The following is a 72089-nucleotide window of genomic DNA, read 5'->3' on the forward strand; positions in this document are numbered from 1 at the left end:
AGTAATAGCTTGGCTCATGTCAAGGACGTACAAATCATTTATCCTTGGAGCCGACAAGAGAATCCATTCTTTTGGAATTTTGAAGCCGGGTTTCAGCACATAACATCCATTAGCATCAAAGTGTACTGAGAATTGCTTGTCACAAATTTGAGAAACACTAAGAAGATTGTGATCAAGTTGTTGCACGAAATTGATATTGTCAAAGCTGACAATCCCGTTGGATATCATTCCTTCACCCGTTATGTATCCACCTTTATCTCCAGCAAAAGCAACATAACCGCCTCTAATAGATTTGACGTCGTAGAGAAGCTTCATGTCGCCTGTCATGTGCCTGGATGCCCCACTATCAACAATCCAGTGACTACTGATAGTTCCTCCTGGAACACCCTGCACATGAACTCAAATGATTAGTTGGAGATGGGGACCCAAGCCATTGTGGTCTTGGGTCTTCCATTTTCATCAATGACAATAACTTCTTGTCTTTGATGGTTGGTGAATTGTGATGGTCCCCCTGATTCAGTAACCGATTTAGGTTTCCAGGTCTGTTTTGTTTTACCAGTGTCTTTCTTTAAAATTTTAACTTCTTGATTGTTTGAAGTTTTAGAATTGTCTGGTTTTACAGCAACAGATTGTTTTTGAACCACATCGATTTTAATTGCTTTTTCAATCTTCTTGACCTGTTGGCGTTTCTGTTTCTTCTCCCTTTCTTTTGCAAGGCGGGGATCTTGTTTTATAGAAACAGATCGCTTACGGTCATTGTGGTCACGGGGAACATCAACCTTTTCTTTTTGCTTATGAAGATATGGACAATTTCGAATGATATGTCCAATTGTTCCACACTCAAAACATGATCTTCGTTCTACAAACCCCGAAGTATCATGTGATCGCTTAGCCGATGATGTTGAACTTTGTGAACCCGAGGTACTAGGCTGTGAACTGTTTTGTTCATTTCTTTTCAAAACAGTAGCTTTCTTGACAAAATCTAAGTTAGATTTATTTTCAAACGTTTCAATTTTGTCCGTTCCCGTTGATTTCACAAAGTTTACATTCTTGTTTTTCTTCTGATTCGGCTTCTTTTGAGTTTGAGCCGGTGATTTTCCTTTGGGCTTGGTGTGATTTTGCTGTTTTGGCACCGTTGGTAATTTCTTGTTTCCAAATTGTTTTCGAATTTCAGCCTTTGGAATAGGAGGACACTGTGTAACTGTAACACGTGGTCCTGTCTTTCCCAAAAACTTACTTGTCGAATTTTCAAAGACTTTACAGATTAAGGATTGATTAACATTCTTAATGGGAAAATCTTTGTCTGAGTAAATTTTATCATCACCAACTAGAGTGTACAGCAAATTCACACTCTCCGGCTCTTCTGCAGATTTGGACTCAGTTGCAACAGTCTTAGCGGGTTCTGCAGGGGGATCACATAGAATGTGATTCTCGAGAGGTATGTCCTCATTTTTGGTTACCGCATCAGACTTTGCTGGGACAGTATCATCAGATTCATCATCAGAAGAATCAGCATCCTCAATCACAACTGGAGGATCTTGATTCTGTTCGGCACTTACAAATGTATCTGCTGACACATCTGAATCTGAGGATACTTCCTTTTGGTATCCGAGTCCTGCAGCAAACTCCTTAACATCTAGAGGCACAGAAGGTTCAAATAACACTCTGTCCTCCTCATCTGGCATGGCATCATAATTGTGTCTCACAGGAGGTGGACATTTCTTATATCCCAAGCACGTCATGTCCCTTTTCTCCTTTTGGACATCAATGATGTGATCCAACACATAGCTAGAACTCAAATAGCTATCCAGCTTGAGTTGGATTGCCTCACTTTCCGTTTTTACACAGACCATTTCTTTTTGCATTGTCTCAAGACGAGAGATATACAAATTAATGTCCGTTTGTTTTCTGGAAACCATTTTAGTCAATTCAGTTTTATCTTTCTTTAATGTCTCAATCATTGACTTAAATTCTTTTTCATGGTTTTCGTAAAACATGTTGGCTTCTGTGCATTTGGAAAGGTCCACAGTCAATTTCTGATTGTGGAGGAAAGTCACATCATACTTTTCTTGCAAAGCGTCATGCTTACTTTGCAAGTCACTCAAATTCTCATTCACAGTAGTATGTTTGTCTTGCAAGTCAAACAAACTAGCTTGTAAAGCATCATGTTTGTCTTGCAACTCAGACATACTTTTCTCCATATCAGCACATCTAGCATGCAACCTAGTACATTCATCACAATTAACAGCAGTGGGTTCATCGACACATACCTGACTTGATGAACCGTCGACATTAGCCATAAAGGCTGAATGGAGAGAAGACGAAGTATAAGCAGCTTGATCCACCAGAATAGATCTTCTTTGAGTTTCTGCTGCAGCTTCCTCCAAAAGTTCATCAAAGTCAGCATCATCCGAAACATTAGATGTCTCACCCACATGATCATCACCAGAATTGGATGATTCTTCATCGACACTCCTGCTGTACCCAGAAGAGTCTTCATCTTCAGACGATTCACCACCACTGGCAGAAGATTCTCCACCACTGGTGTGAACTAGCTCCTTCACAACCTGAGCAAAACATGCTGTTCCATCGGGAGCATCACCACCCAACTGGATTGACCAGTCACAACCTTCATCCACCTGAACCGCAAGTGCCCGGTTGGTTTGGTTGTTGACAGGCACCAATGTACGCTCATTGTTTCTGTTCTGCTGGTTGCCTTGGTTTCTGAAGGGGTTTTGATTCCCGTGTTGAGCTGGCTTTGTGCACTCCCTTTTAAAGTGACCCCGTTCACCACAGTTGAAGCACTTAACAGCTTGTTTATCGAACCCATACTTGGTGTCTCTCTTGCTTTCCAAGCTGGTTCTTCCAGTACTTTCCATCCAATCCTTTGCTCTTCTCACAGCACTCGCAAAGGCCCACTTGATATCCATCAAGTCCATCTCTTCTTTATCAATCTGCCTGTAATCTTCTTGTGTCAGATTAATGTTGCCAATCTGACCTTCTATTAACCCACAGTACGCGCTCACTACAGTGTTAAGCAGCTCCATGTGTTCCTTAGCTACTTCTACACTGATTTTAGAGAAGCTTGACGTGTCGAGCTGTACGGTACCCGGCTTTGATTGTTGACTAGCAGATGATGTTCCTCCATAACATGCACGTTGTGTTTGAGCAGGAGGAGGAGGAGGTGGCTGTATTGGATTTCCATACATGTCTGTGGTAGGAGGTGGCTTTACAGGAACTTGCACCGGATTGCCATACATATCCGTGCTAGTGACAAACGCCGTTTGCAAAGGAGCATGTGGACCTGTTCTTGCAGACGAAGTATTGGAAGTTCCACAATACATTTCAGGATTTTGTGGCAATGGAACTCTCTTCGCCTTTAATGTTTCCTCCTGATCCTTGTTTTCCAAAAGCTGCACGAAGTCGTTGATATTTGTAGTTTTCAACACTCCGTTATACTTCAGGATTTCCAAGAAACTGCTCCATTGGGGAGGCAAAGCATCGGCAAACTTTTTCACCACTTCAGTTTGAGTCGTTGTCACACCAAAATTATTCAACTCAGTAAGCAAATGATAAAACCGACTTGTCATGTCTCCCAAAGACTCTTTATCTAGACACGTGAAACAGTCGAATTCTTTCTTGAGCAGATCATGACGCAATTGACGTGTTGCTTCATTTCCTACTCCCCTGGTTTTCAAACCGTCCCACAACTTCTTCGTAGTCTTGAAGCTGACAAACTGATGATAGATATCTTTGCTTAACGCCTGAGTGAGAATGGCGTAGGCTTTCTTCTCCAGATCATATATTTTCTTTTGATCTTCTGGAAGATCGGCAAAACTAGCAGTTGTTGAAGCGGCGACTTCGATAGCTTGATCAAAATCTGTGGTGAAACGTATCCACAGCTCTGTATTTTGACCCAGAACATATGTACGGAATCTATCAGCCCAACCCGGATACTCGTTTAAATGCATCAGCTTTGGAGGTCGATTCAAACTTCCTGTTTCGCTTTCGCTCAGTAAGATACTTTGGATACTCGGAGTTTGATTCGATACCAATGCCCATTGATTTCCCTGAGAAGATGTCGACACCGGAGACTCGGCCCATGAAGGCGATAGACTTGTAGACGTGTATTTTCCACTGTCTGGCGCCGGTGTGCCCCACCATGAGGGAGTGACACCAGAACTGGTATATTTTCCACTGTCTGGGGCAGGATTCCACCAACTCGGATTCATGATTGATAAGCAAAATAAATGCTAAGTGAATATTCCGAAAGATCACACACAGCCGAAGGATCCTGTTCGAAAGATCTGAAATCACAGAAACTTGTTAACAATAAACATACCACAATCGAAAGATCAAATCTTGTTCGAAGGATCAACAGTGCTCGAAATATCACTGTTGAATCTCGAACAATGATTTCGAAAGATTCAAGAACTCGAAGGATTCACACTTTGAAAGATCCTTATCTTTCGAGTTAAATCCTTATCTTTCGGACACCTGTCTTTCGAATAGATTCCTTGATCGAAAGATATGTTTCAGACTTCGAAGGATGGGTCGAAGGATGACAATCTTTCGAGCCTTCCTTGATCGAAAGATGGTCTTTCGATGTCGAAAGATATCTTTCGAGAGATTCTGACACACTGACGCTGATGTGACAGGTTGGTGAAAAGGTGATGGGTTGGTAAGTCAACTTTCGGCAAGACGGTATGTGCAGGCCTAACTTTCCCACCAACTTTGAAAAGGTTGCCCAAAAAGGATAACCTTATCCTAAAACCAGTCACCGGAACTTTAACCGGAATTTTCGCCGGAAAACACAAAGACACTTAAAAACAAGTTTTCAAGTTACCCAACCCAACCTTGAACACTCCCGAAGGTTTAGAAACCGTTTTTCAGTTTAAAATTGCAAGAAAACCACCAAAAACGGGTGCAAAACCAAATGTCCAAACACACCAAGAACTTGAATAAAACCCGGTTTTAAACAAGGTAAAGAGCCAAGCTCTGATACCACTTGTAGGTCCCTTTCCGGAGGATGACGAACCTAAACCTTGTTATACTAACTCACTAGCCAGTGCGGAATCCAAGCTAGCAAGCAAACCGGGATGAAACAAGCACAAACACAAACACACAATGTTCACCGATTAACACCACTTGTATTAATACGTATGAAAGGTTTCGGTTACAAGCTCAATGTTCACAAATGTGTTTTGCAAACTCTCTAGTGTGTGTGTGTGTTTTCTGGACAGAATGCTCTCAAGAACTCTCTCTCTTTCGGTGTGTGCATCTATCTAAACTCAACACACTGCATGGGTATTTATACCCAGCCCATGATGTCTGGTCCGAAGGATCCGATAGATGGTCCGAAGGATCATCTATCGATGACAAAGCATTCGAAGGATCAGCAGGGACCTCGAAAGATCACCTTTCGAGGTCTATCATTCGAAACATATCTTTCGATGAGATCGAAGGATCCACATTATCCTTCGATCTCTTATCCTTCGACACAGAACATCTTTCAACATTTTACAAACTGTTGTCCAAGTCAAACCGGAGGATGGTTGACTTGGTCAACTTACAACACTAATCAGGACATCGTTTACATCGTGACCGAATACAGACAAAGTACAGACACAAGTGCACCAACACCCGGCTACCCCTCAACTCCGTCTCTGTAATATAAAAAACACTTCAATTCCGTCTACATAGTGTAAAATTTGTATTTTTTTATACAAAGGATACCATTGATCCCAAAGAAAAATGATACCCCTGAATTTTTGTGCTAGATCCGCCGCTTACCAACGCCGATATAAAAGCAATAGGAGTAGACTGTTAAAAGTTGAGACTAGACTGGTTAAAAGTTGAGACTAGACTGCTTGTTTATATAAGATTCACACGTAATACTTAATACGTTAAAAGATGGTCGCAAATTCTACGCAAACAGTTGTTAAAAGTCCTGTCGCTAAAATCAGGTTGCAAACAATCATTCATTAGTCGCTAAAATCCATGGTAGCGAAGCAGTCGCTAAAAATCTGGTTGCAAAAGAGTCGCTAATCAGTCACTAGAGTTTGTCGCTAAACAGCTGTTAACATTCCGGCAGCAAAGCAGTTGCTAATATCAGGTTGCAAAACGGTTATTAATCAGTCGCTAAAAAGTTGTCGCAAATGTTGTTTAGATTCCTGTCGCAAGACAGTCGCTAGTTTGAGAAAGAAGCTTTGTCGCTAAAGTGGTTACAACTTGTCACCTGTCACAAATTCATTATCAAAGAGGGTTTTTGCAACCGCCAATAAGCTGAAGTGAGGCCCCCCAATTTTTTTATCGTTTGAATACGTTGGATTCAAATTCGTTTGTTCCTCTCCAATCACAACTAGCTGAGCTCTCAATATCACGATTTTTCAGATGAAATAGCTTATTTATCTTTTTTTTTTTTCACAAAATTGGATGTGAATAGGGTGATTTAAAACTTCATTTAATTTTTCAAGTTTTGACAAGAAGAGTAAAGAATCATTATAACTATAGTTAAAAGGGTTTTCTTTTCACTAAATCTTACCTCATCTCTAATATGTGTGGTCGTGTGTCTATTAGAAATTGTCTAAAAAAATGTTTGATATTCCTACGTGTAAGGTTCCTAAGAAAAAAACAATTAAGCGTAAACAAAACTTAAAAAAGTGACTGATTCACAATGTGATGTTTGAAGTTGGACATTCCTTATGGCCCAATATCTGTAAATCGATAGAATTTTCAGAACTTTATAGGATTTTGCTAAGGTGTCTTCTTCCCAACACTGATACATAGTGCCAAATGATCTTCAAACTCCACGTAGCCAATTTTCCTTGATCAAGTAGAACAGTGGCGGATCCATAATTTTTTACCTCATCTCTAGCACGACTTCTCATACACGCTTAATTGTGCTTCCACGTAGCCATTCTAGTATGACTTCTAATACACGCTTAATTGTGCTTCCACTAAATCTTACCTCATCTCTAATATGTGTGGTCGTGTGCCAAATGATCTTCAAACTTCACGCTTAATTGGGCCCCCTCCCCAGTATGAGAAGTCGGATATTACAAATGATATCAAAGTCACTTTTTTAAGTTTTGTTTACGCTTTGGTGGGGTTATCGGTGCATTTTTTGATTTTAATTTAATACACATTATTGCATTTTAGTTATTTAGCAAGATGTGTTGATTTTGTATAAAATATAGTTGTTTTTTATTTTGTTGGTTTGAAAAGAAAACAACTTAAAACCGTACAAGTAAGTTTCGAGACATTGAGATGCCATAGATTATTAATTGATTTTATCTCAAAACCGATTTTATTGAATATTATTTCCTACGTGGTCAAAACTGAAATATAGAAAAAGGAAATAATAATAATAATAATAATAATAATAATAATAATAATAATAATAATAATAATAATAATAATAATAGTAATAATAAAATTTAAAAAAAAAACATAAATAAATGTTGAGCTTGGTTTTTGCCTCTTGGAAACACATTAAACGAAAATACAAGTGGGAAAGTGGGCTTCGTTTAATATATTCATGATTGGGCCAAACGATTAGTTATGTGGGCTGATATTTTGGTTGGGCTCAGGAGAGATCCATCGGGCGGCAGTTCCATTTATGTGGGCTTTTTCTGGATCAATGCAAAAAAAAATAGCAATTGCAAATGGATTATTTCTTTTTCTATGATTTCAAATAGTTTTTTTTCCTTTTTGTAATTACAACTGGGTTAGGGGTTTAATCAACAGTTGTAAGACTTTGTTTTGTTGGTGTCCTTGAACTTTAGACAATTGTGTACATGATCTATTAAATGTTAATTGATTAACCTAGATAGCGATTAGAGAAACTTTATACGGTTGTAGCATGTCTTATGTGACTGAATCGTTATGGCCTATCGTTTAATCACAAAGATGTCATTCCATTATGGCCTATGTAGTTGATCGACTATAATCTATTTGGTTAATATAAAAGGTGTACAAATTATGTCTATCTAATCAGTCTATACTAATGGCATGTTCCTAATGGATATAAAACCCTACTTACGCTAGCTATGTAAGTTAATTAGGCATTTTCCTGACTTGCCGACGATCATCTTGGGGTAAACCTCAGCGGGGAGAGTCCCAATGGGGGTATTTGTGACACCTTACGGCATCATGTTGTTCTACTTTGTCCACAAAAGACATATTGGGTAATAAAGAATGGACCTGACTCAAACATGGGCGAAGCTTTAAAGGGGCGGGAGGAGGCGGCTGACCCCCCGAACTTTTCGCTCACTATTGGAGAGTATGTAGTTTTCGTATAGAAATTTTTATTTTTTTATTTATTTATTATTATTATTTTTTTTTTGTATATAAGTTTTCGACCCCTCCCCCCCCCCCCCCCCAGTTTTATAGAAATTTTTAGGTCCAGTGACTTCCCTCCCACCCCCTTGGTCGAAAATCTCAAGCTTTGCCACTGGACTCAGATATCACCAACGCATTTTGGATACAGCAGTTGTGGGTGAGAGTAGAACTCCATATACGTGTGCTCAAGTAGAAGTAAAACTAGGACGTGTGGCCTCGTGGGAAGTCCCAACGAAGGCAATCAAAATCAAATCTATGAGCTCCTTATGGGAAAGCAGACAATATTGGTTAATGTAAGACGTTGGACGTGTTAGACTAATCTTGTAATAGTTTTTATTAATCAGAAAACGTCGATCATTGTGTTCATCAAAAGCCAAGAGTTTATTCTTCTATTTGCATGATCACTACTTAACTGTATTTCTATGACCCTTAACTGTATACTTTTTTTATAGCATTGTTGAAAAAATGTAACCTAACTTGCATACAATTTAAATTTCCTTCACCCAATATCTTAATCCAGAAACTCCTTTTCTTTAAGTTGTAGCAACCGGATTCTCTGCTGGAGTCGTCGTCGATGATCATGGATCTTCCAAAGCCCGTGTCCTAGTACCGTTGCAGAGTATATCCCATGTGTTATAATGGGCGCTAGAATGTTATTTGTCTGTCACATTCATATGATAAGTAGTTATCATCAAATGATATGTATTGCGAATAATATAGCCGATAAATCAAAGATAGATCAAAGTTACCTGGTTCCATTCGAATCCAAGATAAAGAGCTACAAGTCCTTCAAGTAATGGAGAATATATCTTTTTCATTTGCCGCCTCTCGTACCAGGCTCCGAAAAGCTTCTTCATTTCGTCACGACTAGAACGAGATCTCAAAACCGGTGCGACAATGTAAGTAGGATCTGAAGGGAAACATAATATATGTGTATGTTTACCATTAGCTTTTGGATCCCAATTGATAAAAGTAAAAAAAAGAAACAAAAAACAAAAAAACAAAAAACAAAACGAGTCCAGCCACTTGTAAGCTACTCTACATTGGCTAGCTAAAAGCTCGAATCGAGTCAAGCTTAAATTATGTCGAGTTTAAATTAAAACTCGTCTAACGAACGAGCCCGAGCTTTATATACCAAGTTTTTTTAAAAAGCACGCCTGAGGCACGCCTAGGCGCAAGCCTTGGCGCCTTAGGTAGCCTGAGGCGCGCTTTTTACAAAAAGCCCCAAAAAGCGCAAATTTTGGGGGTTTTTCTGGCCTGAGGCGCGCGCCTCATGTACATAAGGTGTTTTTATGTTGTTTTTGGCTTGTACTTGTAGGTAAAATCAAATATAAACCTTATTTATAGCTATATTTTGGATAACTGATGCTAAAACCTATGGGATATATATATAAAAAATTATATAATCGCTTTGCGCCTCGGGTACGAAAAGCCCACCGCTTTTGCTCTTTACGCTTCGCGCCTCGGTTTTAAACCTCGTCGCTTTTGTGCGCCTCTTGCTTTTCAAAACCAAGATACCAAGCTTAACTAGACACGCGAGACTAAACGAGCCTGGTGTTATATAAATATATTAGATAATAAATATTAATATATAAATTTGTGACTAAAAGTATATAAATATAATAATATATATTGTGTTATAACTCGAGCCGAGATCAAGCAAGACACATTTAGACCCCTTTATGTACAAATGTAAAAAAATATATTTGAGGTAATCTAAAAAGAAATTTTTTAAACTTATAAAGCAAGTAATTTTGAAACTTTTTAATGCAACTTTGAGTTAGTTTAGGAAGTAATCTAAAAAAAAAAAAAACTTTTTAAACTTATAAAGCAAGTAATTTTGAAACTTTTTAATGCAACTTTGAGTTAGTTTAGGAGATCAAGATTACCATTTTTACTAAAGTTTTTTAAAGGAAAAAAAAAGGTATACTGCCTTAAATAGAATTTTAAGATAATTATTATATGTTACTTTTTTTTCCGAGTAAGATATTTTTTTTAATGAGAAAAACATATTTATATCAATACGATTACAAACTAATGGCAGGTAGGCGAGCAACAAGTTGCGCCGCTACCCCCTTCTGAATAGCAAACCCTACCCTGCTAAACACAAAATTCTGCCCCTTAACATGTGCGGTGTTACTGCTTAAGGAACCGCACCGCGTTGTTGGTTACAGGCCCCTTACAACACACACTACAAACTCACGTATATATGTCTTATGTATGTGAAGTATATAATATGCAGAGAATGAAAGAAAGGGTTACTATTATTCACGAAAAATGAAGGTTACAATATTAAATAAACCAAGAGGCTTTATATATAGCCTTACATGCACATACAGAATATAAAAAGGAATAAACTCATATTCTACCCTAAAGAACCGGTACACTACTTGACTTCTTATTCTGCACGTGTACCATGCACCCATCTCAACGTACACTTGCTAAGAACTCGGTCAAACATCACTTAACCATTTCACTAGACCCGTTGGTAGATGGATAATCCATTTATCTGCTGACCCGTATAACCCGTGACTCCGGTGACCCGTAAACGAACCCGATTAATCCAACAATCACCCCCTTAATCGGTGTTTGTTTACGCCTTCACCGCAACAACGAATCTCCTCGGTTTCTTTTCCGAACCATCTCGAACTATACCGGACACTCGACCTCCTCCTCAGTCACGCCCAAATTCGATATCAACTCGACCCCTACCGGACACCTGACCTCCACCTCGGTCACATCTTCAACTCGACTTATCCCGGACATTCTGGTCACCTCAGCCCCGTCCAAAGCCGTTCACCCCCTGATCGTGATTTCACTATTCTGTCAAGCTCTTCCTTGATAAGCACACCTTGCGTATCAACCACCAACTAGACGCCTACCACCTGTACCGTCTTCGAGTCGCTAAACGAATATCTCAGCCTCCTGCTGTTTCGTTTTTACCGCGCTACACCCGTTGGTTTTTCTGCCCTAAGAAATCGACACCTCCTTGCGATTCTTCTCCTAGGCTAGAAAGAGTAACCGACAAATAAAAGCACCATCCATTCTTTGTTCTTCGATCAACAACCGGGTTAACAAGCCCGCTGATTTGGCCTGAATCACGACTCGTTTTCGCTACCCTCTTGATCCCCTAGAACATAAACTCTTGAACCCGCTGACCTGCGATCACCTAGTTCTCTCCGATCACTGCTGATCTGTCGCCTCCGATCACTGCACACCGGTAACTTCTGATCGCTACAGCCTTTTCTTCCACTTTAATCACAACTAACAGCCACCAGACACACCGATGTTCACCCGTCACCCCCGTCATCCAAACCGGTACTCTCCGCACGATAACGATTGACACGAACACCCTCCCGGTCTCCGTCTTCTGCTGTATAAAGATCCCGAAATAACCCTTCTTTCACTCCTGCCCTCCACCAACCGACACACTCGCCGGCGGCGGAGGCTTCCTCCGAACTTCTCGAGCCCTAGGCTCTGATACCAAATGTTGGTTACAGGCCCCTTACAACACACACTACAAACTCACGTATATATGTCTTATGTATGTGAAGTATATAATATGCAGAGAATGAAAGAAAGGGTTACTATTATTCACGAAAAATGAAGGTTACAATATTAAATAAACCAAGAGGCTTTATATATAGCCTTACATGCACGTACAGAATATAAAAAGGAATAAACTCATATTCTACCCTAAAGAACCGGTACACTACTTGACTTCTTATTCTGCACGTGTACCATGCACCCATCTCAACGTACACTTGCTAAGAACTCGGTCAAACATCACTTAACCATTTCACTAGACCCGTTGGTAGATGGATAATCCATTTATCTGCTGACCCGTATAACCCGTGACTCCGGTGACCCGTAAACGAACCCGATTAATCCAACACGCGTCAGGGGCGAGAGCGCCAAACAAGGACCTTAAACCAGATGAAATGGGATGAGAAACAAACCTTTTGGAGATGCAGCAACATAATACAGTGAACCCGTGAGAGCTGCTGTGATCACGGCTGCAAACGCCTGGGCAAACGGTACAAACGGCGGCAGCACACCAGCCTACAATATACAGAACCCGTGTGTCATGTAAATATTACTCAAGAAATACCCGAACACATTGACTTTAATTTGGTAATTTTTCTCATAAGTTAAAGTGGTTGTACCAGTGAAGCCATTCCGCGTGCATTTGTTACTAACTCAGTGCTCCTTAGAAAAACATCTGAGAACGCTCCCTGTATCGTTTCAAGCAAAGAAAAACATATAAATAAATTCCACACTAAAACGACGTAGTTTTGACAAGTATTCATACAGTAGTACATTAAAGATGTGAATATGTAATTTGTGACCTGAACGGCAACTCGGTAGAAAAGCTCCTCGCCAACAGAGCTTGCAGCAACCATAAGCATAAACTGCCATGGAGACATTCCATAGAAAAAGCTTCGTAATTCTTCGTCTTCTACATCCCTAATTGCCCGAGCATGCGGTGACACCTTTACAACTTCATCCTGTACGAATTTAGACGGATTAGATACAAACTATTGAATCAAAAAAATGTATAAGAGTAAGAATATCGTACGTCTAGAATGAATAAGAGGGCCATGATGGGAGGAACAGCGTATCCTATTCCTGCTACGATGGCCTCTAACGACGGGGAATAACCTCCGGTTCCATCGATTCCTACGGCTGAGCATATGAAGTTCCCTGCTAATGCCATTGTTCCATATATGCCTGCAGTATTATTGAATCCAGAAATCATGGGGGATATTAGAATCATTAGACACCCCGCCACATCATTGTCGATAGCGCCCCCGGGGCGCCACCATCCACACCGCACGAGTTAAAGGTGGGCGCCATGGGTTGTTCGCCAGCACGTTAACGAGGGGTGTCTGGTCAAAGGGGGCGCTAGTGGGGCATTATCCCACACCATCATTGTTAAAAGGGGCGCCATTTTCCACTCAAAATCTACGTGGCGCTTACGTGGCGTGATAAAGCCCCTATGGGCTTTAAACCACGCCCACCAGCCTTATTAACATATCGAAACAACATTTATTAATATATCAAAACATCATGTATTAAAAGTTGTAAACGAAACATACACATGAGTTACATACCCCCCCCCCCCCCCCAAAAAAAAAAAAAAAAAAAAAGATAGAAACTTCAATATCATATCAATTTAACATCAAAGAGATAAACATAGTAGTTTAATGTATAGAAAAAGAATAATAACCAAAACTAACACAAATTTTGTTTCAATTATGTCATTTAGCTACTAAAAACAGAAGTGTTCGATAGATATTAACTTCCTGTTCTTTTCATCTTTATTTCAAAAGAATTATAAAAATTGCGTAATCAATTATGACATCTTCTTTTCATAATTGAATATGAAACTATTGATTTTCTCTTGCATAATTGACTGAAAAATTAATGTCGAATTAAATAGAGTTTATCATATGATTACTGATTTTATAAATATAAAAATAAAAATAAATCATAAACCTCCACAATTTATTTATATTAATTACTTTATAAATAAAATCAGCAAAAATGAAAAAAAAAAAAAAAAAAAAAAAAAAAAAAAAAAAAAACCAACCTATCCCATAAGCAAGTCTAACAACAACACCAATATTATTATTATTATTGTCCCAAACAGGCAACTCCGAATCCGAAAACCTTTGATTATCCAACGTAATAACCTCCATGCCGGAGCTCCGGTAACCACCACCACCGCCACTCTTGCTCTCTCCGCCGTCACCACCACTCACCTCCGCCGAAGCTCTCACACCCACCACTCTTTTTCTCCCAGCACATCTCCACCTATTCAGTCTTATAGTCAACCCAACATCAACTGTTCTGCTACAGCAGGAAGCATAAGACGACGTCGTTGTAGTTCGAACTCGAGTAATCACAGGAATCTCCATGAAACGACGTAGTTTTTAGTTATACAGAAGAATCATAGTATTATTGCAAAGGTTGTTTGTTTGGTGATCTAGTAGGATATGATGATGTTTGCGGGTTGTATGTGGTCGGAGAGAATTGAAAGAGGGTGGAGAAAAGTCAACGTGATGATAATGAGATCAACGGTTAGGAATAGAGGCGTGATTAAAAACTGGTGAGTTTTTGTGGTCCACGATACACATGGTTTGGATTCATCGGATTGAGATTTGGGATAACCAATGGGAACTTGACATGTGGAGATAATGCTTCTTTATTTTTGTAGATATTAAAAATGTTTAATGATTTTGATAATGTTTTAAAGAGGGTTTTAAAAAGCGGACCACCTATATCTATTTAATCATGTACCAGCTGAATGAATTCGATCGGTTTTGATTTCGATCGGTTTTGATGTACTTGATAGCAAAAGAAGAACGCAATGAATATAGTTGTAGTACGTCCAGAAAGGTATTACATGTGTCTGGTTTATTGGAAAAAAAAAAAATGAAAGCGTTAAAAATTTGATTAAGTGTTTCGTAATAATAAGGATTTTTTATGAAAAAAATGTAAAAAGTTGTGTGTATATACACAAACAAAAATCTTTGCCTATATTGTTAATGGAAAAGTGTCATACATAAAAGTGGAGAAATGGTATTAGTGATTTACTAGGGGGTATATTCAGTAAAAACTATTAGGGATGTGTATGTTTAACACAACCTTAAGATTTAAAGACTATATGTCAACAATCACTCATCATTTTTATAGGACCCACACAAACTCATTTGTGTTAGTCTGTCCCTATGTACGTGTCCATCAAAAACAGCTAACAATGAAGTCACGCAATGCATCGTCTACGGGTCATGATATCCGTCAATCCTAGTTGGCGTTTGTGGGTGTCCATGAGACCCTGTTGCAAGTGCTCTGATAATAGGCATTGAACATTGTAATTCATATGAAGATCATTAACATCGTGAAGGAAATTCAATTAGTAAACGTGTATAATAATAACTAGGGCCGTAAACGAAATGAACGAACACGAAAAGACCTTATTTGTGTTCGTTCGTTAAGAATAAGATTGTTCATGAACTATTCACGAACGCTTACTGTACGAGATTTCTTGTCCGTGTTCGTTCATTAAGGAAACAAACATGTTCGTGAACTTTTCACGAACACTTACCATACGCAAATGAACTCTAACAAATGTTTATGAACATAAATGAACACAAACAACGTTTATGAACACAAATTAATACAATATTTAAAATAAAATCTGCATTTTCATCACAAACATTACAAAAAATCCACAAAAAAATAGATACACATTTAACATAATTTTCCGAACACAGTTGACATGATTATCAGAAACATGTTTAACATAAAATTAAGAGTTTGTTAAGCTTTAACACAAACTAAAATTGAAATAGTGAAATGAGTGATGTTGTGAGAGACATATAAGATAGCTAGGGTTTCAAAATTTTAAAACCTATAAACAATAAAACAAAATACAACATATAAAAACCTTTAAACGAACGAACACAAATAAACATTAAAGAGCGAACATAAATGAACTCATTACCGAATGCCCACGAATATAAATGAACACATTACCGAATATTCACGAACATAAACGAACGAACGCAACCTATGTTCATGTTCATTTGTTTAACTTAACGAAAGGAATTTCTTGTTCGTGTTTATTCATTTACTAAACAAACGAACATAAACGAACTTACCGCCGAACGGTTTACAAACTGTTTGCAGAACATTCGGTTCGTTTACAACCCTAATAATAACACCATCATTAAGATATTACACACTTATCACTAAGATATTAATACTTATAATGTAATAGTAGAAATTGTGAAGACCTGAAAGATTTTTTAAAAAAAGAAACCGAAGTTTTAGTCCCTCAACTTCACATAGGTCATATCTGCCTTTTTTAAAATGAGATTTGTTTTATACTAGTGAAGAGTTTTTACGTAAGCTTATAGATTAGTTATCCTTAAAATATAATATGTCTACATCAAAACAAAACATTGGTATAAACCTAAAACGATAAAAGTTTGTTTCGTATAAAACTGAGAGAGCACTATGAATTAGTGATGTTTGCCGTATTCATCCATGCCTTGATTTTGTCTTCTTTAGTGTAATTATGTGTGGTCATTGTTAGTCTTATGATTTGTTTGTTTCAAATAAATACAAACTAATCATAATGTTGTTTATAAAAAATCTGTGTTTTTAAAATGTAGTCGGGCTAATTTCAGTCCTATACCCAATTGTAAAATCTTTGTTAATACCCAACCCATTACAAGTTTATGTGTTTTTAAATTTATACAATATATTAAATCATGATAAATAACGTGCATATTATCATCACCACAAAAATATTAAAAAGCGTAAGGTAAGTATATATTCCAAAAGAAAGTTTATTTTTCATTTAATAACGCTACTAGAACGAAACATTTCTATATAATAGTTAAAAGAAACTAAAAACAAAAGTTAAAAGTTTTGGTTTTCTATGTTTTGGGTAGATGAGTATATATTTTTAGGTAATCGGGTCGGGTATCACCTAATTTCATACCCGTAAAATATTTTTTTTCTGATCCCAGACATGTCAGGTATCAGGTATACCCGTCCTGAATGCTTTGGGTTTCAAATATATGCGTCAGGCTCATGTGTTTCTTGCCATCCCTAAGTTTATTAACTTTTTATACAACTTGCCCTATTGAATGGTGAAAGCACATGGTTTTCCTTGATTTTAAATTTTAGAACCAAAATCAACCTTTTATGATATGAATATATCATTATCATCATACTCATCAAATTTCATCAACAGTAAAGCTAAGATAGGGTCTGAGGAGAGTAGGGTATAGACAACTTTACCTCTACCCCGTATGATATGAATATATGATAATGCATATTTTAACACTCAAGCGGTTGGATTTTAAGGGCAGGTCTTTGTACAACTGATAAGTTTGTTTCTTTGTGACCTTGATATCACTGGTCCAGGCCGCGAAAATATCCTCTTGTACAAAGATGTAAGCTAAGGGCGCGTACATCAGATCACGAAGTGATTCAACCCCTACCAAACCCTGCGCAAACACGAAAGCCTAGTGTATTGGGTATACTCTTCTGCTCGAGCAATTAGATTCTAATATACAATTATACAAATCAACTTGATTACTAAATCATGTTAACTCTAAATTATTATTATAAAATTCCAAAAAGTGTAGAATATAAATTAAATAAAACATACAACGGTCGATGAGATAGTGGTAGAGTGGTTGAGGAAAGAATTGGTGTTTCTTGTGACCCAGATTCGATTCTCAATCTCCTCATTATTTTCTGTGGCATCTAGGTGAAGAGCGAATACGGGTGGCGCCGGTTCGACTTGGATGGGAGACGAGGTTTTCCTGTTTCTTCAACTACGTGCCTTCGGGCTGGTGGAGATCGGGTTTCCGCGCATTTGGGGAGAGCCAAGGGGCTGACAACAGTCGAGTAGTCGACCTTGACCACAACGTCCGATGTTACAATTATTGGCACGTCGTTTTTTGCCGTTAAAAAAAATACAACGACATTACCCATAACTGTTTTTATAAGGGGACCCGGGGCGGTCTCCTTTTTCTTCCGTGATAGTATAACGTGACAAACTTCAACGCGTTGAACTCGACCGCCGCTACACACTTCAACGCGTTATACATTAACGGAAACCGATTTTCGTTATCTCCATCACGTGTTATGGTTTATTTTTGTGAGTGTATTTGTTGGTTGGGGGGAAATTGTTGGGTGTGGTGGTGAGTGATGACCACCCCCACTAAAAATGGTTGTGAGTGATGGAAAAATGGTCAATGACATGGCGAAACTTGATTGGTGCTTGTGAGTGATAAATTCTATCACTAGTGAACCACCCCTAGTCCCCTAATTATTTATAAATAATTTTGTAAATTTCGCATTGGGAATTTTTCGGTAAAGAATGTCATCCCACTCTCCAATGTTTGTATTTTTTTCGACAAGCCATTCCTCACCACCTACAATTCCGCCAAAAATTTAGCATTTTGGTGAGCCTGAAATCAACCGATGAATCCTGTCCTCAATTCTTCTTCTGTGGTATCCTCACATCTAATCTCTCTTCCTTCATACACATATGTGCGATCATTTAACCTCCAACTCATACCATACACAATCCTATCTTCCTCTATCTTCTCGTGGCTCTCAAATCTTCAAGATTTCAATTTCACACACACACCCTTTTGCCCCTTTTCTTTCTTTAACTCATATTCTTGTAAAAAGATTCAAACTTTTCAAGATTCATACGTTGGGTGATGATGGGAACTCATCAATAAGTTATACCCATTTGGTATTTTTCACTCTACTTGTGTTTTTTAGTCTCTTTAATGGAGATTTAATCCATTTGGGGAATACCCATGAACATTAATGTTGTTTTTTTGTCTTTCTTTTGTTGTTTTTTAGGTTGGATAGTTTGATATTCAGGTTTATTGTTGATCAATCTCTAGTGGAGTTATCAAATTTCTGTAAAGGTATGATTTTTATTGTTAAAGATAGTGTTTTTTTTCATTTCTTTAGTATGAATTCAATTTTTTTGTTGCATTATAATCCTCAATTTGGTATTTATTGATCAAGTAATGAACTACATTTAATCCGGACGGGCAACAACCTGCGCTGCGCTGCAAGCGGCGAATCTTGAAAATTTCCAAAGGGGGGTCGGAAGTCACCAAACCTAAAAATTCTAAATAAGTAATTTTTTTTTATAAAACGTATATACCTAAAAAATTTTTACGAAATGTACATACATACACTTCTGAGCGCAGTGGCAAAGCTTGACCCGAATGAAGAGGGGGTCGAAAACGTATATATCCAAAAATTTCTATAGAACCCGGTAGGGGTGTTCAAAAAACTCGTGGCTCGCAGCTCGCTCGAAACTCGCTCGAAAAAAGCTCGAAGAAAGCTCGGCTCGAAATTGGCTCGGTTGTAAACGAGCCAGCTCGGCTCGGCTCGGTTTGTAAACGAGCCGAGCTCGAGCTTGGCCTGGCTCGGCTCGTGAGCTCGTGAGCTGGCTCGATAAGGTTTACATCCTTCATTTTTTGTCCCACATCGCTTAGAAAACAAAAAGTAAGGGAGTATCTCCCCTATAAAACAAGGTAAAGACAATGGAGAAAGTGAATTAACAATTTATACTTGCATATTTAGCCATATGGTTAAATAAAATGGCAATTATGGCCCTTAGGCTATGAAGAAATTCATTTTTAAGAGCTTTTTAAGTAATAAATTTTGCGGTTCTTTGTTAGTTCGAGCTAGATCAAGCCGAGCCGAGCTACCTCGAATTCTAATCGAGCCGAGCTCGAGCCTCAAATCTCAGCTCGATTTGAAATTCGAGCTCGAGCCGAGCCAGCTCGAATCGAGTTCGAGCCGAGCTCGAGCTGGGTCTAGCTCGGCTCGACTCGGCTCGTTTACAGCCCTAGAACCCGGGGGTCGAAAACGTATATACCCAAAAATTTCTATACGAAAACTACATATATAACACTACTGAGCGAAAAGTTCGGGGGGTCAGGCGCCCCCTCCCGCCCCTTCTATACTTCGCCCCTGACTGAGCAAAAAGTCCGGGGAGTCAGGCGCCCCTCCCGGCCCCTTGAAAGCTGCGCCACTGTGCGCTGCTAACCCTTTTCGAATAGCAAAACTAAGTCTTTGAAAAAACCACATTCATAGATCTTGGAGTCAGAAACATACGGTGTTTGACCCGTTGGACTAGATTAAGTAGCTCCGCTCTGGCGCACGGAAACCAAAATTATCATAACCAAAAGTTGAAACAGAGTTATTGTAAATTTTGATCTTGAAAACAAAATGCTTGTGGATGAATAAGATATATTGGTGTTTGTGATATAAATATGCAGATGGGTGATGTAGCAAAGGATTTAGCTTCTGGAACAGTTGGAGGGGTGGCCCAATTGGTAGTTGGGCACCCTTTTGACACCATCAAGGTCAAACTCCAAAGTCAACCTACTCCGTTACCGGGTGAGCTACCCAAATACTCGGGTGCGATAGACGCTGTTAAAAAGACAGTCGCCGCTGAAGGTGCGGGTGGCTTATATAAAGGTATGGGTGCCCCACTTGCCACCGTGGCAGCCTTCAATGCTCTCTTGTTCTCAGTCAGGGGTCAAATGGAGACCCTTTTGAGGTCCAGCCCTGGTGCACCCTTGACCGTGAACCAGCAGTTTGTCGCTGGAGCCGGTGCTGGATTCGCAGTCTCGTTCTTGGCCACCCCAACCGAGTTGATTAAATGCAGGTCAGTGCTCTTTTGTTATCAGTTATTATACTTTTAGTAGGCTTGTAAATAAACGAACGAACATAAACAAACGTAAATAAATGAACATAAACGGACGTTCACGAACATAAACGAACGAACAAAACGTGTATTCGTGTTCAGGGGCGAAGGATAAGAGGGGCGGGGAGGGGCGCCCCCCCCCCCCCACGGTTCTATAGAAATTTTTGGGTATATACGTTTTCGCCCCCCCCCCCCCCCCCGACCGAAAAATTCAAGCTTCGCCACTGTTCGTGTTCGTTCGTTTAATTAAACGAACAAAAAAATTGTGTACATGTTCGTTCATTTATTAAATAAACGAACATAAATAAACTCCCCGCCAAACAAGTTCACGAACAGTTCATAAACGTATGTTCATTTGCAGGCCTAAATTTTAGCCTTTTAGGTACGAAAATGTGAGTGATAATTCTAACTTGAAAACGCAACTTATTTCTTGAAATCTAGACTTCAGGCGCAAGGCGCAAGTGCAACCGCCGGTGTAACAACGGCCGCAGTGACAGAAGCCGGTGCAGCCACCACAGCAGCCGGTGCAGCCACAGCGAAAGCAGTGAAGTACGGTGGTCCAATGGACGTGGCCAAGCAGGTCTTGAGGTCGGAAGGTGGAGTTAGAGGTCTTTACAAAGGTTTATTCCCCACGTTTGCTCGTGAAGTACCAGGAAACGCGACAATGTTTGGTGTATATGAATATCTAAAACAATACATGGCTGGTGGGACCGACACTTCAGGGTTAGGTCGTGGCTCGTTAATGCTGGCAGGTGGGTTAGCCGGCGGTGCGTTTTGGGGTGCGGTTTATCCAACAGACGTTATCAAGAGTGTGATCCAGATTGATGATTATAAGAACCCGAAGTATTCCGGGTCTATTGATGCATTCAAAAAGATTCTTAAAGCTGAAGGAGTTGGTGGTTTGTATAAAGGTTTCGGACCAGCAATGGGTCGAAGTGTCCCGGCTAATGCTGCTTGCTTTTTAGCGTATGAAATCACAAGGTCTAGCTTAGGCTAGATGTCGTGACGTCATGATTTTTAACATTCGTTTTCAGTGATTCAAATTTGTCGTTAAAAACGCGTTGAAATAGTTTTTTTTTTATGGCTCATTTGTTTGCTTCATTTCCAGTTATGTAACCTCCACATCCACTGTTATCATGTTATATTAACTTATATCCTATGTTTAAAAATATGATGTGACCTTTTATTTTCTATTTTTGTTATCTATAAAGGGAAAATCACCAAAATAAACATTGACGACAGCTATTTACCAAAATAAACATCGTTCGCGTCTACGGTAGACGCATCACTGAAAACGAGGGAAATTTTGCGTCTATCATAGACTCATGAATCCTGGCGAATAAAGTGTTGACACGTGGATTAAAAATGGGTGGAGGTTGTAGTCTCCAACATTCGAGTTTGTGTCTAGGGGTGTAAATTTCTGACACGACACGAACTAACATGAAATTCGTGGGTTTGGGTTTAGTCTAAACGGGTTCGGTTCAGTTTCAGGTTGAACCTGCTAACCCGTTTAGCTAAGCGCGTCATGTTTGGGTCAACCCGGTCGGGTTGACCTGTTTATATTATATTATATTTTTTACAATATGCTTAATATTTAAATTAAATTAGGTCTGTATTTTATGTCTTCATTAGAACTTAAAAGGATAAATTGACATAAAAAATTATATTTTAATGTAATAATTGTAGTATAACCATTTGTGTGTTTTTTAGTAAAATATAATTTTAATATATTAATTTGAGGAAAAAAAAATTTAAGTTGAAAAAATCGAATTGAGCGGGCCGTGTCCGAGTCAACCCCTCAATATTCGGGTCATGTTCGGGTTCATATGTATGAGATATTTTTCGGGTTCGTGTCATGTTCGGGTTCGGGTCGGGTTGAACCCACCAACCCGCAAACACGACCCATTTAGCACCTCTATTTGTGTCTAGTAGCCTCCAACATTTGCATCTACGGTCAACCATTTGCGTTTAGTATCCTCCAACATTTAAGTTTGCGTCTAGTAGCCTCTACGTGTCAACACTTTATTTGATAGGAGTGATGACTCTACTTAATACGGCAAAGTTCCCTCGTTTTTAGTGACGCGTCTAGGTCGGATAGACCCGAACTATGTTTATTTTGGTAAATGGGTGTGATCAATATTTATTTCGGTTATTTTCCCTAATATAAATAAATCTTTGATTTATTCTTTTGACTTAGTAACAGACTCTGCCTTAAAATCTCCATACCTTTAGTATAGTCAATAGAGAAAAAAGGGGACACTTTTAACTGTTCAAAGATCCCCTTAAACGTTCACGTGCATGTGCATGTGCATGTGTGTATATATACAAACACATACGCATATACACATACACTTGTATGTGTAGAATAGAAGAACAGTCATACAAGACTGTAAAACATGGTTAAGATCGATGATCGGTTACAAACGCACTCTAGCGCGCTGCCTCTTCTCTCAAAACCGGATCGCATGGAGACTTTTGTAAGCTTACACATTTGGATCAATCAAAATCTTTTCATATGTCATGTTGTAGCATTTATAAAACAATTTTGTTACATCTATGTAGATGAAGCATATCACTAGGAACCCGAATATATCAAGATGGCGGTATATTTTCTCGTTTGGAAGGAAAAACAACGAGTGTGTACCGTTGAAGACAACCGTTATGGAAGCCAACAACAAAAGTTATTTTCTAGACCGGATCGAGTCCCTTGAAGACCGTCTTATTCAGGTATTTTTTATTTAGTGTTGATGAAAAAAGTATTCACAGTAAGTACCAGTGGCGGAACCAGAACGATTTAGTTAGAGGGTCAGCATAAGCTTATATTCTATACCAGTTCAAATTAGGGGGTCCATCTCTAAGTTTGTTCTTCAAAAACTCAAAATTTATAAATAAAAATTCAAAAAGTTCCGGTGATCGGAGGGTCAACGGACCCTCTTGACCCCCCTCTGGTTCCGCCCCTGACAGTAACCATGTTGTGTTTAAAAAACATTCGGGACGAAATTTCAGCTTTCTTTAGAGATTGAAACGCGAAGAGCATCGCGCACTTCAGCCACTGCTGGGGCGCGAGAGTTACCCGTTTCTTCTTACCCGGTTTTTAACAACCCGAAGTCCAAATGCAAGCATGCGTCTTCTTCGGATATCCTCCCGGTTAGTACTGGTGGTGATTCACAGGTAGAACTATGAGAAACTTGTTATTTTGGTCTTGATCTTTTATAAGATGTATATAAATATGAATGTATATGTTGTATATATAACTAGAATGAAGATGAAACATTGGAACAGAAGCAAAAGAGGAAGAATGGAGAGCATCAGAAGAAGAAGAACAGGAAGAAAAAAGCTCATAATTGGCCACATCTAAAGATATTAGGTTGCTAGTGCTTAGTTTATTTCAATATTTGGCTTGTCCAGTTTTGCATCTTTAATGTTTTTGTTATCTGTTTATTTATATATAAAAGTCTTTGAAAATAAATAGTAACGCTATGTGTTTCGGTGAATGTGAAATGTGAATTAAAAAGCGACACGTTGATGACGGTAGATAGTTTCACATTTTATATACATGTGTTATGGAGAGGTGAAATGTGAAATGTGGTGATGGTTTGAAGTGGCTCTATATGATTGGATAATACATGTGGGCACGGGTAGTAGGAGAGAAAGTACGCGTTTATACTCTTTGCATCAGAGATGGTCAAATGTTGTGTTGCGGTGAATGTTAAATGTGAAGAAAAAACACGTCGTGTAGGCTATATGAGCTTTCACCTTTTACACTCATTAATGTAAGTTACGGAGGTGATATGTAAAATGTGATGGTGGGTTAAAATTACTCTATATGATTGGGTATATTGTATTTAATATAAAAAAAATCAAACTAAGCTCTCACGCCGGTGCCTACCTCTCCATCCTAGTGTCCCTTCCGTGCCATGGGGGCGTTGTTCCACGTCTGATTGTCTAACGTGGCCTTGCTCCACGCCCCATCTAGCACCCAAGAACACAGAGACTGATAGCTTCATGATATTTAAAATGCATATTGAGGTTTAAAAACCTACAAAATATAATCTAGAGTAAATTCGTAAAATCGTCCTTGAGGTTTGGGTATATTTGTCTGTTTCATCTAAAACTGACTTTTTTGTGCGTTGTAGTCATTCACCTTTGGGTTTGGCATTTTCATCCTTGAGGTTGGCAATTTATTGCGATTTTTGTCCCTCGAAAAATTACCCCCAAGGATGAAAATAGCAGGATTTCAAACTTTCTTGATGAAAATGACACCTTAGGGCCGAAGGCCGTGAATGTGGCCAAATCTCATAGACGAAAATGACATTTTACTCTATAATATATATATATATATATTTTTTTGGTGATGGCACACATCATAGTGCTTTCTCAAAGGCCCAATAATATGACAATTAAACAAATAATTGATCAAAATAGGTAAAGTAAAAGATAAGTTAATACAAAATGATAACAAGGAGTTCTTATTATCAACTTGCATGTTAATGGATGACTAGAAATGATTAAAAAAAATATCTTATTATCAACTTGCATGTTAATGGATGACTAAACATCATGAATCCGTTCATTTGTTTTCACTACTTAGTGCTAGAAAAGAACCAAGCTTTTATTAAGCTAATTGTGGGTCAACTTATTCAATTTGTGTTTTTATCGAGTAAATTAAGCTCGAATCTATCTGAGAAATGAATACCGCAATTGCATTTTCTATAGGAATACATTCTTGTTAGAAGATTTTATTTTTTAAAAACTTAGTTTTGTTATTCAAAAATGGGTAGCAACGTAGCTTGTTGCCCATTTATCTTCTATTTCAAGTAAAAATATATATATTAAAATGAATTGTTCCTAAAAAAAATTCAACATAATTTCACATATAAAGCAACATATATGGAATACATTCTTGTTAGAAGATTTTGTTTCAACACAATTTCACATATAAATGACAATATATACATCTCGTTAAGTTCGTGCAAGTGAAAGACCGTATGGTTAGGTTTCTCATAGATAGGAATGGTGTGTTGACACATGAATGTTTCTTAATTACTGTAATTGTTAATGATGATAAATACCATTTATACACTTAATTTGTTATTAACGATAAAGGCCTTTAAAAATCAAAGAAGCATTAGGAGAGTTATAATATTGCTACAATCAGCACAAGATTAAGGGGGTAACTAAAAACTTTAAGGGGAATTGTAAGGCGATCCCTAGTGGAGCCTTATATGGAGCCATATACCACCATCCAGCCTATAGCGTCGGGTAGCCCCCACCCCCAGGTGCTATGGGCAAAAAAAATTTCCCTCCGTGATATGCATAGCGGCGTGTTGTATAATCTCACATTTATGGGGGTTATGGAGCTTGACCACTACACATGGTCTAAATGAAAAGGAGTGAAAAATAGTGTGCGCGCGTGTGTATATATATATGATATAATAATAAGGATATGTAAAATGGAATGGTTTGATTATATACATGAGTTGACATTTATACTTGCAAATTTACTCTTTTAGGTGACAGGGTTAGGTTCATTTGTAAACAATACCCTTCATAATAAATTGTGTGAACTAATCCTAGCCCTTGATTATCAATACATAAGTGTAAATCAATTGTTAGGATTTTATCAGCATTTGATGATGAAAAAACACTAGTGTATTTTACGATATGATAATGTAAATCTATGGTTAGGATTTGTTCACGCAGTTCACAAATACACTATTGTTGAATCTAGAACTCCACCCTTAGGAGATAAACTCATATAATTGGAGTTGATATTGCGTCATCCAATCTTTATTATAAAATTGAAAACACAATTATTATTATTATTATTATTACTATAGCGAACTAAAATGAATAGTGATTTTAATATTATAATAATATATAGTTTTTTTAATACTTCTATTATTTTTATATTATAATAATAGTTATTTTCTTTACTTTTTAACTTTAATCCTTTTCTTAATATCAGGGGTTGGGATAAGTTTGGTGTCAACCGGTATCGAACCGGTATTGGTATCGAAAATACCGGAACGGTCCTGTTCGGTATCAGTACATGAAGGTAAAAACCGGCACTAACACGGAAAACGTCAAAAGTTGGTGCCGAATTGATATTGAAAATCTTTTGGTTCGGGAAATTCAGTGCTGCTACCCGGTACCATTTACTTATCCTTGATCACGGTTACCGTACGAACAACGGTATCGTACAACTTTTTTTTGTTGATTTTCTTCAACTTTTAATTTTTTTTCTTTTTTGAGTTTCAGGGGTAGGGATGAGCTCGGTGCCAACCGATACAGAATCGGTACTGATACCGAAAATACCGGTTACGGTACCGGTATATAAAGGTAAAAAACGGTAGTGAACAGGTACCAGGAACGCCAAAAGTCGGTACCGAATTGGTGCTTAAGATCTTTTGGTTCGGCAAATTTGGTACCAGTACCCAGAACAATTTGCTCATCTCTGACCACGGGTTTCGTACTAACAACATCGTTACCATGCAACTTTTTTGGTTGATTTTCTTTCGGTTATCTTTTAGTGTTTTTTTCTACATTTTCTTTTTATTCTTGTCAGTAGTTACGTTCGCAACACACTTGTAGTGATTTCAAAACACATGTAAACACAAACTAAATAACAAAAGAAATTCGCTACAACACGGCGAGCTTCTATAAACCTAGTTGTTGTTCAATACAGATCCTTTTCTTTCTTTAACTTGAGTTTATATTATCATAAACTTTTCTTTTGTTGACCAACTATATTTTTTAACTTACACGATTTGATGTTTACATGGGAACATAACATTGTTTTCACATGTCAATTCTATGTAGTTACTAGTTAGGTATTCAAATATAGACTTTCTACTCAACATAGTCATTTGTTTAGTTGATAAGAGTTTGACATGGCTCTCGTGAAATACTTTCACAATACAATGAACATGTCCTTGCATGTTAACCATGACACAATTAGTTGGCACCTAGATGTAACATATAAATATTACACATGATCATTAAGATCACGATTAGTACAATCTAGAACTTACTTGTGGCGAAGGCCTGCATATTTCTTTATTAGTGTGTGATAAGCATGTAGTGTGATTGAATGTTCTATTCTTTCAATACATTGCATGTCGACGTCCAATAATCCTTTTTCGTCCCTTTTTATTGTGTTAATTTACGCACATCCAATTCTTTGTTTCAAGGTAGTCACGAGAGAATAAGTGTATAATTAAATAAAGTAAGTACTAGATTAAGTATAGTAAATTGTGTTTATCAAAATAAATCAAATATTATGTATTCAAGAGAGAATAAGTGTATAATTAAATCGTGTGTGGCATGCATGTCTCATGATTCTTCCCATAATTATAATGAGCATGAAGTCTAGCTCCTCCTAGTGACGATGATGTAACACCACCACTTTCACCTAGTTAGTCATCTTGACTTCATTGACTCTTATGATTCTTCGGGTCGACCCTAAGAATTCGTTTACAATGCCGATGGCTAATAATTTATCTAAACCATAAGAATAGTTTTGTAAGTGGGTATATGTTGGTGTTTGTATGGATATACCCAATTAAAAAAAATATATTTTACATATACATGTCGGGTTTTATTTTAAATAACGTGTCATTCGAAATATCTAGCTCTGGCCGGTGGTCCTTTCCGCCCACCCTCAGGGCCGCCCTTACTTCTCATAGCACCTCCAGTGCTCTAATGTGACGAATCCATTGGAGGGCGTCCACCTGATGTGGAGGAGAGGGGGAGGGGTGAAATCAGTGACTACCAATAGGCACATATGGTAATGTTCACGGTGAGAGGGAGAAGAGAAGCCAAGCATACCAACATGGAAGATGATCAGTGGAATTCGTACCCTTGCGTATCATGATGATCGACGATACCACTTAGTTCTCAAAGAATGATATGCATTTTCTTTGTGCTTCTTCCAACTTGATGATCATAAATAACCACAACTTATCCCATTTATACGGTGGTAATTGATTATAAAGTTCTCGATACAACATCTTAATGAATGGTAATAGCATTAACTATGTTAATGTGCTCTAATATACAACTCTCTAAAATCATCAACCATGTTTGCATACTTTCATAAGATTTAAGAGGGTATTTAGTAATCAATTGCCTTCTCTAAAGTTCTAAAAGTTTCAATAACCCTTAAGAATGTGTCAAATCATTTATAATATATAAATGGACATGTAAAGTCATTGGGTTTTGCAACTATTTGGATGCAATAAACAAAATACAAAAAGTGTCTACACAAAGAATAAAAGTTGGTTGACTCTTTCGAATATAGTAATAGGTTAATACTCGTGGATCACATTAACTTTGAAGTGTAGAAAAGAAATAAAGATAATATAAAAAAATGAAATACAAAACAAAAACCAATATTTGCTTAAAAGTTTTGGTTGGTTTGTTGGTTGTTGTGGACCACCATACTTTTCATAATTACAACTCACTATCTACGTCTATTTCTTCAACTAAACATCACAAGTTTACATCTTGAGTCAAGTTTGCTAATTTTACGTCTTGAATTTGCCTTGTTTTTAGTTTTGTACATGAATTGTTAGCAAATATATGTTAATTATCATACATAAATTATTAAATATATTACAAATAATTATATATGCTTGATATGTTAAAGTATATTTGGGCTTTTACAAACACATATTCTTAAAAACATTGGTCAGAACTAAAGCAAATATACCCATTCCCTTTTAAAGATTCCCTGACCAAAAATTATAAAGGTTGGTGTTGACTAAGCTCATATGCTAATTTTAACTAATCCAGATTTATTTATTATTTTGTTTGTACTATTATTCTTCTTCTATAGTTTAATGGCATGAGTCTTTGATGCTCTTGTAGATCTTTCACTTGTGTTTACTATATGATTAAAGTCATAACAAAGTTTACATCTTAAATGATTTAATAATGGGACATTTAAGTTTAATTTAAGTTTACATTTTCCATCAACTTGATCTACAACGAAATATAATTTAACATAGTATACGCACACCTAAGACCTTATAATTATCTGTCGGTGTGAATACAAATGCAAATACATTAGTAAACATCGATATTTAACAGAGTACATGAAACGTTCAGGTTGTACAAATATTTAATCTTTAGTACGAATATATACAAAGTGATGACTCACAAAACACGCAACGCACGAACATACACAAACACTAATGCATGTCTAATCTACCACATCAACAACGTTGTGCACTTGCACCGCTCGAACCACCACGAGACGGTTGCGAGTCCCGTCCCTTAGTTTTTTTCTTGGCTTCGCGGGGTTGGTTCTCCATTGCTCGGTTTGAAGTGGGTATGGTTTGAGAGTATAAAAAATTAGTGAAGTGAGTGTGGTTTGAGAGTATAAAAAAATTAGTGGTGGGTGTGGTTATTTATATTTGTTTAAAAAGTGAATTTTTTTTTAAATTTGACCGTTGCAAAATTCGACCGTTCCTCAAACCTCGTGCCAATTCAACGCGGTGAACGCATGCCGAAGACCCTCCCCAAATCGGGTCCCCGCAGTGATGGCGGCGATGTTCCCGATTGGAGAATGGGGTCACCACACCCTCTCCCCGAGAGTGCCCCGAATACCCTTATAACATTATTTCCTTCACTACATTCGAAAAACATATAGCAAGTAATAAATAGAAGGTAGACTTTTCTTGTAAACAACAAACTTATTCATAAAATCTATTTTTAAAATCCATATATTGCTTATGTTTTGTAACTCAAAGCTGTACCACTTTGATGAGGTTAATCACCAGATATCAATAGACCAAGAGTGATCGACACAATGTTTTAATAACCGGTTTTTAAATCGTACCAGATTAGGCTTAAAAATGGTTCAATCGATTAAACCGGGTTGTAACAGGCGGGTCAACCAGGTTGACTAATTAACCCTATAAATCCATAAAATACAATTTCAACTCAAAAAGAATCTAAAACTATATCATTTCATAATAAAAAAATATTCAAAATTTAATCCATAATAAAAAATAATTCAAAAATTCATTATTGGTACCTTTTTTAGATGCTAGATTTTACTAAGAAGGTAAATCGTCAACTTTTTGGGCCATAAAAGATTAATAGTCCAAATTTTAACATTTGACCCGGTATACCAATTTAAACCGGTGTAACCCATATTTCTAGAGGTACAACTTCTTTGTCGTTCTCTCAATTTATCGGTATAATTCGTGTCAATCAAGCTTCCGACATCCAATTTAACCAGTTCAACCGACCGGTATAAACCAGTATTCTAAACATTGGATCTACAAAACATAGACTAATATATAAAATATATAATACCAAAAATGTTTTTTTTAATTCCTACCACACACCCACCCTCACTTTTATAAACTAAACAAATCTAGTCCTTATCACTCCTCCACAAACCCACCCCTTTTCTCTCTTCAACAAATGAACACCTCCAACACACCACCACAAACCACCACCACCACAACATCCCACCACCTATCACCACCACCAAACTTAACCAACAAAGAATCCAACCAACTAAAACCATCTATAACCACCTTCCACACCTACAACCTCACACCAACCCAATGCTCCTCCCTACTCGCCTAACACATCAACGCGCCGGCCCACACCGTCTGGTCCGTCATCCGCCAATTCGACAAGCCGCAAACATACAAACACTTCATCAAAAGCTGCACCGTGAGTGAAAACTTCACAATGGCAGTAGGTTGCACGCGTGACGTCAGCATTATACAATGGCAGTATGTTGATGATATAATTTTGACAGGTAATGATCCACAGGCTATTGACTCTGTCATTCATCACCTGAGCCGCGTTTTTCCCGTACAAGACATGGGTCGTCTATCTTATTTCTTGGGTATTGAGGTTGCCTCCAAAGGCACGGACATTGTACTGTCACAACAGAAATACATCTCTGAGCTGTTACAGAAAGCAGGCCTATCCGATGCCAAACCTGTTTCGTCTCCTATCGCCACAACGGCTAACTTAGCCTTGGGAGACAGCCCACCATTTGACAACCCCGCAAAATATCGACAGCTCGTTGGTGGCCTTCAATATGCCACCTTGTCAAGACCTGACATTGCCTATGCGGTTAACAAAGTATGCCAATTTATGCATTCTCCCACCGAAAATCACTGGTCCGCTGTCAAACGTATCTTGCGCTATCTAAAAGGTTCTATCTCCCACGGGCTTCTCATACAACAGCACTCCGAGTCAGCGTTACATGCCTATGCGGACTCCACACATCCCAATCTCTCGGCCTTCTCGGATGCGGACTGGGCCGGGTGTCCGGATGACCGTCGTTCCACGGGGGGCTATGCTATCTATTTGGGTTCGAACCTTGTCTCATGGTCTGCACGAAAACAGAAGACTGTCTCTCGGTCATCCACAGAGTCCGAATACAAAGCACTCGCAGATGCTGTTGCTGAATTGACATGGCTGCAAACTCTCCTTCGTGAGCTACATGTCCCTACACGATCTGCCCCTAAATTATGGTGTGATAATCTGGGTGCAACATATCTATCAGCTAATCCCGTCTTCCATGCCCGTACAAAACATGTCGAGGTAGATTATCACTTTGTTCGAGAAAAGGTGGCTCGGGGTCAGCTATCAGTTCAGTTTATTACTACAGATGATCAGATCGCAGATGTCTTTACAAAGCCTTTGCCTTCTCCAAAATTTCTCTTTCTACGGTCCAAGCTAAGAGTCGCTCCCCGGCCTTAGCTTGCGGGGGGATATTAGACAAACATTAGTTCATATTTAATTAGTATCTAATTGTATAGGGTCTAGAATGTATTATTCTAGTCTTTATATATACCATGTAATTATACAATTCAATACGTAATACAATTACTGATTACCAAGTTTATCTGTAAGTAACGAACTTACCTCGATCTTGTGACTTTGTTTGTGAACCGGAACTAGCTCCTTCTTCTTTCGATCCTACATGAATTCGTTCTTATTTAGATCATCATTCTTACAATCATAATCATACTTTCAAGCATCAATGTCACTCATATAACAATTAACAATGCATTAACTTTCAACATATCAAAACCATTAACTCATGATTTATTCAAGACTACTTAGTTGTCATTGAGGCATTTAATCGAACACCTAACATGCGTACTACTTATCAAGCCTCATGTACTTGTATCTTATGCATAATTCACTAGAATACATCACAATTAACACAATCAACCATTCTTGCACAAATCATTCATCCTACACATAATAATCTACGAATGTTCTAGTATACATACTTTGATTCATAGAAATTACTCTACTTATTTCAAATTACATAACCATCATCCTACTAAGACAAGTGGGGTTTTCCCCAAAATCTTTAGTACTTCACATTCAAGCATAATACACCTTCTAACTAATGATTCTAACCCATACATAATCTCAATTTCATACTAATTCACGGATTGGTGAAACCCACTTCATAGAAAAGCATAAGAACACAAAATTCTAACTCACCTTAGGTTCAAGACACTTGGATTATTGAGTATTTAGGCACATGCATTCGAATTTTGCCATGAATCACTACTAATTTGCTGGATTTTGGAGTTCTTTTATGAAGTAGGGTTTCTCCCCTTTTCTTCTTTCCTGGTCGCGACCCACAACCACACCCAAATACTGGGTTTTGATTTCTTATTTCATATTTTATCAAATGTTACAAAAACAACCCCCTAGTTAGGTTTATTGATCCTTTTTATCCCATTCTATATTTTATAAACTTTCTTTAGATTTTTAACATTAATACCATAACTAAGTATATAATTCTTTTAGTTGTTGAAGCATTCTATTTTATAAATTTTGGGATGTTACAAATCTACCCCCCTTAAAAGAGGTTTCGTCCCCGAAACCTTAATACGTACCAAAAAGAGACGGGTAGTGCTTTCGCATTTCATCTTCGGATTCCCAAGTTAGATCCGATCCTTTCCTATGCCGCCATTGCACTAACACTTGTCGAATGGCCTTGTTTCGTAAATGCTTTATTTTGGAATCCTTGACAGCTACCGGCTTTTCAATATAATTCATTTTATCATCCAATTCAATGTCATCAAGTGACACATGCGCTGTATCATCCGCGAGGCACCTTCTTAGTTGAGACACGTGAAACGTGTTATGGATTCCATCCAGAGCTGGAGGTAATTCTAACCGGTATGCCACCTTACCAACACGAGACACTATTCTGAACGGTCCGATGTACCGAGGACCCAATTTTCCCCGCTTGCGGAACCGTATTATGCCCTTCCACGGCGAGACCTTTAAAAACACACGATCACCTTCTTGAAATTCGATAGGGCGTCTTCTTTTATCGGCATAGGATTTTTGCCTGTCTTGCGCCGCCTTCAAACGATCCCGGACTTGATCGATCTTTTCATTCGTCATTGCTACAACATCCTTAGGCGCGAGTTCCCGTTGCCCGATTTCTCCCCAGCACACAGGAGTTCTACACTTTCTACCGTACAACATTTCGTATGGCGCCATTTTGATACTACTTTGATAACTGTTGTTGTACGCGAACTCCACTAACGGTAAATGGTTGTCCCAATTACCCCCAAGGTCTATGACGCAAGCCCTCAACATATCTAGTAACGTTTGTATAGTTCTTTCCGACTGTCCATCCGTCTGCGGATGGTAGGCGGTACTTAATCGCAAGTTCGTGCCCACATCTTCGTGAAACTTTCGCCAAAATCGAGACGTGAATCTTGTGTCACGATCCGACACAATAGACACGGGTACTCCGTGACGAACAATTATTTCATTCATGTAAATTTCTGCCAACTTCTCGGATGATATAGTTTCTCGTATGGGTAAAAAGTGAGCACTCTTTGTGAGTCGATCAACTATGACCCAAATCGCGTCATGACCTCGTTTCGTTCTGGGAAGCTTTGTAACAAGATCCATGGTTATGTCTTCCCACTTCCAAACTGGTATCTCTAAAGATTGCAATTTACCATACGGTTTTTGGTGCTCCGCCTTTACTTGGGAACACGTCATGCACTTAGCCACGTACTTAACAATGTCACGTTTCATTCCAGGCCACCAATACCCTTTCTTTAAATCTTGATACATTTTTGTAGCCCCAGGGTGTACCGTATAACGAGATTTGTGAGCCTCCTCTAGCAGTAATGATTTTACTTCGGATAACCAAGGTACCCAGATTCGGTCATACCTGGTCATAATGCCATCAGCATTCATCTTTAATTCCCCAATCAGGCCTTTCATTCTTTCCTTCTTCGGATCACCATTTAAGGATTTCATTTGAGCCTCTTTGATCACCTCCAAAAGTTTAGGGGTGACAGTCATCTTCATTGACTTAACTTGTATGGGTGAAGGGTATTCCTTCCGGCTTAACGCATCTGCTACAACATTGGCTTTCCCGGGATGATAAAGGATTTCACAGTCATAATCCTTAATTAATTCTAACCACCTTCGTTGTCTCATATTTAATTCTTTTTGTTCGAAGAAATACTTGAGACTTTTGTGATCCGAGTATATGATACATCTAATTCCGTACAAATAATGTCGCCACAATTTCAACGCGAACACTACTGCAGCCAATTCTAAATCGTGTGTTGGGTAGTTACTTTCATGTGGTTTAAGCTGCCTTGAAGCATATGCTATCACTTTACCCCGTTGCATTAAAACAGCCCCCAAGCCCTGATGTGAAGCATCAGTGTATACTACCAAATCTTCTGAACCCTCGGGTAGGGTTAGAATTGGGGCGTCAGACAGCTTACTCTTCAGGGTTTGAAATGCCTTTTCTTGCTCAACTCCCCACACAAACTTCTCATTCTTTTTGGTTAGTCTGGTTAAAGGTAACGATATTTTGGAAAAATCTTGTATAAACCTTCGGTAATACCCAGCCAAACCCAGAAAACTTCTCACTTCACTCGGGTTCTTAGGAGGAACCCAGTTCACAACAGCCTCGACTTTAGTTGGGTCTACCAAGACGCCATCTTTATTAATGACGTGGCCAAGAAATTGCACCTCTCTAAGCCAAAAAGGCACATTTAGAGAACTTAGCATACAACTTCTCTTTCCGAAGAATCTCTAACACTTCGCGCAAATGATTTGCATGTTCGGCTCTACTACGAGAGTACACAAGGATATCATCTATAAACACTATAACAGACTTATCTAACATGGGCCGACATACTCTATTCATTAGATCCATAAAAGCAGCCGGGGCGTTAGTCAGTCCGAATGGCATTACCAAAAACTCGTAATGCCCGTATCGGGTCCTGAACGCTGTTTTCGCAACATCTTCTTCCCGTACCCGAAGTTGGTGATACCCCGAACGCAAATCGATCTTTGAAAACCAACTTGCTCCTTGCAGTTGGTCAAAAAGATCATCTATTCGAGGTAAAGGGTATTTATTTTTCACGGTCAACTTGTTCAAATCTCGATAATCTATACACATGCGCATCGTGCCGTCTTTCTTTTTCACAAAGAGTACCGGGGCTCCCCAAGGCGACACACTCGGGCGTACGAAACCCTTATCAAGTAATTCCTGTATCTGAGTCATTAGCTCTCGCATTTCAGCGGGAGCTAACCTATAGGGAGCTTTAGCCACTGGCTTGGCGCCCGGATTTAATTCAATTCGGAATTCCACCTCTCGCTCAGGTGGCAATCCCGGTAATTCATCCGGAAACACATCCGCATATTCATTCACCACTTCTACTTCTCCAATTTCAGGCACCTTCTGTCTTGTATCCACCACATAAACCAAGTAAACCTTACCCTCATTCCTTGCGTGCTTCACCGCCTCGACAATCGTGCACAGTTTTGTCTCTAACTTTCTTTCCCCACAAATACTTATTCGAGCCCCACTAGGTGAGAATACATGTATAACTTTCGCCTCGCATCGAATTTCCGCGTGATAGCGGGATAACCAATCCATCCCGACTACCACCTTGAATTCCCCCAAAGTCATAGGAATGAGATCTATTTCGAATTCTTCGTTTTCTATGGTTATCTTACAATTTTTACAAATTTCACATAACGAATAACTTTTACTATCCGCTACTTCTACTTCTAAGGGTACAGACATTCGTTCCTTTCTAAAAGAGGGATAACACATAAGTTCGTCTGACACGAAAGATTTGCTAGCACCAGAATCGAATAACACATTCACGGGTATTTGGTTGATTAAGAAAATACCTGACACGACATTCGGTGAGGCCTTGGCTTCCTCGGTAGTAATCTGAAACATTCTTCCCCGAGCCTTCTGATTTTCATTCTTCTTTTCATCTTTCTGCCCTTGTTGTTTAAGCTTTGGACAGTCAGCTTTCACATGACCGGGAGTGAAACAATTGAAACACGTCCTTACGGGACTAGGGCACTTAAAGTAAGGATGTCCCTCCTGTCCACAGTTATAACACCCCTTCTTCGCCATTAAACATTCTCCGGTGTGAAGCTTCCCACAAGTTTTGCAAGGGGAAATACCACTTTTCGATCCTCCTTTACTTCTAGTGTCGTGTTGCTTAGGTTTCTTGGATGGACTCGTAGTTGATGGCTTTTCAGCAACTCTTTTCTCTCCTCTTTCCACTTGTCGCTTCAATTCTATCTCCCTATCCCGGGCTAAATTGATGAGTTCACCCAAAGTCTCACACTTTGAAGGAGTAATGAACTCCCTATACTCGGCTTTCAACATTCCATAGTACCGATTGATCTTCATCCTTTCAGATTTGACGAAATCATCACAGAACTTCAACTTATCGTAGAATATATTGGTAATCTCATCAATAGACTCATTCTGTTGGCGAAGATGCAAGAACTCATCTTGTATTCTATCAATTGCCGATTGCGGGCAATGATGTTTTAAGAACAACTCTTTGAACTCTTGCCATGTTAAGGTTTGGAGTCTTTCTTCCCCTATCTCTTTACATTTAGTATCCCACCAATCCTTGGCTTGTTGCTGGAGTTGACCCGTAGCAAACATTACTTGATCTTCTTTCTCACATCGACTACGCACAAATACAGCTTCAACGTTTGCTATCCATCTTTGGCACTTTATCGGATCCACCTCCCCTTTATATGAAAAGGGATTACACGCCATAAAATCCTTATATGTACACCTTCGTTCCTTACTTTTAGTTCTGGATCCTTCAATCATTTCCTTTAACTCCTCAATCTTGCTAGCCATCATCTCATCAACAATCCCTAAAACTCGGCTCTCAACTTCTTGAGCTAGCTTGGGAAGGTTTGCATTCATTACTTTTTCTGCCGCTTCCATCATTTTATTACTGATTGCCTCTTGACGGGCTATTTCGGCATCATCTACATTACTTGCGTCCGTCATCTACATAAAACATCCATTCTATACATTAAAATTTTTCTTTCGTACATTCCCTCTAGTACATACATACTCATTCTATCATATACTTCATTCTATTCGTATTTCATACTTCAAACATCATCATCATTGATGATAATGTCGTGTTGTTAAACCATTCTTATATCAAGTTGTTCTTTCTTTCTTATTAGACATTTTCTTTCAACATTCTTGATGTATAATGACCTTAGCCAAGGATTACGGGGCCTTAGGAACTAATTAAAACGAACCTCATACTCAAACAAACAACATAAAAATAATTCAACAATTTTTGATGGTCACCGTAAGCTACGGTGACCACCGTAGCTTACGGTGATGATTGGTTCTTTACGGCCTTACTCTACTGTCTTACGGCAGCTCTAATTTGCCCAGTGTCCACCGTAGCTTACGGTGGCCACCGTAAGCTACGGTAGTGCCCAGCGAAATTCACCCCAAAACTCATGTTTTTGACCCTTCCGAACCGTTTTCGCACCCGGTTTCAATTCCACTAACCCACAAGTATTCTAATGCACCATCTATCATTATCACTACATTCAAAACTTCTTTCTAACACTTTATAACTTGTAACGTTAATTACTATAAAGCTTTCTTAAAAGTTTTACCTCTATTTGCGTCTCGGAGCGAACACACCCATCCTTGCGAGCTTTCGGTTTGAGTTCGGGCACTACAATGTGTTCGAATCCCTCAAACCTAGGCTCTGATACCAACTTGTTACACCCTCTAATTTCATGCTTGAAGTTAGAAAAAGACACATAATTTAATCACTTAAAAATTTAAAATTTGGGCATGACCCGTTCGCAATTTGAATAACTTCCCTGTTTTTACTATATCAAAATACGCTAATAACGACACCTTTAAGAAACCATACGAAAGACCATACATTTAGACTACCGTTTCAAACAACAAGTTTAAGTTACTTAGTATTCACAACATCTACTAAAAACACGAAACTTCAACACTACTAACTTTGACAAAAGCCTTAAACTAACAAGGTTACTACAAGATTGCGGAAGCGCATCATGGGTGATCAAGGTGTGTTCGTATCCGAGCGGCGCAAAGACAATCATACGGGTGCTTTACCTACATTCATTCAACAAACATATTAGCGTATTCATACAATCACAATACATGTCACAAATTTACAAAACATCTTACCAAGCGTTCTATTTCATTCCACTTCATTCTAGTCAAGTAAAAACAATTATTTCTCATTCATTTCCAATAACCCGTTTAATACGGATCAAGGAGGAGACTTCCATTAAATTCCTTTCTATCCGGATCCGAACCGACCCAATCACTATGGACCGATACGGATTCCTACTTCCATATTCTCATACGAAACATTTATCTTAATTGAGTAGCAATTAACAAAGGAAACAACATAAATAAACTCACAACTAAACATGTAAGTAACGAACTTACCTCGATCTTGTGACTTTGTTTGTGAACCGGAACTAGCTCCTTCTTCTTTCGATCCTACATGAATTCGTTCTTATTTAGATCATCATTCTTACAATCATAATCATACTTTCAAGCATCAATGTCACTCATATAACAATTAACAATGCATTAACTTTCAACATATCAAAACCATTAACTCATGATTTATTCAAGACTACTTAGTTGTCATTGAGGCATTTAATCGAACACCTAACATGCGTACTACTTATCAAGCCTCATGTACTTGTATCTTATGCATAATTCACTAGAATACATCACAATTAACACAATCAACCATTCTTGCACAAATCATTCATCCTACACATAATAATCTACGAATGTTCTAGTATACATACTTTGATTCATAGAAATTACTCTACTTATTTCAAATTACATAACCATCATCCTACTAAGACAAGTGGGGTTTTCCCCAAAATCTTTAGTACTTCACATTCAAGCATAATACACCTTCTAACTAATGATTCTAACCCATACATAATCTCAATTTCATACTAATTCACGGATTGGTGAAACCCACTTCATAGAAAAGCATAAGAACACAAAATTCTAACTCACCTTAGGTTCAAGACACTTGGATTATTGAGTATTTAGGCACATGCATTCGAATTTTGCCATGAATCACTACTAATTTGCTGGATTTTGGAGTTCTTTTATGAAGTAGGGTTTCTCCCCTTTTCTTCTTTCCTGGTCGCGACCCACAACCACACCCAAATACTGGGTTTTGATTTCTTATTTCATATTTTATCAAATGTTACAAAAACAACCCCCTAGTTAGGTTTATTGATCCTTTTTATCCCATTCTATATTTTATAAACTTTCTTTAGATTTTTAACATTAATACCATAACTAAGTATATAATTCTTTTAGTTGTTGAAGCATTCTATTTTATAAATTTTGGGATGTTACATGTAGCAACACATCAATGCAAGTAATTGCACCGTTTAGATTACTTTTCATGCACACAGTAAGTAAACTGTATTTCGTTTGAATGAGATTTTATATACACAACAACTTATTTTGGTTTCTTTTTTTGTCTTTTTCTGTAATGAATGAATTGTAGCATGTAAAATTAACTTGGATATTTAGAATATTGATGAGCAAATCGTATCAAATCCTGTAAACGAACCGGTATCGTATCGGTACCAAATTTATTATACCAAATCATTTTCGGTACCAATTTGGTACCCACCTTTTGGCGTTTTCAGAATCGTTACTTTCGGTTCGACACCGGTCTAGCACCATACCTGTATTTATTGATTTTTACCTTCAAATACCATACCGTATTGTACCGAGCATTTTCGGTGCCGGTACCTGATTTTGATGATTTTCCAAATCGGTACTTTCGCTGCCGTTACCGGTACCGAGCTCATCCATATTTTAACGTGTTAGCACCGTAATAACTGAACTGAAAACAACCGAATTTCCAACGTGTAGCACGTGTGAGTCCTATTATTATATATTAGGTTATTTAAAATCGTTTTTTTATAAGGGAGTGACTATCCTTATCACATCATTTTATTTATGTTTTGATATTCGGTATGTGTTTGCCGTTGCTGACACGCCTTTTGTAGACTATTGGGTCCCGCCGCAACGCGCGGGCCGAAAATAACTAGTTATAAATAATAGTTCAATACCTTTGTCATTGTACTTTTATTCAAGTCTCAGATTTTATTTTCTCTTTATCACCTTATAACTTTAACATGACCTTGATTAAAACATTACACTTTAGATAATTTGTGTTGTTAACAATACCGATTGCCGATACCGTACAGGCAATGAAACGAACCAGACAGATACCGACCGAACAATATCTGTACTGGTTCGGTATTCGTTTTTATTGTTTTCGATTGATATTCATTTTTTGTTGTCGATTGACTGTTTTTTTTTCTCTTTCGGTTGTTATAGCGAGTGCCAATACCGAAATCAACTAAACCAATTAACCAAGCTTGTATTTATTTAAAATAAGTGAGTTTCAAACTTAATGTATGGCTTAGAAATAGACCATGAAATAGATATAAAAACAATCTAACCCAGTTTCTAAATGTTGGTTTTGATTGAACAATGTTACTTTAAAACCATACAAGTGTTTAATATTCAGAAAATTAAATAAAGTATTACAATTGTTTAAGATTTAGTATAGTGTGGACTAAAAAAAAACTACTTCATATACAATGAAATCTGAGAATAGAAAATAACGAAAAGTCGAAAACAATAGTCTGGGGCAGAAAGTGAAAGAAAGTCAAAGTTAGGGGTACAAAAAGGTAAAAGAAAAAAAATTGAAAAAATTAATATTGGCCCATGCAGGTCTCGAACCTGCGACCTTCGCGTTATTAGCACGACGCTCTAACCAACTGAGCTAATAGGCCGCTTTGATTTCATCAATATTTCATTATATTTATACAAACAATAAATTTATGCAACATGTTCCATCTGAATTATATAAAATAGAAATCTGTCATATATTTCTATAGTTTTATATTGTTTACATGATACATAAGATTATTTAATGAGGTGAGATACTTTATGATGTTTTCTAATTTGGAAAGTCAAATTAATTACTTTGTTTATTATTCAACAATATATTATTGCTTTATTATGCATATAATAATAAGCAGCCTAAACATAACACATGTTCCTTAGAATAAACACTTTGTCAATACAACCATAAAAAAAAAGTATAGTTGCTCAAATTACATGTGGAGCAGCATGGTTTACGTATGTAAAACAAAATTCTAATGGAAATAAGTGAACCCTTATTTAGAAATAATTTTTTTGTGGATTCATAGAGTTGGGAAATCACCTCTCACAATTTTTATATATATATCCATATCATCTAGTCCCACCAACAATATATAAACAAAAAAATGTACATAATAGTACATCTTTTCTCTCCTTCATTCCCATATATATTCTCATCTCATACCATCAAAACACCCTAAGAGAATTCGTATCACGTCATTCATGAAACATCATAACCATGAAACTAATATGTCCGGGTTGTCATAGCATGCCAAGAACAATTTCTATTAGCGATTTTACAGACGGATGTGGGGCTGAACAAGGGTCTCACCCTAGGCCGATCATGGGTGAGGAGACTAAACGGCCCCCGAAATTGGTTCATGGGCCATTAGAAAAGTTAAAAGATCGGAGCTTTAAACGTAAGGATGATGGTTGTAAGCCTATGTTGATGAGAAGCAGGGGGGTGAGAAGGGATTGGAGTTTGGAGAATCTAAAACAAGTAATGAATACCGCCTAAAGGGAAAAAAAAAAGGTTAACTAAAACAACTCATGTATGTGATTAGATGAACCTGTATATTATTTCCTATTGTATCGTAATTATTTATATTCCATGTGACCTTAATATTGTTATGTATATATTTGTGTGATACTATACAATCCTGTCCTAGGTTAGTTATATTTTTTACCTAAATTGTACTTTTGTTCAAGGGCGGATATAGCTTGTAAATAGGGGTAGCTCACGTTACCCCTTGACGCTCCAGCGGTAGTGTAAATTTTGGAAAAAAAATGACGTTTTTTTAAACGTTGCGTCTGTAAGGATTTTCTAGATCCACAACTGGTTTTGTTAGGTTTGTGACTTTGTTCAACCTTCTTTATGTTTTGGTCATCTAGATTCTAGACTAAATGATCATACATGGGCAGCCCACCCCATGGTAAGACTGGGCTGGAAAAGTAAGAGAAAAAAACACCATGTGGGCTTTGGAGAACTAGAGGCATTAACATAATAAAATCCATCAGCCCACTAGCTTCCTTCATATTTTTAGAATTTGTGTGTACTTGTTAATAATCGAATTTTAAATATTAGTCGATAAAACACCATGTGGAGAATCGCTTTGATATTTTAATGGTCCTTGATCTACAAATAGTCCAAGAAATTGTGCACCACACATAGGAGCTAATAAAAACAATTTGTCAAAATCATCTTTTGCAAAATCTATTTAACACCACCACCACATTATTGGAAGGTAGCCTTCGAACCTCATAGATAAGAGATCGCTTGCCCGAAAAGCTGATCAAGACTTTCACTATATTAGCGGTTGTGTCGCCTTCTTCATCACAACAACACGAAATGTTGATGGATGATTGAGAATCATAGTAAAAAAGTTTGTAAAACATGTCTCGCACCGGTTCATCTCACATAATTAGTAGTAAGAATTAGGAACATCTTATAAGTTCAAAATTGTATTTCAAATAACGTTCTAAATCACGTAATCTTGTTTTCGAATGAAAGTACCCGTACAATCTATAATCAGATAAGACATAAAGTGTTCCTTAAAAACAAGACATTCTTTTCTGTAAAATGAATTGATCATGTTGTAAGTTAATTTTTAAGAAAGAGACGTTCTTTATAGTTTTTCTGAAAATGTTAACTGAATTCATTTATTGGTTGGATTCTTATGCGTTGTCAAAGGAGAAGAAAGTTATTGAGGCGATTATGTTTGTGACTTGATGGATCATTTGGCGAGCCAAAAATGAAGAAAGTTTTGGCGAGAAAAGAAAGACTAAAAGTATTTGTTCTTTTGATGGCATTGTTTTATTTTTTTATTTTTTTTTTTCATTTTTTTATTTTTTTTTTTTTGGTTTTCTAGTCATGTGATAAACTGTAAGTTAGGTTGGACACATTGGGTTAAAAACCCAATGCTTTTCGTGTAATTTTCTCTTCTCCGGTTAGTGGTTTGTTAACTGGGTAGTTCTATATAGTTTTTTTTTTTTTCATAAAAAAGTTGTTTGTTAAATATTACACTAACCAGATGATTCCCTTCGTGAAGTAACGTAGGGGTGCAAACGAGCTGAGCGGCTCACGAGCTGCTCAAGATTGGCTAGAGAAAACGCAGAAAACGAGCCAAGCCTTATCGAGTTCGAACCGAGCTTGAGCCTAAAATAAAGCTCGTTTATTTATCAACCCCGAGCTCAAGCCTAGCATGTGAAGTTCGTCAGGCTCGTCGAGCCTTATTGAGCTATAGTGTTATTTAGTTGTTATTAATATCTAATATAACGTTGCATCCTCAAAATCCACATGCAGAGTTTTGCCGCAAATCTTGCGACTGACCAGGATCAAGCCACTAATCATGTTGAACAAATATTTAAGTTATTAAAAACCATCACAATCAACACGATTAGTGATTAGTTATATATTTATATGTCCAAAACATAGTTTAAAGTTTAAACCAATGATGGAAGCTAAACGTAAAAATCTAGACATGAATTAAAAACCACAATATTTAATAAAAATTAAAACCAAAAGTTTATTGCAGCTACGACACTCCAAAGGCTACAAGCTCCCATGTTGTACCTCACGACCTGCAAATTCAACCGAATACACGTAGATACTCATAAGAAGGATTACGACGGTATTGGAGCTTGGTGGGTGTATGGTTATATAATTGTTTGCTCGGTAAGATGTTTAGAAGGTAGGTTGCGGTGTTAAGCGCATGGTCCAAAAGTAAGTAGGAAGGGGTGCGTCTTGATACCATGAATCTGTGTCCTTTTCCTTGTATTTCATTCAATGTATATAAACAGTGTTACAATATCTATTTTAGGCTAAATATCAACTAACTGAGAGACTATATGGGAAATACATTCATACTATATTTACAAGGAACCCCCCCCCCCCCTCCCCACCCCCCAAATCAGGGACGCTGCCCATAGACATTGCATGGGGTGTTGCAAAATATCCAATAAGACCATCCGTAGTGGGGCGTTTTTTTTAAAAAAAATTGAAAAAAAACGCCCTAAAACGCCCCCCACCCCATTACATACGGCGTTTTAAGGCGTTTTATTTGGAAAATTTTGTTGTAGGCGTTTAAATTAAAACGCTGCTTTTGTTTCTTGATGCTTTGACCCACCAATCACAATCCACATACCCCCTGACAACTTTTTTGCATGTGGCCAACTTTTTGCAGAGGAATCAACTTTATGCTTTATTATTTTTTTTTTATTTTTGTTTAATGATTGGAATGGGGGTTATTGACATAATGCCCCACTACGCCACTTTTGCTATAATGCCCCCTTGCTGACTAGGACGCCACGTGTCGGATAATGCCCCATGGTAGGGGCATTATAAGGTGTTACCACTACACATGGTCTAATCCTAGCTTGTAGTCTTGTACCAATGTGTATTGTAATTTATAATTCTAAGTTAGTCTTTTAAGTAAGTTCTAATCCAAAATAACTGGGCCTAAAAATCATCAAGTTGTATGCCACTTTAAATTTTCACTATACTTTTGAGTAATTATTAGTGCATACATAATTACATAGTGAAATACACTATGTATTTTTATAATCATGTAATAAAGATGTTAAAAAAATATGTTAATATGTCAATAACCTATGTAGAGAGATACGACTCGAATTTAATCCATATACCCATTAAACACTATTTAACCCGACACTTCTGGGTTAAACCCTTTCACAATTCAGTTACGTCTACGTAGCAAACATAGTACAACAACAAAAAGAATGTTCATCTCCTCTAAAAGAATTAAAGATCTCACTATTAAAATGGTTACACCTTTATTCGGACGCCACACTAGGGCTGTCCAAACTGCTCGACGATCGAAGATCGCTCGACGATCGCTCGAAAAATGCTCGTTCGATTCCCGCTCAGTTTGTAAATGAGCCGATCGGATCGGTTCGATTCAAATTCAATCCGAGCATGAGCAAAGCTCCGCTCGCTCGACGATCGCTCGGTTTCGCTCGAATTATTTTTATTAATAATTAATATATATATATATATTATAGATTTTATAGATTAAAAACCCAAAAAAAATATATATTATGGTTTTGTTTAATGCTTGTGTTTATAGGTTATATGTTGATTTGAAGTTGAATTTTGTGGATGAAGATGATCAAGCTTAAAGAAGAAGTTTATGGCTTTTGAACTAAATGACAATTTGTATTCGCACTTTATTTTTAGAACATTTTTAGAATCATGATTTGAGTTATGTATTGCTTTTGTTAGTAAAGTGTTGGACATGTTTTAATTAAGTTAGAATTTGTTTTTGTTGAACGAAGCCTTATCATTCAATCGAGCTCCGCTCGATTTTTTTTAGGATTTGATAAAAACCGAGCGGAACTGAGCCGATCGATTCAAATTCAATCCGAGCATGAGCATGACTTTTGCGCTCGGTTTTGCAAATTTGATCCGCTTGGATCGGATCGGTTGTAAATCAATCCGAGCATGAGCATACCTTCGATCGGATCGGATCGGTTCATGAACACCCCTACGCCACACACACGATAGTGACATTAACCCTAATTGTCTGTGTATAAATACTTCACTATAACGTAATGCGATTCATTCACTCTCTCCTACTCTCACTCATACTCCCACTTAACGTTTATTTGCTCTGAAAGAGTCGATATTTCATCTATCGCAAGACGATGGTCACATGGAGAAACCCTTTCTCGACAAAAGAAACAAGTTACAAAAGCTTAAACGGTTTTTATAAACTGTTAAATGAATTGTGAGAACCAAAGGTGAAACATCTTTTGACTTAATACGTGAAACATCTTGAGACACGTCGTAAGCTTTGAATGCAGGGACGAAAATTGATTTTTAATGAAGTGATAAAGATTGAACATTATGAGTGAGAGTAGTACATTGCGCATTTTTTAGTTGTACATGAGAAGAAAACAAAACGTGCTAGCTGTTTGGGAATTATACGCAAACATTTTCTTTATTTGTTTTGTATTATATTCCTAGTTTCTTAGTACGGATCGAACGTAAACCAACAGAGCGACAGGTTTCATATCCAGATTAATTTTATTTTTTAAGTAAAATGCTAAAATGCTTCTTGAGTTTAAGCCAATTTTATTACTTTAGTCTAAAAAGAAAACTTTTTTGTATTTGGTCTTTAAGATTTTATTTTTATTGTCAATTTAATTCAATCGACAAACTAGGTTACAATGTATTTGGGCTTTAAGATTTTATTTTTATTGTCAATTTAATTCAATCGACAAACTAGGTTACAATTTTCTGTTAATTTTCTTTTTTGTCGTTTTCTTTATTAAATTAAAGTAATATAGTACTGTGTGTCTTATGAAATAGAAAAGCATCGGTATTTTCCTTGTGCACCCATTTGATATTCGCAACTTGCAAGGTTAGTGGTTGACCCGAGTACCCGACATAAAAATCTAACAACAATACCGAAATGATTGAGATATTTAGTTGGGTATCTAAAAACTTATTTATTTAGTAAAAAAGCCGAAACAAATAATAAAAGTAAATACCGAAATGATCGAGAGATTTAGTTGGGTATCTAAGAACTTATTTATTTATTTCATGATATAAGAAAAACATGGTCATAAAATATCTTAATTAGGGTTGTTCAGAATTCGTTTCGAGTTCGAAAAATTTGAAATTCGACTTAGTTTGATTCGATTATTAAGAATTCGTTTCAATTATTAAGAATTCGAATTCGATTCAGTTTGAGTCCAGTAAATCGAATATGAATTTATAATTTTAAATTTGATTCGATTCGAAATTCGAATTAAAATTGTATATATTTATTTGCTATTTGTATATATAATACATATATAACTTTTACTGGATCAAAACGAATTTTTTAGAATTTATCCGAATTCGGTTCGAATTCGAACATGAATTCGAAACAGATTCGAATTTTTAATCGATCAGATTTTTAATCGAATTCGAATCAAATACAAATTCAAGCAAAAAATAAATTATTCAAAAAATTGATTCGATTAATTCGATAAACACCCCTAAATTCCCAATCCTAAATTCTCTGTAAATATTAACTTGAAACCTGACCCGTTTTATAAGCAGGTCAACCCGAACCCCACCCGTATTTAAATGGGCCGTGTCAGTCGACCCAAAACCTGTTTTTTTTTTTTTCAAGCCGTGTCAGAAATTGCCGTCCCTAATGAGGAATAGTAATTTTTTTATTCGTGATTTTCTTTTTCATAGTAAACATTTAAGATTTTTTTTCATTTTTGTAATAAAATTTTGATCTTTTTTAGTTATGACACAAAAGTTAAACGAGTTTACTATTATTCTGAAGTATTTGTTTTATGTTTTTTTCTTAAATTTGGTCATCGTTCAGTTGGTATTTAGCACTTTGTTTTGTAGTCACATTTGGTCCCTTGAGTTTTTTTCACCCCTCGACTTTCTAATATGTATTGGTATATATTTGACTTCATCTACTTTTTACGTCACATGAGTCAATTGATGTTAAAAATTTGTATTTTTGTTTTAATTTTTTTCTAGCTTTGATCGTCGCTCGATTCTACTTAGTACAGTTTTACGCCGCAACACTGGTCTCATAGTTCTATGCCACCGCCACAACACAAGAGGCTTTTAAAGTAGTTTTGATAAAATAAAATGATTTTTAGATTTATTTTAGTGGTGCCATGAAACCAAACGTGGTTTTTGTTTGGTAGTGACACTTTTGTTTTATGTCAGGGGGCCGGCCCTCCTCCTCACAAACCACACCATTCTTTATCTCACCACGTGAAATCAATGCTCCTAAATTCCAATCATATAAACCTTTTTATCTATTTTGTGCGTTGCATATTCATGTGACATGTTCATCATCATTATATTTATAATAATAATCTCTACTTTTAATTATTTACAAGATTTTACCCAATACCCATATTAAGTAAGCCTGGATTGTGTGCACATTTAGTCACAAGTTTTTGTTTTTGTCATTCACAAAACAAAAGAAACATGAAACCATGTCGGAGAACACGATTCGAGTACTAATGAACACGAACATGAACAGAAACATAAACAAAGAGAGCGGTTTAACGCTCTTGTTTTATTTAAGGGTTCGATAAGATTCACTCATTACACTAAGAACATACAAGGAATTAACACAAGTAATTAAGTGTGCTACTAATACTACTACTATGTTACATTAAAAAGCTTCACTAATTGTCCCAAATTCTTCATGGACCAGAAAATTTGCCGGTTAAGGCTAACCGGAGCTCGTCTTGACTGTACATCCGACCGGCCATTTTCACGGTGGCTTGTTGAATCATCAACTCGTTCACAACCGACACACTCGCGTGGTTCACTTCCAATTCTAGTTCCATCAACGCCCCCATTAGCCGCGCGGCAGGGTGGTTCTTTTTGCTACATTGGATCCTAACCATCGCGTCCCACCCCATTACCTTCACATCCACATCCAAATCCGCTCTCGGGATGAGGGCCGCCGTCGTCGTCGTTTTCACGTCGCCCGATGACGGATGCCGCGAGTCTTTATTCGACAATTCTTTCGTCAACGCGTCAACTTGGTTTCTCAACTCTTCCTTCTCCGTTTCGGAGCTTTCCACTTTCGATTTCAACTCGTTAATGTACAAAATCGCGTCGCCTAACAACGAGGCTTTATCCATTTTCGACACGTTAGGGACGACGGCTCGCAACGCGTAAAACCGCTGGTTTAGCTTCTCTCGTCTCTGCCTCTCCGCCTCGACGTGATTCAACGGCTCCTCTCGTCCATTCGCCGGTTTCCGCCCTCTTTTCCGCGGTTTCTTCTCCGGCTCCACCACTCGAGCACTCTCCGCCTCTTTAATCACCGACGCTTCAAGATCCGAATGGTCCGAATCCACCCCAGTCAACCCAACACCACTCGATTTCACAACACCCGACACCGGAACCACATTCGACACAAACGAAAGCATCCCGTCTTCGTTACTCCCACACGAAGTCGGAGATCGCTTCTTACTACTCTTCTCCTCCACTCCAACAAACCGCGATTTACCCGCAAACGGAGCATCGTTAACACTCCGTTTACTCTCACCGAAATTCAGAATCTTACTAGATTCCGCCTTATTATACCCGGAACCCCCGTTTTTCCCGCCGTTAACTCCGTCAAACGATCTGAATTCAGAGAAATTCAACTCTCTGGTACCAAAAAATCCGGTATTACCGTTATTTCCGTTATCACCACCAGATCTAGCGTTTTCATTAGGGTTTTCAAACAGAACCTGTTTCTGAACGTGTGACTCAACAATATCCTTAACCGGCGTGACGTCAGCATGAGCTGTAGACGAAGCAACCGGATCCGTTATCCAAATAGACGACGGGTCGTCACCACCATCACCCGGATCCGTAACATTATTATTATTATTATTGTTATTATTATTATTATTAATCTGCATCATATCCGTTCCGTTAGTATTATTGAAACAGAACGAAACCCTAACTTTCTTCATAACATCTGAATTCTGAAAAATTAACTCCGTTGACCCTAACTCGATAACGCCGTCAGAACACGGAACACAAACAATTGTTTGTAACCCAAACCCTTGACCCTGACGAGCACGTTCACAGTGAGATGACATCAGCCGGTCTGAACCGGCAAGCCAAACCGGCTGGTTAGTAAACGCAGCTTGACCCGGTAACCCGGACCCGTTAACAAACGACTGCGTCATAGAGATTAGAAAGAACCATTCGGTGTCTGTGACTTCTTCGTCAACGGCGTCGTTTTCCGGTGCTGATGTGCCGGAAATCATGGAGTTGAGTTCTCGGAGGACTTTTTTCCGGTATTGTTGTTCGGCTAAGGAGGTGGCTGAGGGTGTGGATTTGGGTTTGTTTGTTTCGCCTTTGTAGTAGCCGTCGCCCCAGCCGAGGACCGGTGAGTAATCGATGACGGAGGATTGCCAGAAGATGGCGTAGGTCCAAGGCTCACGAGCGGTGTCGATGAGGGTCTGGAGGCGTTGTTGTAAGGTGTCGGGGTTGAAGGGGTCGTGGATGATGGAGGTGGAGGCGGAGGAGGTGGTGATGGTGGTGGTGGTGGTGGTGGGGGTGGGCCAGATGGAGGTCATGTCGGAGGAGATGAAGGCGTCCATCATGGAGGAGTTGTCGTCGGAAGACCAGTGGTGGTTCATGGTGGTAGGTGGGCGGTGGAGATGAGTGTGTGAAACGTGGGGAAATAATAAATAAGTTTTTAAAGAAGGGTGTGGGAGGAAGGGATCATGTGGTTTCTAAGAAGGCTAGAAGAAGTGTGTTGTCATTTATCCACACGTTTTTTTACGACTTTAACCCCACACAAGCAAGCCTGTATTTGGTATTTTGGATACACAGTAATTCTTGATTAAAGTTACCTTAAATGTAAAACCGTTCGGCAAGAAGTTTGCTTGTGTTTGTTCGCTTATTAAACGAACGAACACGAACGAAAAAATTGGTTTGTTTAGTTAAATGAACGAACATGAATAGAGGTCGTGTTCGTTTATTTATGTTCGTGAACATTCGGTAACGTGTTTGTTTGTGTTCGATAATTCATTAGTGTTTTTAGTTTTATATTTTATTTAAATGCTTAAATATTCTGATAAATAAAAGATTTAATAAGTGTCAGCGTATTATATATTATGTTCATGAACGCTTTTTTGTGTTCGCTTATTTCCATTTGTGTTCATAACATCAATTGTTGCTCGTTTCTGTTAATTAACGTTCGTTTTCGTTCATTGCTTAAAATTAACAAGCAAACACGAACGAACAAGAACAAATTCATTTCCTTATCAAACGAACACAAACATAAAATCTTGTTCGGTAAGCGTTCATGAACACATATATTTTTTAACAAATGAACACGACCAAGGTCTTGTTCGTGTTCGTTCGTTTCGTTTGCAGCCCTACAGCAGTAATTGTAAGCTGGGAGCAAAATTCTAATTTGTAATGACCAATGAACGAGCACTAACGAATAAAAATTATATCGAGTCAACCAATTAAAACAAAACACTACCATAGGTTTTTAAAAAAACTAAAAGATGGCAAGACTGTAATTCTGAACTAGGGGAAAAGCTTAATTTTGACTGGGGGTAAAATTGTAATTTACCAAAAGCTTCAACGATGACAAGACTGTAATTTTAAACTGAGAGAAAATTGTAATTTTGACTGGGATAAAATCGTAATTTGTCAAAAACTACAACGATTGCAAGACTGTAATTTTGAACTAGGGGCAAAATCATAATTCTAAACTGGAGGTAAAATCGTAATTTTTTCGGATGACTAGGGAAGTGTCAGACAGCTACCTGGCACTATGTACAAAATTGAACCATATACTCATCAGTTTAGCCTCATCACGCCTCTATCTCTCTCAAAAAGAGAAAAGTGGATCATAAAACATGAAGTCATCGGATTTGAAAGAGGGTGTCGGATTTGAGAGGTGGGGCTTGTGAACAAGACGAGGTAGTAGGGCTATTGGGGTTTAATGTGGCATTGTGGCAATGAGACATGTAGGACACATTGTTAATAGAGAAAATTACTATTCTAGCTAAGAATAAAGTCAAATTACCAATTTAGCCAAGTGATGCGTCTTTGGAAGGACCGTCTCTAATCCCAAGGCGGCTGATGCCTCTTCTTGTTCCTTTTTTGCGTCTGCCACTCTCCAATCGACACGTGTAGCAATGATTGATTACATCCAGAGTGACGCATGCGAAGCCTCTCATAAGAGGCAAGGTATCCGGCTTGCGTCGGGCTTCCAGCAGCCTCCTAAAAACTCAGCTTTTAATGCGTCTGTACAAGACCCGTCGGATGAGTCCGTAACGCAACAAAAAGTCACTTTTTCAGACGCATCACATGAGTCGGCGACGCATCCTTCGCGTTTTTGTCAGACCCTTTGTAAGCTTTTGCCAGACGAGATGAGCACTTCTTCGGGTCAGAACCCCTAAGCGTCTAGATGAGCACTTCTTCGAACCACGGTATGACGGATCAGAGTATGAAGGGTGGGATCTTCTTCAAAAGACTGACAGATCGGAGTTTGAACAGGTGGGAACCAGTAACCCGATTGTGATGCGTCTACGTGAGCACTGAACGTTGACTTTGAATATTTATTTTCCAAAGCGTCTTGCAAACGCATCCATGGTGAACGTGGCAGCAGGTGAACGAATTTGATAGCATTAATGTGTTTGCACATGTTTTGATGAGTTTGGAACCTATCTAATGAGTTTGGCACAATTTTTTAGGGAATATAGATGCAAGCCAGCCACACAAGCCAGCTGGCAGACCAACAAGCTTGTACAATTTTCTAGGGAATCAGTTTCAATGTGATGCGTCCTAGACAGACGCAACAAGCTTACTTTTTCGTCTGATGCGTTGGCTGCCACCGCTTCCACAATATTCTACACAAGTGTCAGCATTTTACTGGCGGATGCATCCCAAACCTTAAGGGGCCTTCCAAAGACGCATCACTTGGCTAAATTGGTAATTTGACTTTATTCTTGGCTAGAATAGTAATTTTCTCTTGTTAATATAAATTTAATGGCATAGTGTTAAAAACTCTAACGATGACTATGGGGAAAATCTAATTAAAGTGTTTCAAGATGTTATGAATATGTTTTAACATTATGTTATTGGTTTTACTTTCAAAAGTGTAGCTAATAACATATAAATAAAAATATTTTGATTTATGTATAATTAGGATTAAGATGAGATACAATCTAGAATTGTCACCTTTTTCATATAAAAATTGTATATCAAACAAACATTTTATTATAAAACTTTTGGAGACTGATTTGATGTATGGTGAATTTGATTGTATCAACAAACATTTCATTACAAAACTTTTGGAGACTGATTTGATGTATGGTGAATTTGATTATAGTCACACTGACGAGAATCTATGGATGCCAAAACGTCTTGATCAAGTTAAGTTCTTCACATGCAACACATATCAAACAAAAATTAAATCACAAGTGCATTGAAACAAAATTATTCTCGTGTAGAAAATGAGACACATAACAACACAAGAGCAAAGCATTGCATAAAATTTTACTTGTGCGACTAAATAAAATGTGTAGCTTATGTATACATAAAAATATTTTAACAGCAGACTCACACACTCCTACTAATCATATATTACACCATTTATGTTGGAAATAGTTAAATACTATTATATTTGTGATTAATATAATAATTATTTAATAATTAAAATAAAAAAGAATGAGAGATCTTAAGCTTTATTTGTGTTGAAACTTTAATGGGTGGAAATTTGTGTTTATCTCACATAGGTGAAGAGATAAATTCGCTGTTGATTTACAAGTGGAATACTCTACATGTTTGTATTCTTATGTGAAAAGTCACACCAAGCAGTAGCCAAGAGGGTGCGAAGCAACCGATGCACTCGGGTCGGGGCTCCGGGACCGGGACAAAGGCAATGGACGTAATGTGGCGTTTTAATGGCGCATTTTGCACTTCGTGGGCTCGAGCCAGTGGCTTGGTGTGGTAAGCTGAAGACTGTTTACATTCCTACTAGTCAAGTTGAATTAAATTCTCAGAATTTATTATGTTATTGAATTCGAGATTTCATATTTCATTGAATTATGTATTCAATTCAGACCTTTCAATTTTGGAATTCTAAACAAGATTATATACAAAGCTTTTTGCTTTGTTTAGGACATCACATAGAACACTGAAAATTGTGTGGTTCGTACAACACACACAACATCAAACGAATTCCCTAACTTTGCATCTCTACGCACTCTTGTTTCATGTATATTTTCAAGTACTAGGCTAATCCCAACAGTACAATCTGCTTAGGCTGTTGTACCCTGAGAAACAGACGGGTTCACCTGGGGGGCCTGAAATCTGTTTTAAGGGAAGCGTCTAGAACGTGCCTTAGCCAAAACCTCGTCTTTCTTCTATTGTTTATTAACTTTGGTTGTAATCAGTTTAATGATCTTTCGTTTTTTCTGTTTGTAATTTTTCAGAAGTTATTTGGTTATGTAGTTTATTCCAATTTACTGGTTGTAATTTGTAATGGAAACAAATAAAATTATATTTTCTTTTATTTTATTTTGTGAACGGTGTTCCTACAAGCTTAAAATAGATTTTAAAACATGTTCAATGTTTTGGTTTTATTTTTTATTTTTTACAAACAATTTGTTTTGTTTATTAGCAAACTTGTAGTTTGCATTGGTTTTCTGTAAACCAATTCGTAACTAATTATATTTCTCATGAGAAATGGCTACTGTTCAAGCAACCACATCAACCACTGTTAGATCCACATCCACTACCATGGGACCATTAGTGTAACACCGCGTGTTACGAAAGTCAAGGTCAAAGTCAAGATTGAAGTCAAAGGAAGAAAAGATTGCTAATTGCGATCTGTCACTCCTTGCTTAATTACTGATTTGAATTCTTTGACTTGTAATCAAATCTTTTATTTTAATCGCTTTAGTTGTATTATGTGGAGTATCTATTAATAATCGAGGTTTAATCGATATTTATCGCATGTTTTATCGTTTATTCGCTTTATCGCATCACATCGCAATCGCATTCGCGCCTTGATAGGTAGATCCTGAATATTGTTTTACGTGTGTGTGCTACTTATGTGTTACTTGTGCATGTTTACTTCATGTTTGTGGTAATTAATCGAAACGCAATCGAAATTCTATCGTAAATTGAATCGCAAACGCTAAATGCATGTTAATTATAATGAGTGTATGTTAGATATAGTATTTGTGTGGTTATTATTAATCTATCACATCGCGTAATCGAACCTCGCTTAAACGCATCGCAACGCCCAACGCACGAAATGAAACGCCAAAACACAACTCGTCGGAGCCACCCAATCGAATGGCCAATCGATAGAATGGCCATCCGATTGGATTAACATCCGATCGAGGCACTATCCGATCGAGGTGCATCCTGTTCGACACCTGCACCTCACATTTCCCTTTTTGGCAACCTATAAATACCCCTCTGTCACATCAGCTCTCCCATTCGACCAGCAGCACTCAAGACCTTCTTTCTTTCGATTTCTCGTGATTCTTGTAAGTTTTCAACCTAAATCTTGTACTTCTATAATCTACACACACTTCTTCATCATTTTCACCTTTGAATCTTAACTTTTAACCGTGAAATCAACGGATTTGAGGTATTCTAGGGTGATGTCATCATGGAGTTCTTATGAACTTCAAGCTTTGACCTCATTCCACCAAGAATAACTCAGATCTAAAGGATTTCCACATGATTTCACAACGATTTTGTATAGATCTAAACATTTCCAAAGAAAAAAGGATTGAAAGAAGCTTTTCCAACTTTCTTTCAACTCTTTTACACTCAATGCACTCAAAATCGATAGAATCGGAGCTCACTCAGATCTTCTACTCATCTCTTAGTGAAGCATCGGTCTGAGATCTGGTTTCTGTCGAAGAGACAACCGATTTCGGATTAAACATGAACAACCGTCACGAACAGTTAGCTGAACGGACTAGGGTGATTCCTGTTCGATCGGGTGATTTGGGATTTGACGAGGTTCCGTTGTTTAGTACGTTATCATACCGTCTCAACCAAACCGCAAGACTTTCAAAAAAAAATATGGTTCAAGACGATCTGGTTCGTTGGGACGGATTACCGTCCGATCGGATAGCCATCCGATCGAACTACTATCCGATCAGAATGCACTTGGTTCCACACTTAAACATTTGTTTCAAAATTTCAAAGGTCTGAACGTCGAACGGATTGCCCTCTGATCGGATAGCCATCCGATCGAACGACCATCCGATCATGTGACATTTGGAACTTCGACACTTAATCATTTTCATAATTTTCAAAGAACATCAGTTTCTAACGGATTGCTATCCGATCGAGTGACAATCCTGCTGTGAACTTGTTCTCACTAAGTGTCCTGCCAATCGGATCGCTATCCGATCGAACGACCGTTCGATCGATGACCTGAAACGTAGAGATACTTCTCTGTTTTCAAAATGCTACAAAGAAAACTTCAAAGCCATCATACACAAACATATCCTTCCCAAACAAATGTCAATCCAATCGAATGGCCATTCGAACGGATTGACATCCGATCGAATGACCATCCGATCGGATTACCATTCGACACTTAGCCACTTTTCACTGTTTTACGCGCCATTCATCGCTTATGCTATCGTTAACTGTCCAGGCTAATCTCTCAGCGCTCCCTTCAATCCAAGACAGTGTTTATTAACTTAAACGCTATCTGTGAGTATACTCGAACCCTTGTTCTGCTTTACGCACTTTTGGGTGTTACATACGTTACTTATTCTAAATCACCATCGACACACAACGCAAACACTATTTATACGCTAACCGTTATTGCATGCTACGTGTTATTCGATGAATGCTTGTATGTTATGTTAACACAATGATTGTTGCCTGACACCTTAGCAACGATAGTACTATAGTTTGGACTCAGCACCTGTCGTGGACAGGGGTTGTTAAGGGCTTTACTTCACGTGTCGCAGTGGGGATATGTGTTGCACATTCTACAACTCGCAGTCACGTCTGTGCATATTTTTCTGTCGATAACCTACTAGCCTTCACTCTGTTACATGTTACATGCTGGTTATGCGTAAATGATTTCAAACTCTATTATAGTATCAAACTTGTATGCTCACCTTTACTCTATGTGTATTGACCTCTATTTTAACGTATGTGACAGGTGCTTAGGATGCTTGCTTGCTATTTGATGGAATTGAGCTAGGATGGAGTCTAGAAATAAACTAAATAAAATTTGAGTTGTTGGAGTGGATATTTGTCTTTGAGAACAATGTCTGTAATAACTGTTTTTATTTTATATGTTTGTGGTATGGGACATGAACCTTTAATATATTATAACTAATAGTTGTTATGGATTCTCCTGGACAATCTGTTTCGCTCAGTGTCGCGCCCCGATGATTCCGCCATCGGTTGGGGTGTGACAATTAGTTGGTACCCAAACAGCCCAAGCTATGTCTAATCATGTTGAGAAACCAGAAAAATTTACTGGTTAAACTTCAAGAGATGGCCGCCAAAGATGTTGTTTTATCTAACCACTTTGAACCTTTTGAGGTTCTTGACTACGTCCCCCTTCCTGTTCTCGCAGAAGGAACATCTTATGTCCAATTTGTTAGTGTTGTTGATGCTTGGAAACATTCTGAGTGCCTATGCCACAACTATGTGTTGAATAGCGTTTTAGATGCTTTGTATAACATGTACCTCAAGACTGAGGATGCGGGTACTAAAAATTTTGTTATGGATAAGTTTTTGGACTATAAAAAGATTGATTCAAAAGCTATGATGAGTCAAGTTCAAGAACTGCATATTATTCTTAGTGACATTTTGCCTGAAGGAATGAATATTAATGAAACATTCCAAGTGGCAACAATTATTGAGAAATTTCCTCTTGGTTGGGTGGATTTCAAAAATTACCTTAAGCATAAGCGACAGGAAATGACTATTGAAGACCTTGTTATTCGTCTTTGTATTGAGGAAGACAACAGGTTGTCACACAAAAGGGGGTTAAGTTGAAGCCTCTACAAAAGCAAACCTTGTGAAGCATGGTCAATCTTCGAGGGGTTACAAAGGTAACAAAGGCCACAAGTTCAATGGAAAGGGAAAAAATAAAGGTGTTGACCATGGGCCAAAGAAGGGTGGTGTGAAAAAGAAAGTTGGTCCCTTTAATGGGAAATGTTACAATTGTGGTTAAACTGGTCACCGTGTTAACCAATGCAAAGAGCCTAAACATGACACGACTCTTATGGTTGATGATGATGGTATGCCTTTAGTGGCCATGATTTCAGACCTCACTGCCATAATGGAGGAGGTAAATATGGTGGCTAATGAGCCAAAAGTGTGGTGGGTTGATATTGGGGCTACCCGCCATATGTGCCTAGACAAGACCCTTCTTAATACGTTTAAAGAGGTGGTGGAAGAAGAAAAGTTGTACATGAGAAATGTTGCTACAACTGATATCAAGGGAAAAGGAGGTTATGCGATCTTGAAATGGACTTTTGGAAAAGAGCTCGCTTTAAAGAATGTGTTTTATGTTCTTGACTTGCGCAAGAGTCTTGTGTCTGGTTGGATGCTTAACAAGTTTGGCTTTCGTTTAGTTTTCTAGAGTGATAAATTTGTTTTAAGTAAGCGTGGTATGTTTGTTAGAAAGGGTTATGCCCAAAATGGCATGTTTAAACTTAATGTAATGTCTGTTAAGAAAAATATGATAAAAAATGCTACTACTTCTACTTACTTGGTTGAGTCTCCTAAAGTTTGGCATGGACGTCTTGGTCATGTAAATTTTAATTTGATGTGTCGTTTAATTAAATTAGATTACTTACCAGCTTTTCCATTGACTCTAAAACAAAATGTAAAACATGTGTTGAAGCCAAACAAACAAGATCATCATTTAAATTGGTTGAAAGAATAATTGAACCCCTTGATCTAATTCACACTGATGTGTGTGAGTTGAGATCGATTCCCACCAGAGGTGGTAATAAATATTTTATTACCTTTATCGTTGACAATACAAAATATTGTTATTTTTACTTACTTAAGAGTAAAGATGAAGCAATTGACAAGTTTATCTTGTATAAAGCTGAAGTTGAGAATCAACTTATCAAGAAAATAAAACGTATGAGAAGTGATAGAGGATGTGAATATGTTTCACCATTTGGGGATGCATGTGCAAAAAGTGGCATAATACACGAGTATGCCCATCCTTATACACCCCAATCAAATGGCATTGCAGAACGAAAAAATCGTACACTAAAAGAAATGATGAATGCCATGTTGATAAGTTCTGGGATGAGCCAGGACATGTGGAGGAAAGCCATTTTGTCAGCCAATTTTCTGTTAAATAAGATACCTTTCAAGAATGAGGATGTAACACCTCATGAATTATGGTAGGGACATAAATCATCTTATAAATACTTAAAAGTGTAGGGGAGCCTGGCCAACGTGATTGTTACACCTCCTAAGCCACTTAGAATAGGGCCTAAAACTGTTGACTGCATTTTCATTAGATATGCTAAAAATGGTAGTTCACATCATTTTCTTGTATATGAATCCAAGAATCCTGATGTGCACAAGGACTCTATCATAGAGACAACGCGAGGAAATGTAACTTACTCTAAAGAAGAGTTTCCAACGTTAGAACAAACTCATGCGAGTTCATCAACAACGAATCATGCAAGTTCATCAACAACGGTTGATGAGATTGTTCAAGAGGAATCTCAAGAACAATCAGAGACTGAAGAGGGTGAGTCGAGAAGAAGCAAAAGGCAAAGGAGTGAGAAATCCTTTGGGCTTGACATTCTTACATACATGGTTGAAAGTGAGCCTCAAACCTACTGAGAAGCAGCCTCCTCTTCAGATGGACCTCAATGGAAAGAAGCCATCAAGAGTTAAATAGATTCTATCTTGTAGAATCATACTTGGGAGCTAGTAGATCTTCCACCAGGGTGCAAGCCACTTGGATATCGATGGATATTCAAGAAAAAAGATGAAAGTTGATGGCTCTGTCGATAAGTATAAGGCAAGACTTGTGATCAAAGGGTTTAGACAAAAGGAAGGAGTTGACTACTTTGACACATACTCACCTGTGACTGGAATAATCTCTATAAGATTAGTGCTTACAATTGCAACCTTGAGAAACTTGGAAATACATCAAATGGATGTAAAAACTTCATTTCTCAATGAGGAATTAGAGGAAGAGATTTACATAGAGCAACTAGAGGGTTTCTCGGCTCCTGGCCAATAGGGCAAAGTGTGTAAACTTGTCAAGTCATTGTATGTCTTTAAGCAAGCTCCAAAACAATGGAATCAAAAGTTAGTTAAGCTTGACGGGTGGTTTCAAAATAAATGAATGTGACAAGTGTGTTTATGTGAAGAATACTTCTAAATGTTATGTGATCTTATGCCTTTATGTAGATGATATGCTTATCATTGGGAGTGATGATAAGATGATCAGATTTACTAAAGACATGTTGAAAACAAGATTTGACATGAAAGATATGAGTCTAGCGGATGTGATTCTTGGAATGAAGATCATTAGAACCCAAACTGGTTTGTTGCTAAGTCAATCTCATTAGTGGATAAGATCCTTGAGAAGTTCAATCTAGAGGACACGAGTGTAGCTCAAACTTCAATTGGTACCTCTTAACATTTGTCAAAGAATAGAGGATCGAGTGTTGCTCAATTGGAATACTCAAGGATCATTGGCAGTCTTATGTATCTCATGTCATGTACTCGGCCAGACTTAGCATATGTTGTGAGTAGGCTAAGTAGATATACTAGTAATCCTGGTTCTGAGCACTAGAAGAGTATAACAAGATTACTATGGTGTTATGTATTGTATTATGGCCAAAATCCAGCTGTTGTGGAATGATTCAGTGATGCCAACTAGATATATCTGATACGAAAGATTCTAGATCTACAAGTGGTTATCTCTTTACCCTTGGAGGAACAACTATATCTTGGAAGTCGTCCAAACAAACTCTTATAGCTAGATTCACGATGGAATTTGAGTTTATCATGTTAGATAAAGTTGGAGAAGATGTAGAATGGTTACGTCAGTTCTTAGAATAAGTTCCAAGATGGCCTAAGCCTGTGACAGTTATTTCCATACATTGTGATTGCCAATCGACTATTAGTAGAGCTAAACAGAAAGTTAGTACATAAGTCATCGATGGGAATGAGACTAAAGCCCTTAGAGTAACTTTGTACAACGAAAAACATATCTTAGAAAATTGCAGATCCCATGATCTAGGCTCAATAGGACCACCTAACTGTACGAACTGAGGTCACTATGAGGGAGTTCCTCAACATACAAAAGGAGTTACAAACTTCCTAGTCCATTTCTACTTAAAATCAGTGATATCAAGATAGGTTAAGCATATTACTTTTAATAAGTTGTAAATCACCTATGTTAAAGAGAAGTGGGGTTGCTTCGAATGGAATTTGAGGCACAATTCCTTGAGATCTCGTAGAACCAGGATAGTGTTCCATGACCATACGGACACAACTACTAGGGGTTAACCAAACCGGAAAGAGTAATGTGTGATGTGTAATAACGTCTACAGAAAAAAGGGTTGGTTCAAGGACACCGTGTCTACTAATCGCTGGCAGACAAAGTACACGTCACAAAGGAGGGTTCAAAGGGAAACCTAACTATCATGCATTGCTTAACCACTTAAATTTTATCATGACACATGACTACATGGTTCGATTCCCATAAATAGTTAAATAATATTATATTAGTCATTATTATAATAATTATTTAATAATTAAAGCCAAGATGAATTAGAGATCTTAAGCTTTAAATGTGCATGTTGGAACTTTAATGTGTGGGAAATTGTGTTTGTCCCACATGGATGGAGAGATAAATCCGTTGATTTATAAGTGGTATACCCTACAGAATTGTATTCTTATGTGATAAGTCACTTCCAATGGTAGCCAGGAGAGTGCGAAGCACCAGACGCACACTCGCGCCAGGGTACGGGACCGAGACGAGAGCGATGGGTGTAATGTATCTTGGCTCGGTTAACTTGTGGGAGCTCGATCCAAGCTTGGTGTGGTTAGTTGGAGACTGTGGACATTCCTACTAGTCAAGTTGAATTAAGTTCTCAGTGTCACACCCCGATTTCCACGTGTCTCACCGGTGGGCCCGGTGGGGGATTACCGTGACGATGTTGGCAACAATATAGTCAAACCACACAATTATATAATGCACAGCGGAAGCATAAGGTAAATATATAAATTTCAACCTCTGATCATAACATCAATGTATTACAGAAGTTGAATATCCACAGTGGATCGTAAACAAAGGTAAAGTATTGTTCCATTAGATACTGCAATCAAGCTTGCGAGGCTTATCCCGACGCTAGGGAGCTAATACCAGCCAATTACGTTTAGGTACCTGCACTTAATCTTTTTGGGGAAAATACGTCAGTTTACACTGGTAAATACATTCAACTGACACATTTGAAAATGTTTATTAAAATTGATTTGAATGCACAAGGCACAAACTCTTTTATAACTTGGGAAAATTCATAATGATCTTGTGAACGTTTTACATGTTCTTTTATGCGTTCAGTAGCCCGGGTCGTGCCGGGTTAAAGATTTATAGACACACCACGTTTGCGTAAAACCGTAGTACAGAAACCAACGGCTACGTCTTTTAGTTTTAATGTCGACACTTTATACCGGGTGTACGCCTACACCGGGATGTCGATGGTCGTGGCCATTTCGTAAAATGATGCCAAGGATATCCGGGACAACGGTCATTAAACCCCCCAAAGGCTTATAAGCAACAAAACTGTTTAAATGAGCCAATCATATTTAATCAATTAACCATCTAAGCGATGGAAGTATATAATGCTCAATCAAGCGGTATTAATATACCGTAACCCAAGCCCATATAGGGGAAATAAGTCAAAAGTATTTACCTTTGCAAGTATTAATCCTTAATTTAGATCAAGTCACCGATAGCTTTTACTGGGGCTCCTAATCTGGAACGAAGGTTTTAATTAACCTCTTAGAATCCTAACGGTCCTTATAGTAGCCGTAGCTTAAACCGGTTGATTCCGATATATAGATATGGTTAATTCGCACGAAGAGGCGAAAACCGAGAATGGAGTATGATTTGGACCCAACAAGTTCAGTGACTTGTTTTATATGGGTTTATAGTTCATACTCTGGATTTTGGGGTTCAAATAATATAATTTGACCCGTATCGGCTAATGTATGAAAACTAGTTTCATAGGCCGAACCGTGTGCGCAAATAGGCGAAACGGTTAACCATAAGAGTCGTACGCTTATTTCCTAAGTCAATATGCCTTAAAAGTATTTTTGGTATCAGTAGGATACCTTCCGTAATGCCCGTAACGAGTTTAAGTTTATATTATGCCCCGTAGGGGCTTTTCGGTTATTTTAAAGACTTTAAAAGGGATTTTCGAGTTCTACAGGAAATCCGAGTTTCCCGAACAGTTTATAAAGCTTAAAATACTTTAATTATTATTTAAAACCAGTAGCAACTGGAATCGGGTCAAAGGACCTTGTAGAACTCCCGTTTTGGCCAAAAATGGCATATTCGGTATTAACCGAACCGTAGCCATAACCGCAGGTTATGAGCAAGGTAAAAATTATTAAAAATCTTTAAAATTCCCAAAATATTATTTTACCACAGTGGGTAAAAGTTTTGGTGACGAAAACTTGGGTTAGATGGGCGTTATGCCAATTGCGCCGTTAATTATAAAACTTTCTTAAAAGTGCGCCTTTTAGCATAACTCTCATTCTAGGCCTCGGATTGACGTGAAACTTTGAGGACATGCTTATAATTTAACAAGCAAGGTTTTGGTCCGTTCACATGTCCGAAATACTCGTTTTAATTTTAAAAGGCCGTTACGGTCAACTTTTAGGCGAATGATGGAAATGTGCTAAAGACTCGGATAACTCATGAACCGACCACAGAGGCTTATACCAACATGTGACCTGGTCCTAAGAGAGTCCTAAGGTATATTTACACCTCACTAAAACGGGTCAGAACTGAAGTCAAAGCAAAAGTCAAACTTATGCGACTTTCGGCTCCGAACCGGTTCTATATAGTAAATGATCGATTCAAACGAGCGCAAACAAGTTTATATACTTATTATCATGTTTTATGATTGTCAAAACAGGTTCCATAACATATATATTACAGATTATGCATAAATCGCCAAAATAGCTTTCTGTTGACTTTTTAACCGCACGTTTGACTCGATAATTGACATAGTTAGAGTGGTGATCAGGGGGAACCATTTTAGAGGTTTAATACCCACATAAATACCAACTCATAACCACTTTTGATTCGTCATAAGACTGAACCATTTGCAAGATATTGTAATGACAACCGTTAGTTACGACGGTTGCGTTTATGAGCTATAACTATGGAAAAGTGAAGCCAAAATGGTTATCAACGACTTACAGAAGTTGCTTCTTGATTATAGAGCAGAAGAGAAGGCTTGGGAGCACTTAGAATGATCAGTAGTTGTGTGTTTTGATTGTGTGAATGGTTATGCACACAAAGGTGCTATTTATAGTCAAAAAACAAGCTCCTATGATCATTACAACTACCACAACAGGTCAGGGGTGATGGGTAGATGTCCCCTAAGTGTTATGGGTCAAATGTAGGGTGCCCATGCTCCATTAAGTGGTGTTTGATCGTTCAAAGGTTCCAAAAGCCAAGTAGTTACTACATTTCTGCATCTGGGCGTCGTACGCGACCCGCATGGACATTCCATGCAACTCTTACGCGGGTCGCCTGGGATCAGAAGATCAGACGCGAAATAGAGGAGGCTCGCGGCCCGCCTCAACTTATGTTTAAACCTTACGCGGGTCGCCTAAGGTTAAGATTTCAGGATTTTTAAATCTTTTTGTAATGATTACAGAATCGGGCCATTAATAACGAAATCTTTCGTAATGATTTGCCTGACCTTTCGGATTTGAAGGGGTAACTTTGCGGTTTGGCCCTCGGTTATTTACCGATAGGGGCCTCGTGTTAATTACCCGCATTATTAAGTCCCTGGTTTATTTATTAAGTATATTGGAAAGTCTTAACTTTCACTGTTGACGCTTTTAACCCTTCTTCTACGAATTCGATCGTAACTTTCTCGTTTCATACCGAAACTTCGCGAAGTTCATATATATTATTTTAGTGAGGGTATAATACCGTTACAAAGTCTTTGGGACGTTAAAGGGTCACTCAGAGGTATTATTAAACATGTTGACACAGTTAACCCCTGTAGTTTGTAATCTCTCACTTTCTTCCGCGTTTTATTTTTGTACGATCTATAATTTATTCGTTTGAAGGTTTAAGCATTATTTAGGGATACTATACAGTATATTTACCCTTGTTGACATTTATAACCCTCGAATTTTATATACTTTCAAGGTTTGTCAAAATTAGTCCTTTATTTATTATAGATGCCACGTGTAAACAAATGACACGTGTTAACACATCATTTGACACAAAATTTCGAGGTGTTACATCCTCACCCCCTTAAAATAAATCTCGACCCGAGATTTACTCAAATAAATAGGGGTATTTTTCTTTCATTGTAGCTTCGACTTCCCACGTATATTCAGGACCTCTACGAGCATCCCATTTGACTTTTACAATCGGTACGTGCTTTCTGCGAAGCTTCTTCACCTGTCGATCTTCAATCGACAAAGGTTTTTCTATGAACTTTAAGCTCTCATCTATATGCACATCTGTGTGTGGAATCACCAACGACTCGTCGGCGAAGCACTTTTTGAGATTGCAGATGTGGAACACATTGTGAATTCCATTGAGCTCTTCAGGCAAGTTCAGTTTATAGGCAACTGATCCGACTCGTTCAATGACCTCAAAAGGCCCTATGTATCTCGGACTCAGCTTACCCTTCTTGCCGAAACGCATCACCCCCTTCCAGGGTGACACCTTAAGTAATACCTTTTCACCCACTTCGAAGTGGAAATCCTTACGCTTTGGATCAGCGTAGCTCTTCTGCCTATCGCGGGCAGCCTTGAGACGTTCCCGGATCTGGACAATCTTGTTCGTCGTCTGGAAAACAATCTCTGGTCCCGATAACTGGACCTCTCCTACTTCCGCCCAACAAACAGGCGATCTACATTTCCTACCATATAATGCCTCAAAAGGCGCAACCTTTATGCTGGTGTGGTAGCTATTATTGTAGGAGAATTCGATCAGGGGTAGGTTCTTATCCCAGTTACCACCTAGATCGATCGCACATGCACGAAGCATGTCTTCTAGCGTTTGGATAGTACGCTCACTTTGACCGTCCGTCTGTGGATGGTAAGCCGTACTAAAATTTAAACGCGTGCCCAAAGATTGCTGGAAACTCTTCCAGAAGTGAGATGTGTATCTAGTATCCCTGTCGGAAATAATAGACACAGGTATGCCGTGTAAGGCTACAATCTTATCAACATAAAGTTGGGCTAACATATCGGAGCTATACGTCTCCTTTATGGGTAGAAAATGAGCTGATTTAGTCAGCCTATCGACTATGACCCATATTGTATCATTTCCTTTCCTGGTCTTGGGTAACTTGGTTATGAAGTCCATAGTTACGCATTCCCACTTCCACTCGGGAAGTTCAGGCTGTTGTAGCAAGCCATACGGCTTTTGGTGCTCGGCTTTGACTTGAGCACAAGTCAAGCACTTTGCTACATGGGCGGCTACAGACTTTTTCAAGCCTATCCACCAATAATTTGCCTTTAAGTCTTGGTACATTTTATCAGCACCAGGATGGACTGAGTATTTGGAACTATGGGCTTCCTGGAGAACAACATCTCGTAGTCCCCCATAAATCGGAACCCATATTCGTCCATTCAGCCTAAGAATTCCATCCTTGCTAAGAGTCAACTGCTCCTCAGTTACTCCCAGCTTTTCATTAGGATAATTAGCTTCCAACACAGCCTCTCGCTGTGCAGCCAATATCCTTTCAATCAAATTATTTTTAACTTCAATGCTCTTGGCATTGATTCGAATGGGTTTTACCCTTTCTTTTCTGCTCAATGCATCGGCGACTACATTCGCCTTGCCGGGATGGTACCTGATTTCGCAGTCATAATCATTCAGGGTTTCCATCCAACGGCGTTGTCTCATGTTCAACTCCTTCTGGTTGAACAGGTGCTGGAGGCTTTTGTGATCAGAATAAATCACAAATTTAATACCATAAAGGTAGTGCCTCCACAACTTAAGTGCAAATACAACGGCACCCAACTCCAAGTCATGGGTGGTGTAATTCTTTTCATGCACCTTTAATTGTCTTGAAGCATAGGCAATCACCTTGCCCTTCTGCATAAGCACACACCCCATGCCTGTATGTGATGCATCGCAGTAAACTACGAATTCATCTGTACCCTCGGGTAAGGTCAACACAGGTGCGTTGCTTAGCTTCTGCTTCAGTATTTCAAAGGACTCTTGCTGCTTCGGGCCCCAAATGTACTTTTCTTTCTTCTTGGTCAAGGAAGTCAAGGGCGCAGCAATCCTTGAAAAATTCTCAATAAATCTCCGGTAATATCCTGCTAATCCCAGGAAACTACGGATTTCGGTAGGCGTCTTTGGCTCTTGCCAGTTCATGACTGCCTCTACCTTAGCGGGATCCACTTGGATACCACGCTCACTCACAACGTGTCCTAAAAACTGAACTTCTCGTAGCCAGAATTCACATTTCGAGAATTTGGCGTAGAGTTTCTCACGTTGTAGTAATTCGAGAATGCAACGGAGATGCTTCTCGTGGTCAGCTTGATTCTTGGAATAGATAAGGATATCGTCGATGAAGACTATGACGAATTTGTCCAAGTACGGCTTGCAAACGCGGTTCATGAGATCCATGAACGCAGCCGGTGCATTTGTGAGCCCAAAAGGCATCACTAGGAACTCGTAATGACCATAGCGAGTCCTAAATGCAGTCTTGTGTACATCTTCATCTCTGACCCTTAGTTGATGATAACCCGACCTTAAGTCGATCTTGGAGAAGTAGCTTGCTCCTTGCAGCTGATCGAAGAGATCATCGATCCTTGGTAAAGGATATCTGTTCTTTATGGTAACTTTATTCAGCTCTCTATAGTCGATGCACAACCGCATCGATCCGTCCTTCTTCTTTACAAATAGGACAGGAGCTCCCCAGGGAGATGAACTAGGTCTGATAAAACCTTTCGCCAGCAGTTCATCCAACTGGGTCCTCAGTTCTTTCATTTCCGTTGGCGCTAGTCTGTAAGGTGCTCTTGCTATCGGAGCTGCTCCAGGAATGATGTCAATTCTGAACTCCACTTGTCTATCTGGTGGCAAACCAGGTAGTTCTTCAGGAAAAACCTCGGGGTATTCAGAAATGACAGGAAGATCCTCGATCTTCGGCTTTGGTTCTTCAATTAACACTTGAGCCATGTAAATTACACAGCCTCTGTTCAAACACCTTGAAGCTTTCAGCATAGATACGTCTTCGGGCAATCCGTAATGCGTATCCCCTCGAATGGTAAGAGATTCACCACTCGGAGTCTTTAAAACTATTTGCCGCTTGCCGCAAATGATTTGGGCCTGGTTATGGGATAACCAGTCCATGCCTAGCACGATATCAAAACCCGCCAATTTGAAGGGAAGTAGAGATAAAGGAAAAGAATGGTTCCTAATGGATATTTCACATCCTTCTAGAACGGTAGAGACGGTTTCTATCGTGTCGTCTGCTAACTCTACTTCGTATTTCACGTCAAGGGTTTTGATTGGCATATTTAGTAGTTGGCAAAATTTCTGGTCTACAAAGGATTTGTCAGCGCCAGAATCGAACAGTACTCTTGCAAATATATTATTTACGAGAAAAGTACCTGTAAGCACATTATCGTCCTTGACCGCTTCCTTTGCATCCAAGCGAAAAATTCTCGCATTTGATTTCTTCGTTTCTTCCGCCTTCTTGGCATACTTCGGGCAATTACTCTTTATGTGCCCCTTTTCATTACAATTAAAGCAGGTTGCGTCCTTTATCTTTTTACACTCCACTGTCTTATGCTCATTGGACTTGCATAGCCCACAGGGTGGAGTCCTTTGTTTTGACTGCGAACCAGACGCAAACCTACACTTCCCGGAGTGAGGTTTCTTGCAGACCTTGCAGTAAGGTCTTCCATCAGCTTGCCCCTCCTTCTTTGTCTCCGACCCTCTCTTTCCTTCACCGCTTCCACGGTGCTTTTTCCCAGACTTTCGTGAGGTATCATCCTCACGCTTTCGCTTTTCAGCCTCCTTGCTCCTTTGTGCCCTCAGACGGACAGCGTCAAGTGTAAGAGACAAGGAGAGGTCAGTAACTGACCTGAAGGTCGTTGGCCTAGAGGCCTTTACGCTGGCCTTGATTGCCGGCTCTAAGCCCCCAATGAATCGGGCAATCCTCCTAGGTTCTGGTGTCACAAGATATGGCACCAGGCGTGACATAGTGTTAAAACTTGTCAGGTATGCTTGACAATCCAGGTTTGTCATTACCAGTGAGACAAAATCTGCCTCAATCTTCTCAACCTCGTGCTGAGGGCAGTAGTTTTCTTTTATGAGGGTAATAAACTCCCCCCATGACATTTTGTACAAGGCAGACTTACCTGAAGCCTGCACCAGAGCTCTCCACCACGCCAGGGCCTCGCCCTTGAATGACTGGGACACAAACTTAACCACGTCCCTTTCAGCGCACCCGCTGATGTCCACAATCGTGTCCATCTCGTCCAGCCAGGTGATACAATCAACCGCACCTTTCTCCCCTGTAAATTCACGGGGCTTACATGATACAAAGTATTTGTAGGTGCAACCCTTAGCACTGGACGCATCAGTATATTCTCTATCGCGGTGAACGCTGTGCTCAGTAGACGAATGCTTGTCGTCATCTTTCTTGGGTTCAGAGGGTGGTTTGGAGTGTGTCTATGGTTTAGAGGGTGGTTTTGACACAGATCTGCCTTGAGACTCAGTATTTTGACGATCAATAGCTGCCTGGACAGCATTGTTGATCAGAGCCTTTAGTTGTGCGCCTGTCAAATGTACTGACGCATTGTCATAGTCATCTTCATTCGTGTGGCTGTTCTCTCCATTGGGATCCGCCATTGTATCTTGAATCTGTTACAGAAGATAACAAAATTTTAATTTAGGAGATTATTATGTGATTGTCTTTTATGACAATTTGTCGACCATGGTACAGAGACCATATTCGGTTAACTTATTATCTCATTACATATTAGGATTTGAATATATCCTATTTTAACTATATAAATAGTATTGGCGGCATAAAGCCTAATCATGATGATGTTTTATAATGTTAGCCGAGATTTCAGAGAATCAAAGGCATAGAGAATTGAACCGTAGTTCTTTATCTCTTTCTGACAGAGAGTCATAGACTATTACTGCCTTTTGTCTTATAAGACAATTATTATGGCCCATAGGCACTACACCTCTAATGGATGTCTTAATAGGGTTGGCCCGTAGGCACTACATCACTAATGGATGTTTTAATAATATTGGCCCGTAGGCACTACATCACTAATGGATGTTTTAATAGTTCTGGCCCGTAGGCACTGCATCACTAATGGATGTTTTTATAATACTGGCCCGTAGGCATTGCATCACTAATGGATGTCTTAATAGTTCTGGCCCGTAGGCACTGCATCACTAATGGATGTTTTTATAATACTGGCCCGTAGGCATTGCATCACTAATGGATGTCTTTATAATATTGATCACCTTCATTGGTGATTTAACCCGCGATTTATAAATCATTTAGTTGGGTTTTGAAATCCCTAAAGGATTATTGTATAGGAATGACGTGCGTGATTATAACGAATCACATCTGCCATGAATGTTAACATGCGTACAGAGGTTAACAGGGAATCAGAATCCTTTCAGTTAGGTCGTACCATCTTGACTAGATTTTAACAGACCCCAAGCTAGGTTTCACCTTTTAAGATTCTTTATTTAGGCAGATCAATATAAAAGGAATGGTTTTGATTTATTCTTATATATGTTAAAACAAAACCCATAACATACATTCCAAAATCTCAAATACAATTACATATTGCCCTAAACGGGTCTTTCAAATAATACATACCTCCATAGAGGTTTCAAAATAAGTGACAAGTCCACGCAGGGACTAATATAAGATAGGTGTCCATGCAAGGACTAAAGATAAGTCCACATAGGGACTAAAATACGATAAGTTGTCCACGCAGGGACTTATTTCAAAGTAGAGATTACATTAATACAACTATTAAGGGCTAATGGTCACGTTTCTTCTTTTTGCCCTTTAGTAGGTTCGCCAAGCCCTTGAGAAATCCTCGGTGGCTTTTCTTTTCTTCCTCGAACTCTCTCTCCACACGATCTAGTCGATGGAGTATTTCTTCCTGTTCAGGAGGAGAAAATCGTG

At 38.3% G+C, this 72089-nt stretch overlaps 6 protein-coding genes and 1 non-coding gene across 8 annotated transcripts; 3 read left to right on the top strand and 4 right to left on the bottom strand.

Moving 5' to 3' along the window:
• Window positions 1-8655: 8655 nt before the first annotated feature.
• Window positions 8656-14300, bottom strand: LOC118489073. Its single transcript, XM_035986630.1, has 7 exons — window positions 13937-14300; window positions 12923-13074; window positions 12693-12851; window positions 12510-12578; window positions 12303-12405; window positions 9093-9253; window positions 8656-9004 (listed from the first exon to the last, which is right to left on the bottom strand). Exons 1-7 carry the CDS (start codon window positions 14262-14264, stop codon window positions 8855-8857), a joined length of 1122 nt encoding a protein of 373 aa, XP_035842523.1. The 5' UTR covers window positions 14265-14300; the 3' UTR covers window positions 8656-8854.
• Window positions 14301-18305: 4005 nt separating this feature from the next.
• LOC110920716 (mitochondrial carnitine/acylcarnitine carrier-like protein) lies at window positions 18306-21788 on the top strand. The gene is made up of 4 exons (XM_022164913.2): window positions 18306-18634; window positions 18748-18815; window positions 20187-20578; window positions 21059-21788. Exons 3-4 carry the CDS (start codon window positions 20187-20189, stop codon window positions 21612-21614), a joined length of 948 nt encoding a protein of 315 aa, XP_022020605.1. The 5' UTR covers window positions 18306-18634; window positions 18748-18815; the 3' UTR covers window positions 21615-21788.
• A 1068-nt stretch (window positions 21789-22856) lies between these two features.
• LOC110922990 lies at window positions 22857-24076 on the top strand. Its single transcript, XM_022167186.2, has 4 exons — window positions 22857-23094; window positions 23180-23344; window positions 23624-23788; window positions 23876-24076. Exons 1-4 carry the CDS (start codon window positions 23014-23016, stop codon window positions 23990-23992), a joined length of 528 nt encoding a protein of 175 aa, XP_022022878.1. The 5' UTR covers window positions 22857-23013; the 3' UTR covers window positions 23993-24076.
• Window positions 24077-31330: 7254 nt separating this feature from the next.
• On the top strand, window positions 31331-32356 carry LOC110923300 (uncharacterized mitochondrial protein AtMg00810-like). Its single transcript, XM_035986957.1, has one exon. The coding sequence runs from the start codon at window positions 31331-31333 to the stop codon at window positions 32354-32356; it is 1026 nt and encodes a 341-aa protein (XP_035842850.1).
• Window positions 32357-32419: 63 nt separating this feature from the next.
• Window positions 32420-40172, bottom strand: LOC110923301. 2 transcript variants are annotated; one of them, XM_022167432.2, is made up of 4 exons: window positions 40002-40162; window positions 39408-39461; window positions 36812-37952; window positions 32420-32575 (listed from the first exon to the last, which is right to left on the bottom strand). In XM_022167432.2, the coding sequence occupies exons 3-4, from the start codon at window positions 37950-37952 to the stop codon at window positions 32499-32501; spliced, it is 1218 nt and encodes a 405-aa protein (XP_022023124.1). In that variant the 5' UTR covers window positions 39408-39461; window positions 40002-40162; the 3' UTR covers window positions 32420-32498. The 2 variants fall into 2 exon arrangements, 1 of the variants encoding a protein (XP_022023124.1); XR_002583945.2 differs by lacking the exons at window positions 32420-32575; window positions 36812-37952 and adding an exon at window positions 38846-39065 and having other exon boundaries at window positions 40002-40172.
• Window positions 40173-41738: 1566 nt separating this feature from the next.
• Window positions 41739-41812, bottom strand: TRNAI-AAU. Its single transcript has one exon. It is a non-coding gene; the product is annotated as a tRNA-Ile (tRNA).
• A 7399-nt stretch (window positions 41813-49211) lies between these two features.
• On the bottom strand, window positions 49212-51436 carry LOC110925650 (transcription factor MYC2). The gene has a single exon (XM_022169546.2). The coding sequence runs from the start codon at window positions 51318-51320 to the stop codon at window positions 49377-49379; it is 1944 nt and encodes a 647-aa protein (XP_022025238.1). The 5' UTR covers window positions 51321-51436; the 3' UTR covers window positions 49212-49376.
• Window positions 51437-72089: the final 20653 nt, after the last annotated feature.

This window comes from Helianthus annuus, chromosome 17 (assembly GCF_002127325.2).
Source record: "Helianthus annuus cultivar XRQ/B chromosome 17, HanXRQr2.0-SUNRISE, whole genome shotgun sequence".
Classification (NCBI taxonomy): domain Eukaryota; kingdom Viridiplantae; phylum Streptophyta; class Magnoliopsida; order Asterales; family Asteraceae; genus Helianthus; species Helianthus annuus.

Coding starts and splice junctions, on each gene's coding strand:
- LOC110925650 (XM_022169546.2), bottom strand. CDS start 51,320: ATGAACCACCACTGGTCTTCCGACGACAACTCCTCCATGATGGACGCC.
- LOC118489073 (XM_035986630.1), bottom strand. CDS start 14,264: ATGGAGATTCCTGTGATTACTCGAGTTCGAACTACAACGACGTCGTCT. Junction 12,852..12,922: donor CCCTCTTATTCATTCTAGAC/GTACGATATTCT, acceptor AAATTCGTACAG/GATGAAGTTGTAAAGGTGTC. Junction 12,406..12,509: donor CACGCGGAATGGCTTCACTG/GTACAACCACTT, acceptor TGTATATTGTAG/GCTGGTGTGCTGCCGCCGTT.
- LOC110920716 (XM_022164913.2), top strand. CDS start 20,187: ATGGGTGATGTAGCAAAGGATTTAGCTTCTGGAACAGTTGGAGGGGTG. Junction 20,579..21,058: donor ACCGAGTTGATTAAATGCAG/GTCAGTGCTCTT, acceptor CTTGAAATCTAG/ACTTCAGGCGCAAGGCGCAA.
- LOC110923301 (XM_022167432.2), bottom strand. CDS start 37,952: ATGACGGACGCAAGTAATGTAGATGATGCCGAAATAGCCCGTCAAGAG. Junction 32,576..36,811: donor CTCACCGAATGTCGTGTCAG/GTATTTTCTTAA, acceptor GAATTCATGTAG/GATCGAAAGAAGAAGGAGCT.
- LOC110922990 (XM_022167186.2), top strand. CDS start 23,014: ATGGTTAAGATCGATGATCGGTTACAAACGCACTCTAGCGCGCTGCCT. Junction 23,345..23,623: donor TTGAAGACCGTCTTATTCAG/GTATTTTTTATT, acceptor ACGAAATTTCAG/CTTTCTTTAGAGATTGAAAC. Junction 23,789..23,875: donor GTACTGGTGGTGATTCACAG/GTAGAACTATGA, acceptor ATATATAACTAG/AATGAAGATGAAACATTGGA.
- LOC110923300 (XM_035986957.1), top strand. CDS start 31,331: ATGGCAGTAGGTTGCACGCGTGACGTCAGCATTATACAATGGCAGTAT.